Genomic DNA, 72089 nt, shown 5'->3' on the forward strand with positions numbered 1-72089 from the left:
AGCCCTCATGGAGTACATGCTTTTGACAAAAAGAAACACTAGAATAAATTTAAAAAAATATATATATATATATTTAAGGTATTATGATAATGAACGTTATGAAGAAATATAATATTGGATAAGAAAAGAGAACACACATCGATGCACTGTTTTAATATACTCTCTGGGGATGTGATATGTGAGCTCAAGCTTGGGTGAAATGAGACATTCAAATATCTGGAAAAATGTTCTAGGAAGAAAGATCTGCAAGAACAAAGACCCAGAGATATATGGGCCATATGGGAACAGAGCTATCAGAACTTACTCTCATCCTTAATTATTTGGGACTTTGTGACACTTAGACAGAATCCAATTTGTTTCACCACAATTTTCTAAGAAATTTTATTAAAAAAAAAAAAAGATTTTTCCTTCTTTCCTTCCAATGGCATGCTCATAGCTCAGTTCTTTATAACATCTTACAAAGGAGGGTCTCCACGGTATGCTAGAGTTCATTATTGGACTCCAAAACTCCCAGCCATTCTCCAATCCAGTCCATTTTATTGTTACTAAAATTATCTTACAAAAACAAAGATGGTAGAAAGGTACTGTCCAGAACACCATGCTACTTCTGAGTTCTGGCCTTAGAAGCACTCCATAATTTGGCGCTTGCCTCCCTCTGCAGGCTAAACTACTGACATATATTTTAAGTGTCAACTTCTCTAAGCAGTGACTATATCCCCTTTTCAAGAATCTCCTTGCCTGTATGACTCCAAGTTACAATTGGCCACAAGAGAATTCTATTCATCATTTGGAAGGCAAAGGAAAGATACAGTCATTCTTCTCCAAAGATCATAGCAGTACGATATGAGAATAAACAGACACAGAAGTGCTGGCAGGCTCCACCTTATCCTTGATCTTTGTGCTCCACAGTTAGCTTTTTTCGAACTGCTGGCTCTGCTGATGGAATCTCCAACCCCTCATGATACATAAAGGCCACCCACTTCACCAGCTCTCCTCCACAGTGCCACAGCATCAGCTGGAGGGACTTGCTTTTCCAGATCCTCTTGCAAGTTATAATTTGCCACCCACATCAGTGATTCAGAAGTCTTAGGAACTGACATTTTTCTGATTCTACATCTTCCCTTTTCAGACCTTCCCTTCCTCCTGTGGTTGGGTAAGGTCTTTTTCCTATAATAAATCCCTTATTCCATAATACTCAGCTACTCAGTGATTCACCATCTTTATTAAATGCAGACTCATTCAGCCTCTCTCTCTCCCTCCCTCTCCTATCTCTCTCTCTCTCATTCTCTCTCTGTCTCTGTCTCCCTCTCTCTCTCTCACACACACACACTTAATTCTAAAACACTTTTATGTACACTTCTATTGAAGCATATATTCTTGCCCTGTGAGTGAGAAAAGGTTAACACTTTATTAAGTTTTGACTTCTTTTTTTCCCTTCTAAATGTGACTGTGGAAATTGGTAGTCATGTAGGGAATGCAATTCCAGTACCACTTGCCTAGTGAGCAAATACGGTCTGTTCTGCTCCCACATGTACACTTCTCTAACACTGATTACCTTATACATAATCAAGACTAGAAAATAATGGAAGTTCACATGCAGGTTGTTCTAGGGAAAGGAGCCGGAATAGCCAGAGTGCAATAGTAAGTTTCATCAGGAGAGGAGAAAGCCCTTAGTTCACCTGCTATACGGATAGAAGCACTTTCAGCTGTACTTCACAAAAGTAAAAATGAGTACCTGTGTGCAGGGCTCTCCCCCGAGACGTTTGCTGCCAGTTTTGCAGAGCCTCCAGCTTGTGGCACGTTTCTCTTGATCTTGTGACTCCTAAATGGGAGCTCCACTGGCTCAGAGCGCAACTCGCTCTGCATCATCCCAGTACCCGCAAGCCAGGTTATACAACCTATTGTTCTGACAATGTTTAAAAAAGTATCCTCTGTGGCCATCACCAATCACACTGAGCTGCCTGCCTTGTTATGTGTTATATTCCCATACACAAATTAATATTTTAGTTAAAACTCTAGTAACAGAGTTACATAGGTTTTGAATCTCTGCCCATTTGTATTTCCAACAAGTCATGTTATTTTCGGTGTGCAATTTTGAAGAAGAAAAGATTATCTAAGAACCCACACATTGTTATGCTAGAAATATCTAGGCATGCCCTTATCTCTTTGTATGAGTCTATAGGACATTAATACTGATATTTGTTAACACAATTGATAAAATCATGTGCTTTTATGAGTATTATGTTATACATATGTCTATGTATATGTTTATCTTATGTATTGATTTAAATATGTCTTATGTGTGTGAATCTTTTCCAACATTTTTTCCATAACTTGAGTCAAGTTGACAAAGTGAACGTGAAAACTGACACTTGTCAAAGTAAAATTGACAAAGGAAAGTTCTAAAGCATAGCTAATCAAAACTAAATTGTAAAGTAGACAAAGTAAAAGTAAAGTAATATCGACAAAGTGTAAGTTCTATTAAAGCATAGTCTATTAAAACTGCTTTAATAGAACTTACAGTTTGTAAGAGAGACATACCACTGAAAGTAAATACAATCCTATTTGTATAATAGTGGCAGTTGGAGATTTTCCGGAGAGCTGCTCTCTAGGGGACCTAACCTGTTCCAGTGGTCGGGAAGATTCTCCTGAAGAAAACAGTATTTATGATAAGATCTGAAAGGTGAGGAGGTCTTCAGAAGAATGAAGTAATGGTGAAAGACAAACAACATGTATGAAGGTGATGAAGTAAGAGACGATGTAAAAATTCAAAGAACTACAAGAAATCAGAATTTGAAACTCTGAGTTGAGGGGAAATATTCCCAGGGATGTGGTAAGAAGATACAAGTAGGACAAAGGTCCCAGACAGTCTTGCTAGTGACTGTAAGGAGTTGAAACTTTATCCTGATGGCAATAAAGAATTATTGAGAGATCTTAAGGAAGGGATTGTCTACATCACATTATGCTTCTAAAAGATTACTGTCTTTATAGTAGATGAATTGCAGATACAAAATACCGTAGTGTGTAAGACATTTAGAAGCTATTACAGAAATTTAAAAAACCCAGTCTGATCAAGGACAGGAGAAATGGGGTTAGAAGAGAGTGGCCTTGTAGATGGAAGATTCAATAGGTCTTGGCAATTCATTGATTGTCATTAGTGGATAGGGAGTTCAGACCTTTGGTGGAATCATCAATTACCCTTAGGTATGTTTGTTTGAGTTACTGGAAGAATGAAGCAATTTAATGAAATGGGAAATCATGGAAAAGGAATAAATAGAAGGTAAAAAGGAAAAAAAAAAAAATGAATTCAAGTTATAGATGTGCTCTATGAGCCTAAAGGGAAAATTTGCCCTGCAAGTATATATCTGGGTATTACAAGTATATTGATGGTATTTGGATCTCGAGAGTAGAGGCAATGGCCCCACGAGAGTGCATGGGGTGAGAAAATAATTCCTAAGTTGAAACACCCACAATTAGGAAGTAACTCTAGGGGAAGGAGCCTGCAAAGAAGGTGAAAATGTAAGAAAATGAGAGGAGCATAGCACCACAAAACCTAAATGAATTATGTATTTTAAAGGTGAAAAACTAATGATTGTGGTTAAGAAAATTATGAATTCTCAGAACCCATTATGTGTAGTTTCATTGTCTACCTAGTGTATTGTAATTTCAATGAGATTGGCTTCAGTAGAGAGGTAGAGGTCACAATACACAATAGAGGTGTCAATAAAGGTTGACACGGAAGCCAAAAACTGCAAAAGGAATAGAAGGTGACTTGAAAATTTAACTGTGAAAAGGAGACAAGAGATAAGGCAATAGGGCAGGGTGGCATGGAAGATAAGGAAGGTTTATCAGACACAATGCTATATTTGTGTCTCCATGGCCATACGCTTGCCTTTGCCTCCTCATGACTTTTTTTTTTTTTTCCTGACGGACTCTTGTTCTCTTGCCCAGGCTGGAGTACAGTGGTGCAATCTCAGCTCACTGCAACCTACGACTCCCTGGTTCAAGTGATTCTCATGCCTCAGCCTCCCCAGTAGCTGGGATTACAGGTGCCTGCCACCATGCCCAGCTAATTTTTTTTGTATTTTTAGTAGAGACAGGATTTTGCCATGTTGACCAGGCTGGTCTCGAATTACTGACCTCAGGTAATCTGCCTGTCTAGGCCTCCCAAAGTGCTGGGATAACAAGCGTGAGCCAGACATTTTTTTCTTGGAGTAGCAATATCAAATTACTAGGACATGACTCTCCTCTCCCATGTTTCTTTTGCTTTCATCTTTGGTTCCAGATCTCAACAGCCTCTGAAACCAATGTTACTGGTCTAGTAGATTTTTGTAATGCCTGCCCCTTCCATTGTTATTTCCTGGGTTGCCACATGTATTGGTTTCGGTCATTTCTATACCACCCAGACTTCTTGATACTCACTGATATTTCTCTTCTGCCTTCTTTGCTACTGCCACCACTATCATAAAGAAGGTTTTAGCAGTCTTTCAGTACCCTCCCCCAACGCACACAAAAAAATAGAGATAGGCTCTTGAGTTTGTTATAGAAATTCTATTTTGGAACTTGTAATGTTTGATTAATTATCAAGTTTTATACTTAAAATTACTGGTGCTACAAAGTGTGAACCTGAAGTCCAGCACATGATTTTAACATCTCAACATTCTTCTACCTTGTGGAAACTTTTCTTGCTCTATGAAGAAATGTATCTGACCAAACCCATGCTAACTTACAGGAACCATTGGCTTCATCTTCATCTACCATTTTCTAAATTCCCTTAACCTTTCCTCCCATGATCATGAGTGGGTCTGTTAATACTTAATTGCATCCAAGGGAGGCACAGAAATTAGGTATCATTATTCCTAACTAACCACCGCACAGTCATTTATCCTCTTGCAGATGAAAAACATATTGTTGACATCCTCCCCCAAGTTAACTGCCCCTTAAATGGACCTCAGAAACGTGCTTTAAACGAAACCAAGAGTAAACATCAGTTGAAAATGCGCAGTGTGAAATGTGCAGGCTATTTCTCAACATCTCATCAGAGCAAAGAGTAATCATCAAAGGGAAACTAGTCAAGGTTAAAAGCAGCACTGAAAAGTGATTCATTTGGTAAACAAGGATAGGTGTAATTATCACAAAAGCAAACTTTGCTAAGGGGATAACTGGCAGAGCTCTTGCCGTAAAAGGTCTTTTTACCATTTTAATCCGACAGGCTGAGAGTTCCCTAGTGAAAACAATTCTCAATAAAATCACAAATGTAGCTCCAGCATTCTTTTAAACTTTCGTGTCAGCCATGGCTACCAAAACAAGCTTCACATTTACAGTTTGAATGACACTGGTAGATTGGCTGATAATACAGATTATGAAAACTCCTTTAGCATTATGTTTTTACGTATTGGGGGACACTCTGGCAGCAGCCACCCTGTGACAAGTTGTGTTTATTTGCTTACTGAAAGTCAAACGGGCCCAACCCTTGAGAGAAACCAAAATCTAATTTCAGTTTGGGATATAATTATGTATCCGGAAACTTTTAAAACAAGAGTACACTTTCAGGAGACTCAAGGTGACTCTTAGCTCTATTCTGTAAAGGAACCCTTACGGCATTTTTGAATCACTACTGTAATATTTCTCATGGGTTTTCAAACAAAACCCTCATTTGGAAAAGATGGTAATTGAATTCAAGAAAAGGGAAGTAACTTCTTGTAGGTCACACAAAATAATAATAAGCCTGACTCAAACCTTGGACTTTTGACACTCAGGCCACTGCTCTTTCTATTATTTTAGGATATCTTGCAATGCCCTCTGTTGGAACTTGATGTGATGGAGGTCATATCCTATCTTAACACTATTCAATATGATATCCACAGGCCACATGTAGTCCCTGGGCAGTTGAAATGTGGTTAATGTGATTGAATTAAAATGGAAAATTTAATTATTTTTAATCTTAATTAATTTAAAATTGAGTCGCCACACCTAAATCTAGGTAGTAGCTACCACATTAGACAGTGCAGTAGGCGTATGCAGTAGTCAGCCCGCTCAGTGTCCTGGCTATCTGTCTCTCCCTGTTCCCAGTTAAACTGACACAGGAATGGAGAAGATATGAGATTTGACTGTTGCCTCTTTGAAACAGTGGCAATGACTTGTGTTTCCTTTTATTTCATATAGATTCCAACACCTGACTTTACACGAAATAGGCACAAAACAAAAATCTGTTGATGCTATGTATATATTGGCTTTGACAAATGCCATGGGTAGAAAAGAACACAGCTTAGAAATTGCTTCCCGGCTGGGTGCAGAGGCTCACGCCTGTAATCCCAGCACTTTGGGAGGCCAAAGCGGGCGGATCGCCTGAGGTCAGGAGTTCGAGATCAGCCTGGCCAACATGGTGAAATCCTGTCTCTACTAAAAACACACAGATTAGCTGGGGAGGGTGGCAGGCGCCAGTAATCCCAGCTACTCAGGAGGCTGAGCCAGGAGAATTGTTTGAACCTGGGAGGCAGAGACTGCAGTGAGCCGAGATCGTGCCACTGCACTCCAGCCTAGGCTGCAGAGCAAGATTCCGTCTCGGAAAAAAAAAAAAAGAAGAAAAGAAATTGCTTTCCTAAAATTGTCCTACTTATGCTTTCCAGCAGAGGGCACCTATCCACAGTTGTGCGATCTGGACCCAATTCCCATGTAATAACAACTGTCAGTGGTGTTCCATCAGGAGAGGAGGAGGGAACCATACAATCAGCGCTGGGCAGCTCACTGTCTCCACTGCCCACATGATGAACACATGTCCCCTCTTTACAATAAGCTATTTACCTCTATCTAGAGAAGAAACTTGGCAAGGTCAGTTCACTATTTGGAAATGAAAAAAAATAATGGGCAGCCTTATTGATTTGACTTTTCAGATGGCTATTTAAATGGTAAGTGTAAGCTCTCCATTATTAAAAACAGAGAGAAAATTGACAGGAAAGTTAAAACCAGACTGCAACCATAGAATGGCCTTTAATTATCCCTTACTGTTACTGTAAATATTTTTTTTTTTCAAATTTCATATGTAGCTCTCCCCTGAAGGCCCCTCAAAAACGAATTGAATCAGCTATTACTGCAGTGTCATAGTGTTTTCCAGTTTATTTTATTTTTGTTTGTTTGATTTGTTTCCAGAAAAACAGCCATTGATACCCTATGTTATCAAATAAATACCCTTTTTCCAGGGCAGGTCTTTCTTTTTATTTTCTTCTTTTCTAAAATAAGTAAATTCTTACATATTTAAGGAAAAAGATGGTTTAGAACAACTACCATCAGTCAAAAACTCTTGTTAATAAATCTCAAGGGAGCTACTTTACAAATCCTTGCAATGCATGTCCAATTCCATCGACTTCTTAAGGGGCCAAAAGGTCCTTTGACAGGGGCTCAGAATTGTTTCATCTCCTTAAGCTGTCCTCTTTGAAGCAAACAGTTCTGAGGCTCTGAAAACCAGCATTTATATCTATTGCTCCAGTCCCCAAGGATCATAATTTCTTTGAACTGAAGAATCAATGATGTTACCTACGTGGTTTATTTAAAGACAATTTTGTTGTTTCTGTGTAACCTTAGTGCTGTCTCAGGAACAACTCAAATGATGATTTTACTTCATATATTTAGCTTTCTGTCTCTTCTGGTATTCTAAATCCATGAAAAGTGACTAACTGTTAATTGGAATTTGTCCCTAACAACTGAATCTTATGCTGTATGCCATCGGTAACAGCCTTTGAGGAACGTTATTAACACCAAGGTAACGTATGCCCATACACGAGGGCTAAGGGAAATGCATGGCCATTGTAAATATTTATAATAGGCCTAATCTGGAGGTACTGAGCAATCATTCAATTGATAAATCATGAATGGAAAAATATAGCTGTGTAAATACTGTCTTCTGTATTTAAAGGCTACACTTTTGCTTGTTGCAATAGCAATGAGTTTCACAATGTTGCATTTGGAGATGATCTTAAATCACAGTGGCAATTACTGAGACTTTTAGAGTCTGTAGTCGGCAGTACCATAATTTTCACTTAATAGGCTTAAGAATTGGCCTGTCATCCATCCTTCAGAGCCTTAAACTGAATGATATAAGCCCAAGATTCTACCCTTTAGATCTCAGGAATAGCCACGAAGAGAATACATACCAAGATTTGGGGGATTCTAAGATTATACTTAACACAATTTCTAAAAAAGTGCTAATCCTACTGAGCTTTCCAAATCCCCAAGGTCCAATTATATTTCTTTGCTTCAGCATCACTTTTCAGATGTTTTCACCACTGCTGGTGAACACAGATAACACTGGGGTCACTGGTGATGGGAATTTTTGAAAAATAGTTAATTAAATATTAAGTTACTCACAATTTATTAGTGATCACAATCATCATTTTCTGAAAATGTTAGTATTGTTCACAAAATCATGTAATCTTAGAGTTGAAGAGTCTTCAGGTGTAAAATAGTCTAAAGTATTTGCTGCAGTTTAATCTTCCTTCCATATTTAAGTTCTTCAACTATTTTTAAATAGCAACCATACCTGCCCTTAGAGTTTTCTCTCCTCCAAGCTAAATATCCTTAGTTTCTGTCTACTGTTTTTAATATATGGTTCTCCTACCCTCAACCTCCATCCAACCTGTCACCTTTCAAATCTAATAAGGCCTTCAGATGTATTAGCTTTTAAAAACAGGCACATGACACCTGAATCATAATAAGCTTACAGTCAAATTGAAATCCTGAGTCTTTTTGCATATGCTTCACGCAAGAAGCTATAGCTTCTACAATCTCATTTTGATTAGATTTTTTGAACTAAGAGCAGTTTTCCATAGTTCTCATTACAAAACATAGATAGTCTGTTGTTTCAATTTGCTGTTATCTTTTTGTATCTTAATTTGAGTCCATAATATCAGAAGAATATTTAAGGTATGTGTATCTAAAGCAACAAAAACATGTTTACAGTAAGATGACATTATGAGAGAAAAGGAAAAAATAGCCCAAATACTTTTCACTTACTCTTCTCTGTAGGTTAGTAGAGATTTATGGATTCCAGCAAATACAGTTATGTAGTCAGAAGCTCTTTTACATAAAGATATATTCAAGCTGAAGTTTTCACTGACTGTAAAAAAACTGAAGAATGATTTTAATATATTTAAAGTCTTACTTAACATAACTAAAGTTTTATTTTTAGGAAAATGTAAAACTAATAACTTTTAGTAAGAGTATTGGTTTAAAAAAAACCTGGAAAATTAACTTAGTTTACAATGAGGTCTAACAAGTCGTTTTGAGACCTCTGATTTTTCTACTGTATTAAAAATCATGCCTGGACGCAGTGGCTCACGCCTGTAATCTCAGCACTTTGGGAGGCCGAGGCGGGTGGTCACGAGGTCAGGAGATGGAGACCATCCTGGCTAACACCGTGAAACCCCGTCTCTACTAAAAATACAAAAATTAGCCGGGCGCGGTGGTGGCGCCTGTGGTCCCAGCTCCTCGGGAGGCTGAGGCAGGAGAATGGCGGGAACCTGGGGGGCGGAGCTTGCAGTGAGCTGAGATGGCGCCGCTCACTCTAGCCTGGGCCACAGAGCGAGACTCTGTCTCAAAAAAAAAAAAAAAATCACTAATAATCATTATAATTTATTATAATATTTTAGACAACTTTTCACAGGTTATCAAATTTTTAAAAAGCTTTTAAGAGTTTACATATATGTATATACCCCAAACATTGCTTCTACTCAAAATGATTACATATTTCAAGTCATTCATGTTCATTAAAGTAATCAATATTTTAAGAAATCGAAGCATTAGGAAAAGCATATAACTATTTTAACTGGCACACATTTTTAATAAAACTGAAGAAAATGTTCTAATGAGAAAGAACATTAAAATAATGCTTATGGTTGAATTTGTTTTGTAAATATCTCAAAATCAGAAGAGTTTGAACTTAATTTTGTTAAATACCATTTTACGTATTAATATCGGAAGATATCTTTAAGCTTGAAATCCAAGGTTACTTTATTCCTTGAATGTATATTTCACTCTACTATTTGTTACTAGAAACTTTAATCATAGTTCATTGATATACTTATCCCTAACTCAAAATTGTGCTAGATGCTGATATGCCACTAAAATTTCAACGGATAACTGTCTTTAATTCCCCTATGGAAATGTGATCCATGAGGAATAGATTCAAAGTTTGCTAATTAACATATGTTTTTGGGGAATGTGTGGTGTTTTGTCAAACAGCAATATTTCCTTTGAAAATCCAATGATAGTTGCTCTTCCTTCTCGTTTCAAATCTGCTCTATTCAAGTTTATATAATTTATGCAATGCTATTTGCAATATCCAGCTGCCTTGTAGTTCTATATATTTAAGCAATATAAGGAAATTTCCAGCAGCATTTTTACTTTTAGAAGTGCTACATTGCAAATAAAGGCCTCATTTTTCAAAGTATTTTAAATCACTAAACAGTCCTCCTATTTGGGTTGCGTTTGGAGGCAAGTAATATTCTTAATGCATAAGCTATTTTCAAATCCAATATTTTGTATTGATTACATGGGAAAATAATCAGGCTTAAACAAAATAATCCCTTCTAATCATTATAAGTGATGTGGTAAAACTTTTCACATGAGCTGGAAGTTCATTGGGAAGCAAAAGAAAGGTTAGCAAACCATCTAGTCAGTTTTACATACACAGTATAGAAAAAGACAGTCATACAAAACCATGCAGATAGAAACAAACCTAGTTTGCTCTCTCTTTTCTGGGGCTTGCCAGCTTACACCATATTGTTAACAAATTATATAAAAGTACAGTCATGTATGTTTTCCAGCTTCTCACCTATCCATAGGATCATAATAATTATTGCAATTTTTAAGGCTAGAATTGCAAAGACTACCTCGGGGAACTGTACAGTTGTACAGCACCAATTGATAATTTGTAAGCATGTACATAAACTATTTTTTAAATATCAATATTTAGAAATTTATGAATAATATAGTAAGCCAAAAGGACAATGTTACACAAGCTACAAATTTTTAACTACAGATATTGTATCAATCCTACTTGTGTAGGATTTTCCAAGGATTAGTGTAGTTTTTAAATATGGTCAACATATAACATTGAGATTCAGCCTGAAACCCCTCAAAAGTTCAACCTACATGGTATCTTTCTAGACACAGATGTATGTCTGAACCTTAACACCTAGAACCCAGTGTCACAATGCTATATGCCTAGTTCTTATCACCACAATGTCTCATTCTTCTCATTTGGTTTACTGGAAGAACATAAGTCTATCCCTAGATTAAGTAATAAATTTGCTTAGATCATTCTTATTTCAGATTACAAAACAGTGTATTATTCTATTTTGAAAAATATACTTGCGTGTGTGTGTGTAATTAGAACCTATGTTGGTTTTGGTTCTTGGGACTCCTGATAATTTTATTTTCTGTATTTTCCATCTTCCCACCTGAGCCATGCATTATAATATAAATGAACAATAAAAGCTATTACTAAACCTAATAATATAATAAGAACCCTGCTAACTATCAACAATGAAGACAATAGGTCTAAATTTAAAAGTCCTGTCTGTCCCCTGCCTACATTCCTATACTAGCTGATACATTTTTTGAAATGTTAAATTGCATCACAAAATATGTCCCTTCTATGTGTTCATGTGCATTGAAACGCAGAGAGAGAGAACTCATGTGATGTGTTATAAAAAATAAAATGATCTGTCATGCAATACGGTGTGATGGTTGCACAGCAACCATAAATCTGTCTTTAAACGACCTAGGTAACATCATTGATTCTTTAGGTCCTTAGGGACCAAGAGCATTAGATATAAATATTAGTGTTCAAAGCTTCAAAAGTGTTTGCTTCAGAAATGACAGCTTCTACAGATGAAACAATTCTAAGTCCCTGTCTAAAGACCCTTGGCCTTTTAGGAAGTAGGCGGATATTTGATATGCATGGCAGGGTTTTGTAAAGTGGTTCTCTTAAGTGATATATAAATGAACCTTTTGCTAGATTTCTCCTGAGAGGGTGTGGACTTGGCAGCTGGGATTCAAGATCAGAGCCCCATACTTAAAAAGATAACTCGATCATAAAGAGCATGAGACAGAGTGAAACCAAACCCTTTCAGCAGTGCACAGAGTTGGACACAGAAACATTAAAACCAGTGACAATTGTGAAGGGACAGGGTACTGAGTGAGTTATCCAAAAGACAGGACATTAGTACTTGACTATTTCTTAAAAATTAGGCAAAACTTAGATTTAGGAAAAATCCCTCATTGTATTTATTTATTTTTATTTGTTGAGACAGTCTCACTCTATTGCCCAAGCTGGAGTCCAGTGGCGCAATTTTGGCTCACTGCAAACTCCGCCTCCTGGGTTCAAGTGATTCTCCTGCCTCAGCCTCCTGAGTAGCTGAGATTACAGTCAACACACCAAGCTAATTTTTGTACCTCATTTTACATCGAACATGTTGTATTCCAGAGCGGCTGGACTACTGGTATTTGTATTTAGTTGATTGGGTCACAGTATTATCTTATTCCATCAACATTTGATGTTTGTGAAATACAGTTTCATAGAGCATAAAATTTCCTTTTTATAGGTTTTAGGTCTTAAACAAAGAACCTATTGATGAAATGGAGATCGTTTTCACAAGATCTTGATCTACCAATATTAGGGCAAGACTTGGGAAGACTAGAACCAGAATATCAGGACATGTATTATTAAACCAATATCAAGAATAGATTTTAAAAAATCTTGTTACAAACTGAACATTGTATCTCCTCAAGACTCATATTTTGAAATCCTAACCCCCAATGTGATGGTATTAGGAAGCGGGGCTTTGGAAATGTAATTAAGTCATGAGTGGGGAATCTTCATGAGTAGGGTTAGTACAATTATAAGAAAATACCAGAGAGTTAACTCACTCTTTTCCCACACTGTGAGGATACAGAAGTCAGCAGTTTACAACTTAGGAGAAATTCTTCAGCAGATTCCTACCACACTGCCATGCTGATATCAAACTCCTAGCCCTCAGAACTGTGAGAAATACATTTATATACATTATAAGCCACTCAATTACGGTACTTTGTTATAGAAACCCAAACTGACTAAGACAAACACCTGGTCCGCTTTTCCCACTGAGCAAGGTACTCAGAGCACAGTGAATGCCTCAGCCATCTTTGACTCTCCTATCCCTCAATCTAACACATTAAATGAGATAATCCTTTCAATTCCATTTTTTAAATGCTGTTCAAATTCATTGTGCCTCTCTTCCAAAGCCTAGTTAGTAACCTCAAAAAAAACCACCAAATTTTAGTAAGCTATACTGTCTCTCCCATTCCTAATTGATCTTAAATGATTTTAGCTTATAGTTCACTTTCCAAAATGCATATTTTGCCTGCTGCTTCACTGAAAATTATTCTCCAATTCTTACAGGATAATGTCTAAATTACCATTGGACTTTTAGTTTTATTTCTTATTCTTACCCACTAAAAATCTCTGATTAGGAGTGAGCTTGTCATATTTTAATAAGAGAAAGGAAACCACAAACTGAGTGAATGAAGATAAATGACATAAGAAATAATGTCAAATAGGTGAAAGAGGAGAACATGTATGTCACCGAAGGCCATAGGAAGGTATAGTTTTAGTGTGAGTGTAGTGGGAAGTCATTTTAGATATTTGACTAAGGAGCAATTTGACTTGACAGGATCACCTTAGCTACTTTATGGCAAGTAGAAATCAGGTGGGGAGGAGAATAGGGCAGAGGGATAGAGGAACAAGAGTGGAAAAATGGGAACTTAGTAGGAATTATTATAAATCTACAAGGGAGATGGCGGTGGTGGTGGTGGATTGGTCAAAGTAGTAGTAAATGAGACAATTAGAAATGGTCAGATTTTGGAGATAGTTTTGAGTTAGAAATGCAGAATTTGCTAATGGATTGGATATGGTGCTTGGGAGAGAAAGATGAATTACAGATGACTCTGAGTTGTTTGGCCTGAATAATTAGAAGCATTTAGTTGCCATTTACTGATTGACATAGTGCAGATAATGTCAAGAATACATTTGGGAGGAAGATCAAATATTGGACATATTATATCTGAGATATCTATTAGATCTTACGCCTATTATATATTTAATTGGAACTATTGATAGACAATGTCTTATTTCAAAGTGTAGGAAAAAACTAGAATTATAAATATGAAACTACATTTAATGCAATGAAATTGAATGATACCACCAAGGAAGCGAATATAGACACAGATGAGAAGAAGTCCAAAAATCTGATCTCTGGGGCAATTCAATTCTTACAAGTTAGAATGATAGGAAAAAAATGAGCAAAGGAAACTAAGAAAGAGCAGCATGTGAGGTAGAGATAAGGTAACTTAAAGATGTTACAAGGAAGAGTGGCCAACTGTGTTTAAAGTAGGATGAAAATTGGACATGTATTTAGACATGAAAGTCATTGCCAATCTTGCAGCAATGATTCTGGTGAAGTGGTAGGACAAAAGACAGATTAGAGGGATTTAAGAGAACATGGGAACAGACGACTTATAGAAAGACCATGTTAAAAAAAAAAAAAAAAAAAAAAGCCTTAGTCGAATTTTGCTGCAAAGAAAAACAGATAAATATGGAGCAGTAAATAGGGGAAGATTTTTAAGATAATAGAAATTATAGTATATCTGTATACTAATGGGAAAGATCCAACAAAAAGAAAAATCATAAGGTAGGAGGATTTCTAGAGTAATGAACTTAGATATGTGAGAGCAAATAAAATCTAGTGTTCAGATGAAGGGATAGGAATTAAAACATAAGGACTTCATCCATCATAACAGTGGAAAAGCGGAATATGTGTGAATTAATGTGTATTCGATAGGCAGAAGAATGGTAAAGATTTATTATATAATACTCTTGCAATTGTTTCTATTTCCCCAGTGAACTAGGAAGTACGATCATGTGCTTAAAGAGAGGAGAGTAGGTGTTGAGGTTTATAAAAAGAGGAAAGGGCAAAAAATAGTCACATAGGAGAATAAATATTTGTTCAACAGTACTAGGGACCCACTTCAGGTTTGTGGTCAGAGAACTAAAAGGAGGCCAGGTAGATCGCTGGGGGTTTTCATACAACCTGTTCAGCCTCAAGGGTTTACGAATGACGAAGGTAGATAATTAAACAGAATGGAAATTTTGTCTGATATTATGACAAAGTGAGAGAGAGGCAAGAGAGTTGAAAATGTATGCAAGGGAGTGATTATGGCAAGGGATAATGATATTTAAATTACATAAGAAAATATACATGGAAAGACTACTGCAGATAAACAGACACAAAATAGAAAAATAAGATGCAGTACACCACTTGAAAACTGGAATTACAGGGGGGTTGGAAGTTTTCATAGTGACAAGTTCTAGCATATGGCCATGGTAATGAGTGCATGAGGAAAAGTAGAGGAAAATAAATCACTGGAAAAGAATTCAAATGAAGGTCTACATCATTGAAATAGTGTCTATGTGTATCACTGGAAAAGAATTCAAATGAAGGTCTACATCATTGAAATAGTATCTGTGTGTATCGTGGAATCACAAGGACTTCATGATTTATGTACATTGGAAAGACTGACATGTAACCCAATGGAAGAAAAGGAAAAAAAAAGGGAAGGAGAAAGAAAAGGAGGAAGGGAAGGGAAGGGAAGGGAAGGGAAGGGAAGGGAAGGAAAGAAGGGAAGGGAAGGGAAGAAGGGAAGGGAAGAAGGGAAGGGAAGGGAGGAGGGAAGGAAGGAAGGGAGGAGGGAAGGAAGGAAGGAAGGAAGGAAGGAAGGAAGGAAGGAAGGAAGGAAGGAAGGAAGGAAGGAAGGAAGGAAGGAGAAGGAGGAGAAGAAGGGAAAAGAAAAAAGAAAAAGAGAGGGAGGGAGGGAGGTGGAAGATAGGACAGAAGGGAGGGATGGGAAGAGTGTTGGAGTGTTTGGGGGATTAAAGTTGATGCAGACAGTAGGAGGAGTGTGATAGAAGGTGTTTTATGTCATGAGATTAAATACTAGGAAATTTGTAAAGGAAAGAGCAAATGTCCCAGTGGAAAAATAATGTGGGATATATACAACATAATTCTAAATTTTGCAGTAGTCACATGAATAGAGGGGGAAAAAAGTAAAATTAACTTTAAAATATATATTTTATTTAACCCAATTTATCCAATGAAACATGCAGTCAATATGAAAACATATTAATGAAACATATTACATTTGATTTTGTGCAATCTTTGATATCCAGTGTGTATTTTTCCCAGATAGCACACCTTAATTCACATTAGCCACATTTCAAGTGCGTAACAGACACATGTAGCTAGTGGCCACCATATGTGACAGTAAAGATCTAGGGCTATCAATTACATAAGGGTTGAGGTGGAGAAATCAGTTTCCAGGAAACTACCAATTCAGAATTTCTGAAGAAATAATGTCATCAGGGAGAAAAGTCAGACTTCCGTTCCATAAAAAGAAGAAACATTCAAAAAAAAAAAAAAGGTGGAGGAGAAAACAGGGCATTTTTCTGATGAGTGTCTGTGAGTGCCAAAGGACACAGAGGAGGATTTTCAGGTCTTAAGAAAGGTGGCAGATGGGTAAGCAAAGAGGATGAGCGGAGCTATATGAGAATACGACTGCATGATGAGGATGACCCAAGAGTTTTGTGTGTGCAGGGGTGGCCAGTGAAACCAAGAATAAAATGAAGTTTTGCCCTGGTTACCATGCAGAGAGTGATGGTAAAGGTAGGAGCCCTGGGGTAGGGGTAGAGGAAGAAGGGAGAGTATTGACAGTTAAGTTCAGAATTTCAAGGTCCTTCTTCACCTGAGCTTGATGCTGAGGAGAAAGCTAGAAAAGAAGACGACTTATCCAAACTTACCTGGGACTCCTAGCTAACTCCTGAAGCAGAACAATTTCCTTTGTTTTCTTCTGATTTCTGAAGGTAGAAGACAGTTGATGGGCAGGATTCTACTCATTTTAATCATTTCCTGCAATGTATTCCTTGTAATGTATTATGTCTTACCTTGGAAGAACATGATTCGAGGCAGGACTTATAGAAATGCTACATTGGGCCGGGCGTGGTGGGTCATGGCTGTAATACCAGCACTTTGGGAGGCCGAGACAGGTGGATCACAAGGTCAGGAGTTCAAGACCAGCCTGACCAACATGGTGAAACCCTGTCTCTACTAAAAATACAAAAAGTAGCCGGCGTGGTGGCAGGTGCCTGTAATCCCAGCTACTCAGGAGGCTGAGGCAGGATTATCACTTGAACCTGGGAGGTGGAGATTGCAGTGAGCCAAGATTACGCCACCGCACTCCAGCCTGGGCAACAGAGCAAGACTCCATCTCAAAAAAAAAAAAAAGAAAGAAATGTTAGATTGACGTTTTCCCAAGTTTTCTGCCAATGCTATTTATAGAAATAACACACGTTATTTCAAGCCCACCAGATTTTCTGAAGAAACAAAAATAATAATAGGTACTAGCACCGATAGGGGTGATTGACTCCAAGGAGAAGCTCTTAATCACTATAACTGAATGAATATCTTGATAATACCTTACCTTTATATGGGTATAGGAATAGATATAAATAGGCTTAAACCTGGGATTACTAACAGAATGGTATATCTGGGAAATTGATCCCAAAGATATAGTTTCACTCAAAAATGAACACTTTAGAACTGTTACCAGCCACTCTTGCCTGTTGAGCCAGCAGATAAAAAGCCAGAGCTACTAGAAAAAATAAAAGTGAGGGAGGAGTATTAGAAAAATGTAATGGTTTAGAAAGCCAATGGAACTTCTCAAAAGACCCTCTAGAATCGTCACCTGATTCAGGCGATCTCGCTGGCAGCAGGGCACAGTCAGGATGAAGGTCAGAAGGCTCCAGAGGGAATTGCTGCTATAGATTATGCTCTGTGTCACTGCCTGCTAGCCTAAGTCATTTACTTATACTAAGGAGTTTGGGCTTTTTTTCTACATTTGCTGGAATTTTGTGACAACCCTCCTAAGCTGCTCTATAGTTTTTTTTTTTTTTTTTTTTTTTGAGGCGGAGTTTCGCTCTGTCGCCCAGGCTGGAGTGCAGTGGCCGGATCTCAGCTCACTGCAAGCTCCACCTCCCGGGTTCCCGCCATTCTCCTGCCTCGAGACTCCCGAGTAGCTGGGACTACAGGCGCGGCCACCTCGCCCGGCTAGATTTTTGGATTTTTTAGTAGAGATGGGGTTTCACCATGTTAGCCAGGATGGTCTCGATCTCCTGACCTTGTGATCCGCCCGTCTCGGCCTCCCAAAGTGCTGGGATTACAGGCGTGAGCCACCGCGCCCGGCCGCTCTATAGTTTTTAAAAATTATATCCATGAACATTCTCACTTCATCTATTATTAGTTAAGGCTTCTTGGGTTGTACGTTAGTCCAGTCTCATGCTGCTAATAAAGACGTACTCGAAACTGGGTAATTTATAAAGGAAAGAGTTTTAACTGACTCACAGTTCCACATGAATGAGGAGGCCTCAGGAAACTTACAATCATGGCAGAAGGGGAAGCAAACATGTTCTTCTTCCCATGGCAGCAGCAAGGAGAAGTACTGAGCAAAACAGGAAAAGCCCCTTATAAAACCATCGGATCTCGTGAACACTCCCTCCCATCTTGAGAACAGCATGGAGGTAACTGACCCCACGATTCAGTTACCTCCCACCAGGTCCCTCCCATAGCATGTGGGGATTATAGGAATTGTAATTCAAGATGAGATTTGGGTGGGGACACAGCCAAACCATATCAGGTTGCAAACAAAGAATCTGTTTCAAGCTGACGTTGGCCGGAAAGAGATTACTATACAGAAGTTTCACATGAAACCCAAGGACAGTGGGATTTCTAAGCATCAGAAAGGTATGGAAAACTGTCTGAAATCTCATTCATACCTCATCTCTCTAAGTTGGATTGTTTCTTCTTAAATCGTATTGTCCTCTTTTTCTCTGCTCCGTATGGTGGGTTTGGGGTTGTGTTTGGGGTTCTATAAGTCCAGGTGTAAGTATCTGGAGACAGCAAAACTATCCGTCACTCTTTCACCCTCAATTTCAGTTATCCAATAATAGAAGCCCAGTTGGCTTAGCTAGGGTCATCAGCTCATCTTAGTCCAGTGAATCATGGCTGAGGGATGGTGCAGTAAGGGGCAGACATACAAAATGGCATAAGCCATACCATGAGTGGATAGTCCAAATAAGATGTCCACCACAACCTCTGAACAAACCAGAGAGGTCAGACTTATCATTCTCATCTGGTATTTTAGAAAACTGAGACTGATTTCTCCAAGGGCACAAAGCTATTAAATGGAATCAGAACAATTGCTTCTGATTCCACATTCAAAGTCTGACATCTTCACCACCTGACTAAACTGATATATTGCCTCACCTTCACATATTTTAAACCAAACTAAAGAATTAGCCTTCAAAATTCAAATATAGATGAAACCGATGATTATTTTAGGGAGATATATTTCGTTCATTGAAGTTATAAAGCTGATATCCTTTCACCAGTATCTACGTTGTATAAAAATGCAGATTGTTTTCCCTTAAGTTTTATGTTGTCAATTGTCACATTATATGTGAAGATAGCTCATTTTTTAAATGTACCAATGCTCTATCTTCAGGGTGGTGTGAGACTCAGAACATTTCATAAAAATTTGAGTGATGAACTAGATATTCTTTCTTCTTCATTCCTAGGACGCACTAGCAAAGAAAAACAGTAGGGAGCCCCCATTACTGTCTCCTTTCTATTTATTACTGGAAGTCAGTGGCATTGCTTTCATTTAATTTATGTTCAGTTCTGTGGGAAAAGGTTGTCATTAGTTACTGCAGACAAAAATAACAGTAATAGTGGAAGTCACCTTGATAATTCCACTTAAACTGTCATTTACCTTCAAAACAACTGGGATTTCATAAAATCCCACAAGATGTTTTGTTCAGGATTGTGATATTTCACAATAAAATTTTTGTAGGAATAATACATTTTAAAAATATAGAGAAACAATTTTTTTTTTTACAGAATGTCAGATGGACAATATTCTCATACTTTTAATATGCTAGTTATAATAATGTTCTTAGCATTTGTATAATTTTTATTTTTAGCAATATCTAAAACATGTCCTTTTTGTTTATTTTTGCTTTTTCTTAATATAACTTCCATGTAAGTTCAAGTAGAGAATATAGACACAGTACAGTCTGTAACAAAAACTTTCTCTGAGCAAGTCTATGGTGTGTTAAACAGAAGTATGTACTAAGCCATTCTTTACATAGTACTGCATATGAGTCCATATTCTGACCAATAAATAACCAAAGACAAAGAAGTACATCAGAAGATCCTCTATTCTTATTCACCTTTCTTAAAAATCATAGAAAGGCATTCTAGATTCTGGAGGTATGCATATGTCCACCCAACTCATGGTCACTGGAGAAAACTACCTCCCTTGTCACTTCTCTTCTCTCCCTTCTCAGATACTCTTTAGTAATCAGCCTCTGCATGTTGCATCTTTGTCATTTATAATCACCTTTTAATCCTGTTTATGTAACTTTGGAGCTAGATGGAAACTGGGAAAGAGTTTGGGAGTAAGATGAAGACCAGAGAAGGGATTTCAAACTCTAAGAGATGTGTTGATATATGACAGAGGGATATATACAGGATAATTAGTGCTTTCACATGGTTAAAACCCACTTTAGACTTTCCCTTCGTGTTATACATAGCCTGTGATCTATTTGCCCTAAAAATTTCTCTTTCTCTTCCCTGTGTACGAACCTATTAGATGAGAGGTTGACAGCACCTCAAACCAGATATAGTACTGAATTAAATGCCTGTTCCTGAGAGTAAAGAGAGAGAGAGAGAGAGAGAGAGAGAGAGAGAGAGAGAGAGAAATAGGCAGTTTTTGCCTAGAAATCCACACCTGATTTCCCTCACTCACATGCCCACTGGTGTTTTCTGTTTATAACTTATTTTCTCCCTCCTGGACCATCACAAGTCAGCATAGTCAACTGAATATACCTACACACACACACACATACACACACACACAAGCCACACAGTATCAGGCGTCTGTGAATATAGGCTTTGTAGAACTGAAATAAATTATCTATACAATTTATGTTGTTGAATCCGCTGAATGTTTCCGGGCAGATCTACACTCCTACATTGCTGCAGATAAGAGATTCTACATGAAAATACCAAGTGAACTCTCCTAGGATTAAAAAAAGAGTTAGGATAGAAAGAAATTCAGAGCATCTGTCTTCAATCTTCTCATTTTACACGTAAGAAATAAGAGCCTGAGAGGTGATTTGGCCAAGGTCGCATCACACGTAGAGTGTGTTTTGAGGGGTGGTGCAGGGAGGGATAGGAAGCTTGATTACAAACTCAAAATGAGCCAACAGGTGACATAGCTACCTCAGAAGCTCACTTAAAAGATAGAATACATTAACCAACGAAGGCTACCTTACTTAATTTTAGGTAGGTATATATCAGACCTAAGCAGGGTAGCAGAAGGGACAGAGTAGTGGGGATGAGATTGGGATGACCACTTCATTCAAGATTCATTCTTGAAGAGTGAATATCATTTTAGCCAAATGCTTTGAAGCATCAAAAATGATTGCAGCTGTTCCTCTTCTTCTCTCAGTTGGCAGAGAAGGAATTGGGTATATGACTATTCCATCACTCCAGTTTGAAATTAGCCACCTGAGGGCATCACCTTGGCCGTCTTGAAGCTATTAAAAGTACCAAGGTATGTTCCTTCAATACCAATTTTACTGAGATTATTTTTTAACATGAATGGATGTCAAATTTTGTTGAAAGACTTTTCTGCATCTGTTGAGATAATCATGTGGTTTTGTCTTAGGTCTGTTTATGTGATGAATCACATTTGATTTGTTTATATTGAACCAACCTTGCATCCTAGGTATGAAACCAACTTGATAATGGGTGGATACGCTTTTTGATGTGCTGCTGGATTCAGTTCGCCAATATTTTGTTGAGGATTTTTGCATCGATGTTCATCAAGGATATTGGCCTGAAGTTTTCTTTTCGTGTTGAATCTCTGCCAGGTTTTGGTACCAGGATGATGCTTGCCTCATACAATGAGTTAGGAAAGAGTTTCTCATCCTCAATTCCTTGGAATAATTTCAGTAGGAATTGTACCAGCACTTCTTTGTAAATCTGGTAGAATTTAGCTGTGAATTCATCTGGTCCTGGGCTATTTTTGTTTGGTCAGCTATTTATTACTGCCTCAATTTCAGAACTCATTATTGGTACCAAACCTGCACTTGTACCTTCTGAAATTAAAAGTTAAAATTTAAAAACACTTGAAAAATAATAAAAATGTGATGATGAGCCTTAAAAACCTTTAAAATATAGAACTAAGGCTAAACAATTATGGTAATGGTGAAATAATTTGTATGCTAAAAACAAAGACAACATACAAATGGTAATATAACCAGTGACAGGAGAAAGATAGGTTAAAGAGAACCTTCTTGAGGTTGATAAATAAACTACTGGAGCTATCAATGTGTTAATTTCAAGGCATAAAGACCCACTCTAAGAACCTAGAAATATATAAAATAAGTACCCAAAGGGTACCCGGGGCAAGTAGGGGTGATGGAGTTTGACATAAGATTAAGGCTATCTCTTCATCTTTTATAAGGATTGTATGTCTTTTAAGTGTTCAAATGTTATATTCATTAACATATATTTCTAGTGAGAAAAGTAAAATTTTAAAAAGAGACAAATACATATATGTACTTATAAGAAAACTGCTACAAAATGGATTTCTGTAAAGAAAGGAATTGGCAGGTGGTGTAGGAAAGATACTTACTTTTATAAAGTGCTCCTTGCAATTTTACCTTATGTAGTGAACTATTTTGAATTAAGAAATAACTGGTAAATTAAAGTGTTCTAGTTGGGATTCCTCTGGAAGGTAAAGAGGAATTGTACCAGGTGTTTTAGTCTTCATAAAGTAATATGATTACCAAGTAATCAATTCTCAATATTTATATTTTGAATAAAGGAAATCTAAACAAAAGAACTTATTTAAAGAAGAAGATGAGGAGAAAGAAGAGGATGAGGAGAAGAGAGAGGAGGTGAGGGGAAGGAGAATTCTACTTTTCAAATCAAATCACGTCTTGAGAGATTTTTGCCACTGGTAACTACCCAGATGTGACATTTCCAGAGGTTTATCCCTACTCGAATACTGCTAAGATTTGAATAGTTCCAAGTCAAGCAATGTGATTCTAGGCAAGGACTGGGGGATTAATTTGTTTTGTTTTGTGTTTTGGTGTATATCATCTTCAGATAGGCAGCCTGTGTGGGAAACATTTTCAGTTGAATATGTTACTTTTTGTCTAAATACCCTCCACAATAGTGGGCCAGAAGTAGATATACTTGAATACCGTAAGAACTATATACCCAGCTTATCCACATTTATTCCCTAGTTATCCTGCAGCACTCTCAACACAACCGGCATGATTTCTCAGGCAGAACGAACTGACGCTGCACACACGGTGGGATCCTGCGCTCACTTTCCCCTCTCTCTGTGCCTCTCTGTATGTGCACCTACATCTACACCTATAGGTACACACACACTCAGCTCTTCATTAATTAGTCATTGTTTTGCTCCCCCAAGAACGGTTGACTCATTCTTTAGAAAAGGCTTCATTCAGTCCACCTCTTTGAAAGGACTCACTTCTTAACACTGTGGTTTATAGTTCTGAATTTTCCCATCATGGATCTTTTTCTACCATCTGTGATAGAAGGGTTGGTTTTAGGTTTAAATAATATACAGCTGCCCACACCACCCACCCAGGACCCCAATCCGTCTTCTCTCCTAAATGGTCTGCACAAACTCTCCAGAGATGGTATCACAGACCTGGAATTAACACCAAAGCAATATAATTTTGATACCTCTGTACTAAGCCAAGACTGATAATACATGCTGTAATTAGAGACTACAAGAGCTTCTCGGCACAGCCTCACAAAAACCAATCTAACACTGTGAGGACACTGAGAAATGATTATCATTCCACACCTAAAAGTGTGTTTTCTCTTCATTCTTTTTGCACTTATTCAGCATTGCTAATGTTAGAACTAAAGCATCTTCTTCTTTTTGTTTGTTCGTTTTTTTGTTTGAGATGGAGTCTCGCTCTGTCGCCCAGGCTGGAGCGCACTGGCATGATCTCAGCTCACTGCAACCTCCGCCTCCTGGTTCAAGCGATTCTCCTGCCTCAGCCTCCTGATTAGCCAGGACTACCGTTGTGCACCACCACGCCCGGCTAATTTTTGTAGTTTTAGTAGAGACGGGGTTTCCTCATGTTGGCCAGGCTGGTCTCAAACTCCAGACCTCAGGTGATCCACCCGCCTCGGCCTCCCACTGTGCTGGGATTACAGGCGTGAGCCACCGTGCCCGGCCAAAGCATCTTCTTTAAGTGTGTTTTATGTTGTGTGGCCACAAGATAGGCTTATTTTAGTGAAGAGCACAAAATTAATTTCTTAAGATTCGCCTTGTGTGTATCCAATCCCAACCCCCAACACACAAACATATATTCATGTGCATGTACACACACACACACACACACACACACACACACACAGACACACACAGAGTTACAAGCTAGCATCAATGGATAATATCAAAAGCTCCCGGAGTCAGGAAAAGTCAACAGAGTAAATCCACTTGTTTTGGGGTTACAGAAGCACCGATTTTCCCCACCTTTTTCTAAATGGTTCTAAGCGACAACAGTTCCGCTTTTCCTTGGGGCTTGTGGGGAAGGATAATTCTCAATAGGTGCTTTGAAACCTCAGGTTCCCTTGAATTACATGGCTTCTCCTGTTCCCAGTATTTCTTAATAAAAGAGAAACCCTAATAATATATATGGGCTGATTCACAAAAAATATGTAACTAAACTATACTTCATCTGTAGGTCAAATCCTATTATGACAAAAACTAACATTTTCCATATAACAAAAATACCCCACCTGATTATCCTTTATTTCAGAAAATAGTTCATCAAAACTGTAGGATAAACACCACAGCCACACTCTTGGAGAGTTCACTGTACTACAACCTGATTTATTATGAGTCCGTGAATATCTTTATTCACAAAAGCTATTCATAAGCAATCCTCTGTTTTCTGTATTGACAGCTTCTCTATCAGGGACAGATGACATCGAAATTATCATTCTCTTTGTGTGGTTCCAAAACACATAAAACTCATGGTTTTTAATCAAGCCATTTCACTTTCCAATTCACAGACTCTTATTTGCTATGAGTCCCGTTAGTCATTAGTATAAATTAGAATGGGTCTGCAATTGTAATGACCCATGCCTTATTAACCTCCTCCCTTTATCAAGCACTGTGATTTAAGAGATATCAGTTCAGCCTACACAGGCTGCAAAATTAACATCAGTCACTCTGGAAATAATCACAGAAGACAGCATTTAACAACATAAAAAGAAATCCTTAGCTTTATAGGACCATTATTAATTTATAAGCTTAAAACTTATGGCAAATAAAAGAGTAGAGATATATATGCAAATATGTGTGCATCTCTCCAGGAATATGCCACTTCAGTTGTGTTGCATTTAGTTACTTCAAACACTGAATGCTAAGCATGTAAAAGATCTGGTAATAGGTTTTAAATGGAGGTAGCATGGCTTAATGGACTAAGCTCTAGGACTTAATGGAATCAAGAAGTGAATTTTAAACCTGGTCTGCCACTAACGGGTTATATAAACTTTAGGAGTCACTTAAATTCTTACTAGTTTCAGCCTCATTACTTCTAGTCAGTAACATCTGAAGTACTGTCCGCCAAAACCCACCCTGTTATCAGTTAAAAACTTCTTCAGATATGTGTGTGTTTCTCTATGTGTCCATGTACTTATATTTTTACACAGGTATCTTCTCTTTACATATATGTTTACTTTAAGTTATTGATAAATGAGAATTTACTTTTTATCTTTTTACCTTTCACACATCACCTTTCTAAATCCCTGGCTGCTGATGAACGATAACAATCCTCTTTCTTCACCATCGCAAACATTATATTGCTTGTGTATTTATACTAGAAATGGCACAAAAAGTTTACTTGTATTTTGACATTCTACTAGTCACATTTCCTGGTATACTAATGATTAGTATAGAAAGACCACTGGGGGCTGAACAAAACCATTTGGCAAGTTGTAATCATCCCATTCTTGCATGGTTACTTTTTCATCACATGTGGGGAAAGTGAGGGATTGCCTCACTTCTCTGACCCTGCGATTTATGCTAACATTAGTCATGTCCAGCCATTGCTCCTGTCAGTAGATGTCCTAGAGCAAACTAGCAAAAGATGGAAATTGTAGAAAGAGGGAATGTAGGTATCATGGATGAGATACCTTCTTATTTATCATTGATTCTCAAAAAAACACATCTAATATGTCAGTAGCACCCCTTCTTTTATTGTTACTTGTTTTCTGAAGTATGAAATCTCAAGGGAGTGGTCATGAACTGGCCTAAACCTCCCTCTACTACTCACTACATCACACATTCAGCAAGGCTGCTGATGTAGAGGTGGCCAAAACAGGAGGACATCCATCTGTATCTACTGGAAAAACAGACACATGGCCAAGTTGATATTACCATATACAAAATATAACAAATCACCTTTTTACCATTTTCAAAGAGCTAGGCACATTTTATCCTCATACTAACTCTACTGAGAAAGGTCCTGTCATTAAGTGATATTTTACAGTAAGAAAATTGAGGCAGAGAAAGGATAAATTGCCTTTTTAAGATCATATGCTAGAAAGTGGTGCAATGTGGATTTCAACCCTTGTAGTCTATCCAGAAGTATGCCATAGGAACTCAGATGAGAGCCTGCTGGCTGGAGCAATCCTGCTGCAATTGGTAATAAAACATATTTATTCTCCGAAAATAAAATCTTGGCTTTCCAAATGTCTCTTTAGTTCTGATATCAGTCTAAGTCAATCTACAAAACCTACCTTGCCTAGGCAGTATTATCTCATGGATTCATGTTTTAGTAGTGTGGGTAAAATGCATGTCTTATGTAAAGGAAGAAATTTTGTGGAAAAGGAAAGAGATGGAAGCTAGTATTAATTATCTTCTAAAGACACTATGCAACATACAATAGTAAATCTTTAAAATAACTCTAATATATAGGGACTGTCAAATCCAATTTTCTGATGAGGAATTTAAAGCTCTAAAAGGTTTATAAACTCTCAAAGATTATCCTGATTGAAATTCAAACCTACATTTTTAAAATTTTAAAATATGCATGCTCTTTTTACCCCATAAACACAATAGGCACAACCTCATTCCTTCCCTATTTCCAGTCCCACCATGCACAGTTGGAGTTATTTATTAATTTTAAACTCAAATTTTGTTTCATTTTGTAACTTTAATAGAATTATAGTGAAGGAATAATTTCACTGCTTAAGATGTAGTATCTCAAATCTCTAGTTACAAAGCAGGCTAAGCTAAGGGTTAAGGATCAAAAAGAGTTCATTTGACCATATAATCCCTGTCATCTATTAAAACAGATTACATAAATTTCACTCAATAAGACAAAAGCTTACCATTATTTGATTTGTAACAACAAAACATGTTCGCTCTTGAAAACACTCAAGGTTGGCTCAGGCTCTGGCAGAAATATGTGCAGATACCATAGCTAATCCTTTGAAATACAAACTGATTGCAAAACCCTTTAAAAGGAAAGAAGGAAGGAAGGAAGGAAGGAAGGAAGGAAGGAAGGAAGGAAGGAAGGAAGGAAGGAAGGAAGGAAGGAAGGGAGGGAGGGAGGGAGGGAGGGAGGGAGGGAGGGAGGGAAGGAAGGAAGGAAGGAAGGAAGGAAGAAAGTAAGGAAGGAAGGAAAGGAGGAAAGGGGGAAAGGAGGAAGGGAGGGAGGGAAGGAAAAGGGAAGGAAGGAGGGATGGAGGGAGGAAGGGAGGGAGGGAAAGTTTGTTCAGGGAGAAGAAAACATACACATTGATCATATTAGTCTTGAAATCTAGTATTTAATTTGTAAAATAGTTCACGTTCCAGAAAACCTCAGGAGATGAATGAATGTCAATGGTTAATACAAATATAACCCCCGTTAATAAAGAACAGCACTATAACTCAGGAAAGTCATTCTTTCAACTGTGTTTGGGTAAGGTGGACCCTCAAAGGTTTTATCCTTAATAATACTAAGTTTTCCAAGTGCTAGCAGTGCTTAATGGGAGTATACTGGCAAGTGACTGGAAAGATCCATCAACACCGGGATATGCACAGTGTCATCAACCTCGATTCAAACAGCTTGAAAGAAAACCTCTTGGAATTTTACACTGGTGACCATGAACCAGAGACAATGTCTTTAGTTCAGTGACACGTATTAAGTTATGACCCTAAATCCTAAATATGAAGGTTAGAATAGAAGATACCCTTGCTTCAGTAAAACCTGGCTCACCAAAAGTCTCACCCATTTAGAGGTCTGAAACCTCAATTTTCTCTGGATCATATGCGGAAATTCCTCAAATCTCATATAATTTTCTTTCACAGTAAGGGAAACCATGAAGGTTCCTAGAAACTGTCAAGCCAGAATCTGAGCACAGAGTCAAATTTGGCAAAAGAAGCTCCACTTGAGATTCATAATTCAAAATTAGAACACATGCCGCCTATAGGCTAATTGTACCTTTGTGCGATCCAAGGTGATGCAGAGATGTCAGTGGAGCAGGTCCATTGACCCAGAGTGATACATGTGCCAAAGGTTTTTAGGTAAAAATACGGGACAAAGTCCTCGAGGTACATTATGGGAATATGGATTACGGTAACTGGTGAATTAGCACATCCCTTGCCTTTTTGTTTCTGATAAAGCTCCTTTCTAGCAAATATCAATCAACATGTTGTCAAGGAGCAGACACCAGGCTGCCCATTGCAAAGAAGCTGCCAGGATAATTGACATCACATAAATGTGAGTTGGACCTTCTTGCAAAGGATACAGCTATCAGAGACAACACAGTGTGGCGGAAGACGTGCTGGGCGAGGAGAACAGAGACACGGATCTATGCTCCAGTATGCCATAAACCGACCTGTTTATTCATAGGTAAAATGAACCAGATTGGTGATGTTAATTTATTCACATAATACTTTCTGGAAACAAAACATGACAATATACGTATGTGTGTGCACACACAGGTGCACACACAAACAGAGGTATTAGAATTGTTACTTTCATTCTGTAGCGACCCTAAGGTAACTAGAAGCCATTTGTGGTTGCTAAACTTCCTTTCAACTTTGTTACCACAACATGTTGCATTTTTGACAATAAGAAACTCTTTCTTTCCATTTGACAGATGACAGACAATAAAATAAGTAGGAACACCTCCCTGTTGAAACACAGTCCTGATGAGATCTGTTGTTTATACCAAGCAATGAATATCAGGCATGTGATTCAGGGGTCAAGCCTTATGACAAGGAGGAAAAAGCAAAGAGAAAATAGTAAATGAGGCTTAAAAGCAAAAGCACACAGTCGCTTGCAGATGAGGTCATCTCTTTCTAGGAGAAGCTGAGCCAAATATATCCCTCACATAGAGTCACCTCATCGGATTTGTTAGGAGGGAGAGGAGAGGGTGTTCTCTCTTCTGAGTGGGTCACCGAATTACTAACCAGCTGAAATCCCTTCACCTGAAATTAGAGTTCCATATTTTTCCTGTGCAAAAACAAAGACTTAGATGTTAGGGTTAATGGTTGTATAAGCAATGAGACTACCTACAAGATTCACTATTATTTTTATAGATTTTGGAGGTACAGTGCAGTTTTGTTACAATGACATATTGTGTAGTGGTGAAGTGTGGGCTTTTAGTGTAACAATCACCCCAATAAGGTACATTGTACCTATTCGGTAATTCTTCACTCCTCACATCCTTCCCAACTTCCCACCCTTCTGAGTGTATTATTGCACTCTTTATGTTCTTGTGTATACATTATTTATCTCCTACCTATAAATGAAAGCATCCAGTATTTGACTTTCTGAATTATTTCACTTATGATAATGGCCTCCAGTTCCATTTATGTTACTGCAAAAGACATTATTTCAAAAAAGATCAACACATTGCAACACAGTTTTTCCTAGAAAGGTAAAAATAAAACACTACTTTGGCATTATTAGAAACCTCAAAATGAGAGGACATAAAAAACCCACTTCTGTTATATACAAATAATAGAAATTACAAGGCTGCCCTAGAGATGTGAGACTCAAGAAATAGGATATACAAAATAGCAGAATGATAAACATAATAACAGGACAAATCCCAAGAACACAAAATAATTGCAATTGTGATGGGAGATACATGAAATTAGAAAGAGAAATATGCAAATTTAGAATAATTTTAATAGCAAAAGGTAACTAATTATCAAAGTAATACATAAATTTTACCCTTGATTCTGCTAGATTCTGAGAAAACGTGGATGGAGTACATAATATTATCTCATGAAAAACTATTTAAGCTAAACTTTCACACTTGGCCTATGTGTTGATCTTTTCACTAAACTAACAAAGTTTTTTTTTAATTGAATTCCCATACAAAATTTATTACTATTTGTAGCATGTGAAAAGCTCATTAAAAGTAGGCAAAGTTATTTACTCAAGGTACATACCTTATAATTATCAATTTATTCATATATCCTCATTAGTACACTGCCATTACCACTTTATGTATTAGGAAACTAAGCCAAAAATTTCACTTCACTTATTTAATACAGCATATGGTATACGTGATGTTAAAAGAAAGGCATTCCAGGCCAGACGCAGTAGCTCATGCCTGTAATCTCAGCACTTTTGGAGGCCGAGACAAGTGGGTCACAGGAGGTCGGGAGTTCGAGACCAGCCTGACCAACATGGGGAAACCCCGTCTCTACTGAAAATACAAAATTACTTGGGCGTGGTGGGGCATGACTGTCATTCCAGTTACTCGGGCGGCTGAGGCAGGAGAATTGCTTGAACCCAGGAGGTGGAAGTTGCAGTGACTCAAGATGGCACCACTGCACTCCAATCTGGTGACAGAGTGAGACTCTGTCAAAAAGAAAGAGAGAGAGAGGAAGGAAGGAAGGAAGGAAGGAAGGAAGGAAGGAAGGAAGGAAGGAAGGAAGGAAGGAAGGAAGGGCATTCGCAACAAAATGGATGGAACTAGAAATTATTGTGTTAAGTGAAACAAGCCAGGCACAGAAAGACAAGCATTGCATGTTCTCACTTGTTTGTTAGATCTAAAATTCAAAACAAGTGAATTCATGAACATAGAGAGTAGGATGGTTAACAGAGGCTGAGAAGGGTAGTGGGAGCCTGGGGGGAGGTGGGGATGGTTAATGGGTACAAAAAATAGAATGAATAAGATCTACTATTTGATAGCAGAATAGGGTGACTCTATTCAATTATAACTTAATTGTACATTTTAAAATAACTGAAAGGATGTAATTGAATTGTTTTTAACACAAAATATAAATACTTGAGGGGGTACCCCATTCTTCATGATGTGATTATTTCACATTGCATGCTTGTATCACAGCGTCTCATGTACCCTATAAATATGTACACCTACTATGTAACCAAAACAATCTTTAAAAATAGAAAAATGAATAAATAAATACATTTTAACATAGGGGAAAAGAGAAAGGCATTCCAGAGAAGGTAAAACATGAACTGAATGTTGAAAATCATGTAAGAGTTAACCTAGCCCAAGGGACAGGGCAGGAGGAAGCCTTTCTAGGCAGATGGAGCCATTTATAGTCTTTTGCACAGAACATAAGGGAGTGTGTGGTGTGTGTGTGTGTTTGTGTGTGTGCGTGGTGATATAAATCAGAGGTTGAAATGTTGTTGGAGAACAAATATTAAGTCATAGCAAGAGAAGCAGCATGGAGAGACAGGCTGGATCTGCATCATGAAGTATCATGGTCATGCTTGGAAATGTGTACACTTCCCTAGCAGACCACTGAGGAAACATTCAAGGATTTTTTTTTTTTTTTTTTTTTTTTTTTGAGATGGAGTTTTGCTCTTGTTATTCAGGCTGGAGTACAATGGTGCGATCTTGGCTCACCGCAACCTGCGCCTCCCGGGTTCAAGTGATTCTCCTGCCTCAGCCTCCCGACTAGTTGGGATTACAGGCATACGCTACCATGCCCAGCTAATTTTGTATCTTTAATAGAGACAGGGTTTCTCCATGTTGTTCAGGCTGGTTTTGAACTCCTGACCTCAGGTGATCTGCCCGCTTCGGCCTCCCAAAGTGCTGGGATTACAGGCGTGAGCCACCGCACGCGGCCTACATTCAAGGATTTTGAACTAGAATATTTTTATTTCTAAAATAATCTTGCCAGCTAAACCACTGAAAATGGTTTAGAAGGGAATAGTTCTGAAATTAGGGAATTCCATTATAAGGTTCTTTTCCATAAACAAGATATTAATGAGAACCTGATTCAGGCAGGTACAGAAAAAGTGACAGACTTGAAATATAGGAATTGAAATCAATTGAAATCAATAGGACTTAGTAATCATTTCATATGGTGGAGAGGGAGAAGGGACATATAATTGACAAGAAGTTTATTTTTGTTACTAAGTAGAAGAGCAAATTGTAGGGCAAAAGAACACCAAGAAAGTTACAGGTTTAATGTCAAAGAAATAAATGGTGCATCCAAGTTTTAGACACATGAGATAGGTAGGTATATGTCCGGAGACTGTGAGGTAGGCTGGGCATGGGTGTACAGGTGTGAGATTTACACGCATATAGAGAGTTATTAATCCATCAGAGTAAATGTTATCACTTAAAAGAGAAGGAAGAGAAGAGATCTATCTCCTGGACTTTAATGAATACCATTATTCCAAAATACAAACAAAGAGAAGTATAAAAGAAAAGAATTTGAGACTAAAAGACATACTGAGAATATAGGGCAATAACTGAGGGAGAGAGGAGAGATTGACAGAAAGAAAGACTTAGATCATAGAAGCCAAAGGATTGCATGCCTATATCAAAACATCTTATGTACTTCATAAACATATGCACCTGCCATGTGCCCACAAAAAATAGAAATTAAAAGAAAATTTAAAACCAAAGAAACAATGAACTTTGAAAAAGAGAAAATAGACCAATTTCCAAGAAACAGCAAACAAAATAAGGAAAATTAAAAGTGCTTCGGATTTATAAACAAGGGGGCTATTTCCAGTCTTTAACTTAAGAAGTTTTTATACACAAGCCAGAATAGAGAGAGTTTAGAAATACATGAGACATTTAAAAGTGGAGACAATGAGTTTATATTTCTCTTTCAAGAAGTCTGAGGGAATTGGCAGTTGGTAGAAGGCTGAGCCACGGCCAGCACAGGGTTCTGGAGGCTCATTACCCACCCACCTTTTAGAAATATTGTAGTTTTGAATGAGCTCAATGATCTCAAAGAAAGCTCACACAAGGTTTCTAACACAACCTGCTGAGCTCCAGAGGTTTTTCCTTTCTTTAAATGCCAGGAAACTCTCATTCTCACATATCTAATCAACTTTTTCATGCGTACAATTTCATACAACTATGCAAAGCTGAATGAGAGCATCATCTCTCTCTGGAACTCGTTGACATGTGCTTACCTGTGCTGTAAGGCTGCTTTGCTTGTAAATTCATAGAATGAACTTTTCGTTACATGGTATGGTGAGGCACCAGTGGTGTGTCTCTCCTTCCCTTTGCAAATTATTGATGACCACAATTAAAATATTCCACTTACTCTAGCGCTATGATATTTTGAAAAGAACACAATTGACCTAGGCCATCAGGACAGGAGGAATTTTTTCCTTCTGGGAGGAGCAGCACAGCATTTGAAGGGCCAACAACATGGTGGCCATGGTCTATCAGGACCTTGAATAGACCAGGACACAACGTAATTATGAGTCAGAATCCAAAGAGCATCGGATGTGTTGTTAAGACTTCCAATAGTCAAAGAGAAGGAAGCCTGGCTCAGTAATTCCTTAGAAGAACCCACCAGTGCAAATGTGAACAGCTATGTTTGCTGTGATTCTGGTTGCTGATGGGGCAGCTAAAGTTTCAGAAGCAAGACAAGCTGTGGACAGCGGCTGTTCCAATAAGGCAGGAGCCTGAAAGGTACCTAAGGATATTATAGAGCTAAACCCATGCTAGAGGTCCCAGGGACCATGCCTATGGGGTAGAAATGGAAGTGGGGAGCCTTTCTAGAGGTGTTTTCCGGTGGAATGGAAAGACTAGCAAGTTAGTCAATAGGCCGAAGGAAAACCTAGGCTGGATTTAGAAGTGTCAAGGAAGGGACGAACAGAAATAAAAACGACGATGGGGCCAGGAATCCTGCTCTTCAAAGCGGGAGAACCAAATGCTGCTGGGTTTGCTATTCAGATCAGAGCTTCCATCACTATTATTCCTGTTCGTCTGTCGGTGAGTTGGTTGGTAGGTAGTTCACTGTTATTTTGTCAGCCTGTATAATTGACATGTACATTCGGAGCATGAAGGTGATTGGCTATGCTGGTAGGATGTTGCCTTCGGGACCTCAGTTAGGGACCTTAAAAGAGTCAGCTAACAGCATGGCCAAGAAGAATCCTAAGCTGTAGTTGTTGGAGAAACCAGCCCCATACCACCCAGCGGGGACCCAGAGTCCGGCGGAGACAAATGAGCTAGAAAGAGACCGAATAAGCGTTTAAAAGACGGGTCCAGGGGACCGGAGCATCAGAGCCTTGCTCACGGCCCAGAGCTCTTGGACTCCACTCAATTTATTGGTTTACAGGATCTTTGTTGTTAGGGCAGATGGGAAGGGGAAGAAGAGGTGAGGAAAAGGATTAATCAGTGAAGGAGAACTCGTGAGTCATTCGATAAGATGTATAGCTGTGACGGTTTCTGTGAACTTCCTTGAGCAAAGGCCTGTGTCTAAACTACTTAAGATCTTTAACTTATCGGGACTGAAACGGGTGGGAGCAGGTTTCAGGAGGAAACAAGATGTTTGGTTATACTCCACTGCTTCAAGGGAGTGTTGTCTCCCTGAGCAACCTGTGGAATGCGGCTGAGGGATAATGCTCTCAGGGCATAAAGACATGAGGCAATAAGACTTTTCTCCTGAAAGGCCGCCCATGGCTTCCCATGGGTGTCTCACACAGGAGAGACCAACTCAACTGGCACCCCAGAAACTCTCTTTCCCACAGTAGTCTTTCTGGAGTCTCAACTGAATAATCAGTATGTTCATTGAGACCTCTCTGCTTGCCCATTTAAATCTCCAGCATCTCCCGTCATCATTCAGCTTCCAGAATCTTGGCTCCGCTCGCAGCCACCAGTAGTTGTTCTCTTCCAAGACTTTTAGATTCTTAAAACATGTGTGACAATTCAGTGTTGGAGGGTACCTCCGTGCTAGTTCCTGGACTATTCTCTCTGGTAACATGTGCTGATAAATACAGCTGCCTGGGCAGCCTCAAGCTGATCTGTGCTTCTCTCCGTCCAAAGAGACTACTGACCTCTACTAAGCCTTCACTTTTTAAACCACAATTTGAAAAGTGGCTCCAGGCAGGATGCAGTGAATGTGAAGCTAACTTTCTGAGTTATCTTTAAGAATCACAGTACCGTCTTGAAATGTTGTCCGATGTCTAAAATATTTGCTTTATATAATGTGTCTAGTTTAATAATCTTTGCGGAATAGAGTAAACCTTCTATTTGGTCATTTCTAGAATCAAATATGACAAAAATTTTAACAGCTACCACTCAATTACCTTCCCTAAATGCTCACTAGGGATTTAGATAATATGTGAAAACAGTTTTTAAAATGCAAGAAAGAAATAGATTTTTTTTTCTTTTTTTTTAGATGGAGTCTCGCTCTGTTACCCAAGTTGGAGTACAGTGATGTGATCTCGGCTCACTGCAACCTCCGCCTCCCTGGTTCATGCCATTCTCCTGCCTCAGTCTCCTGAGTAGCTGGGACTACAGGTGCCTGCCACCACGCCCAGCTAATTTTTTGTATTTTTAGTAGAGACGGGGTTTCACTGTGAATTTTTATATAAGGTAAAGTGTAACCCAATAATTATTTTGTTTCAATCTTAATTATCATTATTTAAAATATAATTAATATTTAATACTATTGCACTTTTGACTTTAACATTTATTTTGCTCTTCTGAAATGCCACAGAACAGAGAAGGAAGTGTATTTCAGGGTCTTCTCAAAGATGCATATGACCTATGTTTAAAGAACAGGTACACACAACTGGTCTAAGGAAACAACAGGAGAGGAAATGATATGAAGTAAGAAGTGGTAGCTGACGAAGAAAGACATGAAACCTAAGCTCCCAAATAGAATGTAATGTTTATATGTAATAAAATTGCTCTTTCATTGTGTCTCATTGCTAGAATGTCCTCTTTCATCATCCGATAGAAGAACAAGCTGGGGTGAACAGACTGTATTTAAGTCCACTCTGTATTAATCCCGAGTGAAAGCAAGGAGTAAAAAAACTACCCAAGCACTTCTCAAAGTCTGTTCCACAAAATGCATTGTGCTCTTCCTGGAAAAGTTCATATGTAGTCACAAAAAAACTTAATGAATCTTGAAGACAATGAGAAATTCTACGTTAAAGGACCTGATTAATTTGGTTTAATGTAGCCTTTCACAAAATTGCTTAACTACAGAGAAAAATTTATGCAATCATATCTACTAATACGATCTATGTTATTATATGGTTATGATGACTTGAAATGAGTAATCTTTGGAACACAATTTGAGAAATCCCAAGTTATTTTATTTCAAAGTATTTAAACAAGAGAAAAGGAAAGCCTGCAGGCAACATGATGCAGTTTTTTTCCTGAGTCAAATTGATCAGTGGAGCTATTGAAAGATCCTATAAAATGGTCTTCAAGACTAGAAAAATAATAAATGATTGACCCAGTAACCATACAACTCAGGAGGCGACACATGAGAACTGTGTTTAGGCAGATGGAAACAGGTCACAGAGTAACTTAGAAGTCAGTGTATATCAGAGAAACCAAAGTCAGGAGATACTACTCCAGTGTTCAAAACACAAAGGTCAACAGACAAAAAGACAAATTGCAGTATTCCGGGTGAGACAGAGGAGCATGCCTGTTACTCAGCAATGTTACAGAAGGTGTATCTGTGCTAATGGAAAAGTCAGAAACAGGATGGTGAAAAGAGCAATGTAATAGCAACATCATCAGCCCAGCTAGGCCTCTTATTAGAAAAAGAAAAATAGAATAGACACTTAAGGAAAAGACTGACAGAAGCCAACATTCCACTCAAAAAGGATTTTACAGCACACACCACAGCAATCAGACACATTTCTACCAGCAGCAGAAGATAGCCAGTCATAAGAATATTAAAAGGTACTTGTAATAAAAATAGAAAAAAAAGTTTTAAGAACCTGTATATCAAACAGTAAATCTATCTGGTAAACATGAAAAAAACTGGTGATTAAATAGGAGTCAAATGAGTGTTATATATACCTGTAAATTATTTGCAAACTTGTATTGTTTAGCTAATTAACTCATAGATCATTCTCATTCATTTGTTTATTATTTATTGACCAATAATATATAATTCTGATGTAATTCTCATTTCAACTGATGTTTAAATGTACATGTTTAAACTTGAGTGAAGTCAATGTTATGATTTTGGTGCCTAAATATAAACTACCTTTATGTCTAAGAGATGACAGCTTACCAGATAATCAGCCTTTACTTAGGTATTTGTGTTTCATACTGTACCATCAAATAGACAATGATGTTGATTCATCGTCAATAAAGAATGGGATTCAAAGTATTTGCAAGCCGGGTTATTTTTGCTGATTTTTGGTTTTATAGGTTTGGAATATGGTAGATATGATCAAGTTATATTATTAAAAAACAGATTCATGTCCTAATTATTAGTACGGTGTTCTGAAAAGATGATGAACCAACATGAGAGTTATCTTCATAGAGAAAATCTATACTTTCTAAGTAACATGTGTTGGATATTTTTGTGTTCACTTTTTAGTTACACCTGTTATGAAATAGAGAAGAAAATGTTATGCTTGCATTTTCAAAAATTTCAATCTGGATAAACATATCTAAAATATTCATAAAATTAAGCTTTTCCAGTATAAAAAGCATGGTTTCCTAAATTGTTTCTAAGAGTGACTATAAGCTGATGGAGATATTTTGAGCACAAGGTGCAGCCGAATTTTAAATAACTTCCTCTTACTCCTCATCAGTATCTATATGATTTCTAATCATTCCTCCTGTACACATCAGCTGTGATGAGGATGAATCCAGGTGTGATGAACATGATGTTCTTGTTATTCTGAAGGACGTTTATTTTTATTTATGCCATTGTGTTTAGGCTGCTCAAGCACTGTTTAGAACAAATAGGCATGCAAAGCTTCCAAGTCAAATCTTATGCTAGCTGCATTTTTGGAGTGGATGTAGGCTCTCTTCTCTTTTGGATATACATTTCCAACTGGTATTTTATGAGTGATGCTAGGATACTAATTCTGAAATTGCCCTTAGTCTACTGCGGTATAAAAAAAGTGTTTTTTATATAGTGGATCTATCTGAAATTTTAAAACTCTTTAGAGAAATCTGAGAAAAAAGAAAATATAAACTTCCCAATGTCAACTTCCGTTAAAGAAAAACTTTCCAAGCCAGATGTCTGTCCATAGAGTTATATGTCAACAACTTTGCATAATTAAAAGTAATCATGCAAACTTTCTTGGAACTCATATTCCATTTATTTTGTTGTTGTTGTTGTTCCTGAGATTACAGAGACTTGGCAAAAAAAGGCATTTTTACTTATCAAGTTAACAGTAGATCCAAAAGCCTTAGCATAATATAGGCTTTTTTTCTGAAGCATTTATTTGCTGACTAAACAAGCGATTCCTGTTTATTTCGACCTGATAATAATTTTGAAGCTCAATCCACCCGCAAGTCTAATGCTTCACATTTGCTGCTGTGCAAACAGGAAAACTAAACAAGAGCCAACTGGAGAAACAAAGCTTCATGTTAGGAGGCCACCTGATCACACCCAGTAAATGGTTATATTTGGCTGATACTTATTAAAGCTGCATATTTGAATCTATTAAGATGCATTTCATTACCTTTGACAAATGCAAATAGGCTTTCAACCTTTTCAGAGCAGCAGGATTTATTGTACAGTTGAAAGAATGATTGTATCTGCCTGTGGGCTTGGTGTAGTCTAATTTCATAATATATACACAAACAAGATTTGTTCTTGGAGTAACACTGCAACAATTTCAGAGCTGTAAGTCAGGTGCTTGATGAGCTCCTGAAAATATTTGTTTAGTATTCTGAATAATACATATAATTTACAGTGTTATCCTGAGATAACGAGGAAATGTTATTTCAAATAACAGCTTACTTAGTAAACATGGTTTTCAGTGGAGATACTACCCAGCTATCATGAGAAACCATACATTTATTTTAGGTAAGCTCATATCTATAACTCATGTCCCAAGAAAATTATGAATATTGGAGTGAATTGGCTGACATTCTGCCAAATAAGATTTCACTAGCAGCATCAAAAATACAAATGGATTAATGCAAATTAATTGCTTTGAAAATGCTTTATTGCACTGATAAAAACTACATTTTACTTGAAGTGCAATGGGCAAACTATAACTCTTAAAGGCCACCAGAAAAGTATAATTTAAAAAATTTGAAATGATAGTAATATAAAGAATTAAAAAATATCCACTTTCATCAAAGTTTAGGTTACAAAAAATGTTATTTCCACATATCAATTTTTACTTGAATTTTTAAATTTTTATTTTTTCAAATTTAATTCTACTTTCCCACAAAGAATGAGATACACCTGAAATGTCCTGGCACACTCGAACAGTTCACTTAAATGTAGGTGGTTGGAGTACTGGCACTTCTATTATTTAAAAAAATTATTTATTTATCAAATCTGCATTTGCTTTTTCCTCTGCTCATTTGAGTTTTGTATGAAGTTAGAATATTTTTAAACTGATTTCCAATTATTTATCTGCTTGCTTCTGGGGAAACTGTAATGGATCCTTAAAGGTGTAAACATTTTAGTCCACAAAATATAGACAGATGACAGATATAGATAGATAGATAGACATACATGTGTGTGTATGTATATATGTATAAAACTTCTTATAGAAATATACATTATGTATAGTACTAGTAATCAAAATAAATATAGATATTCTTTTCCATACACATCTATTTTAGGCAGTGTTTGGTGGAGTCTTATAGATGTGAAAAATGCGACCTAATTCCTTGTATTAGTAGGTTCTATTTCCTCATCATTGTTTTAATAAATCAATTTTTTTCTGATCAATCTTCTAATGTGAGAATGGTAGAGAGATTATAATATAATAAATTAATCTAGTTAACTGAAAGAAAAACAGTTTGAAAAGTTTCAGGAAACATATTGTGAATTAAGGCACAATTCCAAATCAATGTTTTTCAGTTGTAGGTCACCATTTATAGTATTAAATATATTAAAAATATGTGGCCACCTTAAATTCCCCTAAAGATTAAAACTTTAGTTCTTCATTTTAAACTTTGGACCTACATCAATTTTATTTTATGTCAAAACAAAATTTATACCAGGGTTTGTTCTTTATCATTTAGATATATGTTATCATTAAATATATTTCAAAGGAATATAGGAAATGAACAAGGGAACTGAATTATAATGAATTAAAAATATAAAAATGTATAAAGTATCAATAAGAGACATTCGTACAGTGCAATGTGCAAATATACACACACACTACCAAATGACGTCAATGTTTTTTCTCTGACCTCTAGGTAAATACTTTACCAACAATAAGAAAGAAAATGCAGTTCCTTTCATAGTACTACCAGCCAGAGTGGAAAAGTGAATTAGATAACCTGAATCTGCCTCCCAGTGACAAAGTTCGTTATCTTTCAATAGCCCCCATCTCTTTCTTCCTCATCCACTTGATCACCCCTGTATCTGCCACCACATGCATGCATACATTTCTCATTACCACCCACAGTATTCAGGGTAAAGAAAAAGTATTTTCCGTAAAAGAACAGCTCCTGGATACTGATATTTGTCTACTCAGCATGTGTCTCTTCTTTATAGAATAAAATGCAGGCAAGATTTAGAAAGCTTCAGGTCTCTTAAGTCCTCAATCTTACGGATTAGCAACAGGACAGGAGAGGTAAATTCCTTCTTCAACATGCTCCAATCTCTAATTAAATCACAGGCAATTAAATGTGTTCTCTTAAAATTGACATTAGTTAATAAAGATTATTTCAAAAATATGAAAATGACTATTGTGATCTTTGAGTCTCATAACTAACAAAGCTGAATGTATCATGCATGCAGCTGCCACATACTAGGTGTTCTCCATTTTCTGGGTGTGTATCAGAGAACATGAAAGAAGATCCCTGCTCTTATTCAGCAATAATACTGTGGGGTGGCGGGAATAAAAATTATAAGAAAATAAACAAGATAATTTTAGCCTCCTTAGTCTAGATTAGTCAGTGTAAAGTTTCTACATTATCCCAGTCATCAAATATTTACTAAACGTCTGTAAAATATCGGGCACTGTTCCAGTAGTTGTGAATAAACAGAAAGACCTCAGTCCTCATGCACTTACATTCTAATTGGTAGAGGATAGAAAATAAATTAAATAAGCAGGTAAAACACAAAGTATGTTAGATGCTAATAAGTACTGTAGTGAGAAAATAACCAAGGAGAGCGCACAGAGAATGCCAAACCAATGGGGATGGGAGTGTCAGGTTTTCATTTAAATTCAGATAGTCAAGAAATTACTCTCTCTCAATCAGGTGAGCAAAGTTCTGAATGAGGTGAGACAGCCAGGGCTGAGAATCACCATGGGGCAAAACACTGATACCTTGCTTGTTCCAAAAATAGTAGGAAAGCAAGCATGCTTAGAATTAGTACTCAGGAAGAATCACAGCAAGAGAAGAGCTGAGACAGATAAAGACCTGTGTTGGAGGGAGTATACTGATGATGGAGTACCTTATAGGCTTACAGAAATTTGCAGCATCTTGTAAAACCCTATAGACCATTCTAAGGGCTTTGAATTTTAATCTTAGTGAAGTGGGAAGCATTTGGGCTGATATGGTTCGGCTCTGCATCCCCACCCAAATCTCATCTCAAATTGGAATCCCCACATCTCCAGGGAGGGACCTGGTGGGAGGTGATTGGATCAGGAGGGTGATTTCCCCCATGCTGCTCTTATGATAAGGAGTGAGTTCTCTTGAGATCTGATGGCTTAAAAGTGGACGTTTCCCTGCACTCACCCTCTCTCCTACCACTGTGAAAGAAGGTGCTTTCTTTTCCGTCCCCTTCCACCATGATTGTAAGCTTGCTTTAAATCATAACCTTATTGAGCTATAATTAAAAATAAGAGGAGCTAGTAAAGAGTAACAAGTGTTTCTGCAATCACATTACACTGATTTTAAAGAATGAACTTTATGAGTAGCAAGAGATTAAGAATGATTTCAGTCCCATCCCCAAGGAAACCCTGATAAAATCTATGGTAACATTTACTGGTCTCTCTACATTTTTTGCTATTATGTTTCAATCAAATTTGGCAAAGCAGATTAGTCACTCACAAAAACTCATTTTTTGGTCAATATCTCTTGTGTTTTTCTTGTATTTTTTTTCTCATTTGAATCACTATGAAATTGTGTAGCAAAATGAAAACTAGTATTTTCTTGGTCAATCATTATATTTCTATACAAGTTCCAAGAAGCAAAGCATAAACACTGAAGTGGGCAGTTAGGAATAAACCCTCATGAGCCATCGCTCCATCAGCATATTTGCACTTGAAGTTCCATTAGCAAACATAACTCAGAGTATCACACATTCTAAACTATGTTACACAGACACCTACACCTTAACAGATATCGAAAGGCTGCATGTATTATGTCACCTAGTGGATAAAAAGAAAATAGCAAGACCACACCCTATATATTTGGGGGCAGCAGTCAGATCTTAAAGTATTTCTTGAGTTTGCAGTATCTGACTAGAAAAATTGTGGAAGCAATTGGATAATAGAGGTAGTGACTTCTGGTTCTCAGGAGAAGGGGGTCATAACTTAAACATAAAGTTATCACCAGAAGAGAGAGAAAAGTTGAGGATCTGGTGATAAGACATAAGCAGGGTTTTGTTTGTTTTTCATAAGAGCCAATCCAAGTCCTTTCCAAAGAGAAATATGGTATAGATACTACTGGCACATATCACACAAGCTACTTCAAACTTCTTTCTATGTATGAGTTGATATAACCGATAAGACTATCATTTTCACTTTCAACAGGTAAAGAATTATTATTTCCCTCAGAAATGAGGAAGTAAAGCCAAATCCTAATATAGCAAAATCATGACCAGACATGTGTTTGAAGGGTTTTGAAAACCAGCTTGTAAGATTATTTATAGATTATTCAAAAATCTGATTACTCTCAGGAAAAAAATGATTGAAATACTTTTCTACAAGAGATGAGAAGCTACCTAATCAATGTCAAACATAAACTTAACGGATAGTCACAATTTTAAACTTCAAGGCCAACTATTGGTTAAGGGTTTATATTTTTATTGAGTATATTTTTATAGAACTTGACTCTCCAAATTTTGACTGAAACTTGTTTCTCCTGACAGAAGTATGTGACCTAGATATGTAGCTTACAACTCGCATAGCACAATCCTTAGAAATGACAGATACATTATGCAGTTTAATTTCTCTTTTTAAATAAAAGAGATTAGCTCTTGTTGGGAAGTTTTACTTACTGGAGAAACAACTAGCAAATTTAAAAAAAGAAAAGAAAGCTCACATATCCTTAAAATTCCAAACGAAGGAAGATGCCCATATTCTAATCAATTTACGTGAACTTCTCTCTTCTTCCCACTGATGAATAGTTATGCAGCTGAAAAACAGGCATAAAATCTGTCAACAATTTTAACATGACTAGTTAAGGAGAACTGCTGCTAGTTCCACTTACACTGATCTGAAGCATAAATATAGTTAGCTTGGGCAAGCTTGTCAACCAGGTCATCTGCCTCAGGCATGAACCTAGCGTACAGCATTTTTGATGATTCTTTACTAGATTCCAACTGTCAAGCAACTCTAATGCTATTTTTCTTAGGTGTTAGTGTAATTGTCCCTGACTGAGAAGTGACTTAGTTTCTTCGTGTTCCATATATCTATAGCTTCTTGCCCAAGGGACTTGTCCCAGGCTTCACTCTTGTCATGTTCCATTAGCTATGGTTAACTAGGAGTAGATTTAAATAGCCTAAATTTTTTTTTCTAAAAATGGAAAAAAAGGAGTTGAATTTTCAATTATTCATAAAGGTTTTTCAGGTGGGTGAATATGTGTATAGGCTTATGTGCATGTACACATGGGTTAGCACCTGTTGTTTTCTTCTTTAACCTGTACTGGTAAAAATAGACATAAGATAGTGATAGGCACTTCAATATTTTCATTAGCCTTGGATTCCCCAGTTGGCCAGCAATAAGACTTACTCTATTTTTCTGATATTTAATAAAGCCTAACATATACTACTATAAGTGTGAATCACAAATTCACATTAAGACAATAATACTGATACCTCACAATATCACAAAGATTTTCATCAGGACATTTATATAATAGAAATGAATTGATAATGATTACTAAGCATCTCTTAAAAATTTAAAATATGAAAAAAGGTCTAAACTCATTTAAATGGAAAAGTTTTCATTATATTTTGCTAAACTAAAAAGTAGATTACAAACTCCATGTATGATATCATTGTGTTTGGAGGGGGAGTACTAAATATTCATAAGTAGATATGTAGACATAGAAAATTATCTCAAGAGATATACTGCAAAATGGTAGTCATCATTATTTCTTGATAAAATGATTTCAAGTTTTGTTTCTTCTTTATTACTTGTTATGTAGACAAAACTGTGGTATATCCATGCAATGAAATGCTACTCAGCAGTAGTAAAGGAACTAAGAATATATACAACAATATGAATGAATCTCAGAATAATTATACTCACCATTATTCTAGTCAGCCTGAATTGTCCATCTACAAATCAGTAACCAAGTATTTATCTAAAAAGTGTGTCATCTAGGAGTTTTAGTGAAGGTGAAAAATAATTAATTTCCCATCTTTAGAAATAAGCCATCTAATTGCACAGTTTTTTGCATGATGGGAATAGAATGTTATGTACTGCTGAGCTACACGGAGAGGCCTGGAACAAAATGGACAAGCTCCTTAGAATCAACTTGAGTACTGCTATTATCTAAAGACACCTTCAGTCTCTTCAAAATGGTGTATGCTATGGTTCAAGACGAGCATTTTATCGGAAGGGAAAAAATGACAAGTGGAATTAGTGAATTAACATTCTGTTTATTTTTCTGCTGTTAAAACAATAATTTATTACTTTTCTGTAAGATCATATGCTGTAATTACTGAAATAAAAACATTTGAATGTTGCCATAGCTTTGATTCATTCTATTAAATAAAAGATGCATGAAATTAAACCATTACAATATTGTGAATTTCCCAGTTTTGATAACTGTACGATGGCATGAAGTTGTTAATATTAGAGGCATGTAAATTCTACATTATTTTACAACATTTCTGTGAGTCTAAAATTGTCAAAATTCTAAAAATAAAAAAGTCAAAATTAAAAGTTTAATAAATAATAATTATGCTGAATTAAAGAAGCCAGAATAAAAAAGCATTATGCTATATAATCCATTTATGTGAAACTTATAAAAAGTAAAATCTATAGCAACAAAAAACAAATAGATGGTTATCTGAGGCTGTATACAATCAGAAATTCACTGTAAGGGGCACAGGGGAACTTCTTATTGATGATAAAAAATGTTCAAAACCTGTGTTGTCATAATCATTGCATGTTACTAAAACTCATTAGATTGTACACTTAGAATGAGTGTATTTTATGGAATATATCTGCATCCGATAAAGATTAAGAAATGTATGTAGATATGTGTATATACTTATGCAAAGTTGTACATATTGGAATTTCATTGTAAAATTGATCATAAGAGAGGGCAGAAAAAGAAAAACTGTGAAGATACCAAAATATCCCAAATCAGCACACTGAATAAGTTATTATTCAGTCATGCAATTCAACAATGCACAGCTGTGGTAAGAAAGAGAAAGAACATATATGTGTGCAGATAAAGAAATATTTCTAAGATGTGAAAGTAATAAAACAGAGCACAAAACAGTATGCAGGTTAAGGTACACTTTCTAAAAGGAGAAAATACCATAACTTGTATATTTTTCACAAGTATAAAAATATCTGAAATCACACAAATATTAACAGGAGGACTAAAGGAATGGAAAAGGGAAAATGAAATTTCTTTCATTTTAAGCTCCTCTATTTAATTTTAATCTTATCTATATGAAGCTGATGATTATCCCCCAGTACCTACTTTCCCCTTCTTTCTGCCAGTTTGGCCATTTCTAACAAGGCTCATAGCTTCCCATCTAGAGACTGTATTTCTCAGCCTGTCTTGCAATTAGGAAGGACTATACAACTAAATTCTTACAATGCAAAGTGAGTCAAAAGCGAAGTATGCAATTTCATAGGCATTTTTCTTATAATAAAATTGCTTGCCTTGTACCTCCTTATCTTTATTTTTCCTTCCAACAGGCTGTAGGATGGACGTTAGCCAGCTTTGGACATGCAAATGAGAACAGCACCTAGGGGACAGTGCATTCGAGAGCTGAGCTATCTACATTTTTTTTTTTTTAGACGCAGTCTCACTCTGCTGCCCAGGCTGGACTGCAGTGATGCGATCTCGCCACACTGCAACCTCCACCTCCCGGGTTCAAGTGATTCTCCTGTCTCAGCCTCCTGAGTAGCTGGGATTACAGGCGGGAGCCACTGCACCCAATCTGAGCTATTTTCTATCTCCGAACCTTAAAATTGTTATCTGAAAGGTAAATACCTATTTCATGTAAGCTCCTGAATTTTGAGATCTTTTTATGGCAGCTTGGCCTATACCCTAACAATGACAACATATATTCTATTTTAAATATAATTTATATTTTTAAAATTCAAGATGAAGTAAACAAGTAAGATAAATAAAGATAATCAATGTATAAATACCATTACTTATTCATTCACTGCTGATATTTCAATAGCATTTAAAACTTTCATTTTAGAAAGGTGTAGTAATTTACCAGTTGATATTTCTAACTTTCAATCTATAAATCCAAAGATTTCTTAACACACTTGTGTAAAAAAAAAAAAAAAAAAAAAATGACCCGTTGTTATGTCCAAAGGAAAAGGCCGGTTCTTTTCATCTTGTTTCAGAGATTTTTTTTATATTCACTTTTCTTCATTTTCCTAGACAACCCTCTCACAGACTATATTTCATTTTGACAGCTATGATACTGTCACTTGTTTACTTCTCATCAGATAATGGACTTGGGTATCTGATTAGCTTTCCTTTATTCTTGAAAGAAAAATGTCATCCTGAGGCTAACATATCTTACTGATAGCTGTCAGTACAGTAACCTTTAGCACCTTCCCCAAAATAGTCTAACAACTTTCACAAAGCATACTGCAAACAAAACTAGCTGTATTCAAAAATTGACATTTATAATTTGAAAAGGGTTTCTAATAATTATGGTCCAAAAATCTATAAAACTTTGAATTTGCAGGAAACTCGCATGGCTTACCAATCACTTTCATGACCAGGCACAGCACAAGGACTCATAGCTAGCATCGCTACCAAAATGGTTAGTGTGGTGTGACTTATTTCTATCCAATTCTTCCAAAAGAGAAAATACTTATCTTGCAACTTATTCTGTACAATGACTTCAGAGTTTTCAACACTAGCATTAAGAAACAGACAACTGACTGTTTCTGAAACTCAGTAATGTGTAACCAGATACACCATTGCTAATAATAGGGTTAAGGACATGCTACCTCGAACTATGGCACCTTGGCATTTGAGTAAACAGCAGACGCAAGGAGCCTACTCTCATTTTCTCCCACACTGCTGTCATGCAGAGTGTCATAGCAGAATTCTCTGAATATTGCTTGAAGAAAATATGCATGCCAGAAACACCATGCCTATATCCAAAGGAAAATACACAAAGATGCCAAGAAGAATCTATACAAAAAGGCCTGAGTTACCCCAGTTTATTACCATTAGATCACACTTCTTTTGTGCAATCATATTTCTGTATGACTTCCTAATTTTCATCAAAGCTAAGCATAAAAATACAATTTTTTTTCTGTTTCCTTGAGTCTTTATTGTGGAAGGCTCTCATGTCACATAAAACTTATGATTAAATAAAGGTGTTTAAATGTGGATGGTGTGTATGCTTTTCTTTTGTTAATCTGTATTTTGTTATAGAGGCCTCTGCCATGAACCTTGCAATGGACAAAAAATTTCTCCCTTATACTAGGACTAATCCTACAGTTTAAATGTGTTTATTGGTGCAGGATACTACAGCTGGAAGTAATTTTTTTTCCATGAGTCACTGCTACTCTTATTTGGTCATCAATTTTACCATAAACTGATATAATTATGAAAACTTTTTCTGTTTATTAAAAAACATATAAAACAATAGAGAGTTGGGTCTCTTCATGCTTGAGTGAACCTGCCTAGTCTCCACAGTCATTTCGGCTTTGACGTGTTGAGTTTATTACTGTATGAACTGTACTTGTGTTGAGGTTATTTTAGAACTTTCATAAATAAATAATTAAAAATTATCTCTTGGTGATAATTTCTATTATCAAAGATGAGCCAACCCTAGTATGTGTTAGGTAATGAAGAAAAATCTATGAAAACTATTGCACAACCAATGGAGTTCCATCTCTGTCAATCTTACTCTGACTTTGAGTTGACACCCAGAATAAGGGTAAGGTGGATGGAGATGGATGGGAAAGGATAGATGTGAGAGACACTGAGCAATAGAACCCATAATGACATATGACTTATTGGATACGAGTAATGATAATAGGAAGAGGTCAAGGAAGATTATGAAGCCTTAGGTTTGACCAAGTTAGATAGTGGGGAAATGAAAAATACACATTTAATGGATGAAAATAAAAGCCACATCTACCTAAGTTCAATGTAAAGTAAGCAAGGGCAGCAGGACTAAGTCAGTGGTTCAGTAAAGTTGAGAATATTGTCAGTTACAGACATGCGAACTCTTATGTTTGATTTACTTGGAATAAAGAGAAAATTAGCATTCTTACAGAAGGCAACTTACAGATTCCTGCTTTGAGACCCACCCTTGTGTTAGAATTAGCAATGGTGGCAGGCTGGGCATGGTGGCTCACGCCTGTAATCCCACCACTTTGGGAGGCTGAGGTGGGCAAATACTTGAAGTCAGGGGTTCGCGACCAGCCTGGCCAACATGGTGAAACTCCATCTCTACTAAAAACACAAAATTATCTGGGCACGGTGGTGTGCACCTGTAATCCTGCTACTTGGGAAGCTGAGGCAGGAGGTGTTTGAACCCAGGAGGTGGAAATAAGTATTTAGCATCAATTTTTAAAATCTAGTTAAAAAAAAAAAAAGATACTTAAGTAACTTTTGTTCAGCAAATAATTACTTGATGATTTAGTCCTAGATTTGAGCTGGAGTTTCTCTCAAGGGGAATTATAATTATTCAAGAACCCCAAGACAGTAGAGATTAAGCCGATTATTGTAAGAAAAGTACAACGTTGAACTACGGCTTTCAAATAAGGTTATAACACTTTTATTTAGAGATATATAGAAGAAAAATAACTGGAAGAAATAGCATTTATGAGGAAAATTATGCTCTGCTCCTTACCCAATGAAAATCCACTGCCTTAAGTCAGCTGAAAAGCTTGTCTCAGGCTTGTGAAGACCTAAGTGTGGAGATTCAAAGGGTTTAGAAACATTTATAACAATTTTAAAATGTGTTTTGGAAGCAATAACAAACTGGGGCTGTGTAAGTTTATATTTGCAGTGTTGTTGTTGGTTTTTGTTTGTTTGTTTTGCAATGTTGGATTACCGCTACATAGAAACTTCCAAAAACAGTCTTCCACCACAGGAAGTCTTTTTAGAAGCACTGTAAAAAACAAATAACATGTCTAGGCAGGCATGGTGGCTCACACCTGTAATCCCAGCACTTTGGGAGGCTGAGGCAGGCGGGTCGCCTGAGGTCAGGAGTTCAAGACCAGCCTGACCAACATGGAGAAACCCCGTCTCTACTAAAAATACAAAATTAGCCAGGTGTGATGGAGCATGCCTGTAATCCCAGTTACTCGGGAGGCTGAGGCAAGATAATTGCTTGAACCTGGAAGACAGAGGTTATGGTGAGCCGAGATCACGCCATCGCACTCCAGCCTGGACAACAAAAGCAAAACTCCGTCTCAATAAACAAATAAACAAATAAAAAAATAGCATGTGCACTTAAACATGGAGGGTATTCCAAGGTTTTTGTAAAGCAAAGCATTGTACAGGTTGTAGAAACTCAAAGTCTAGTTTCATTGAAGTATAATATATCTAAAAGTTTAAAGAGAGAGGTGTAAATTAACTTTAGGTTATAACTTAGGAAGTCTTGAGTGCTGTAGTTTAATTAGTAAGTAGTCCCAGAAATCTTTCCTAATCTTTAGGCAAGAAAAGGTTATTACTGAAAATAAGACCATAATGTAGATAAATATGCTAGTTCTAGCTGCAAATTTTTTGTGAAGACACAATTCTAACTGGTGATCTTTCCTTTCTTCTCTCTCACTCTCCTACCAACAACACAAAGCCTGAAGGAACAACCAATAACAAATAGTATGTTATATTCTGGTACATTTCCCTATATAGCCAATGAGTTGTAAAAAATTGTTACTTCAAACCCAAGTTTCACCAAACATCTCAGAAAATGAGGTTTTTAATAGCTCCCCATCAGGTATTAAATATAAGCTCAAGTCATCCCATTACTTTTTCATACCAGAGAAACATTGACCCCCATTCCTCTTCCTTATTGCTGAAAAACAACTTATTAATATTAAATTTGGGGAAAAAAAGGCTTATAATCTTGTCCTGGGAAGATTTATTCTGGTTTATTAAGATGTGCTATATTTGACCGATGGCGGGGAAAAAGAACTACCAAGAAGGAAGGAGAAAAAACGTTACAGGAAGCCTGATTCCTAAACACTCATGACTTACTGATTGAAGCCCTCAGCATAAATCTCATTCAAGTGAATAGTTTGGTATGATGTAAACTTCAAAAATATGTTCTATGATGTATTAGCTAAACTCAGATCTTTCCTTTACTCTTAGTCAAAAATACCTATTGGAGAATATGTAAGCTGTAATGAAGCAGATGTATTTTAAAGAACAAATTCAATAATCTCCAACATTCATTTATTTTTCTTTTGTTCTAACTGTGATAACATTCATTACAGTGATGTTGCATCAAAGGATACAAATAGAAGATAGAAGCAATCATGAAGTTTCCTACCTGAGTAACTCCTTATATTGTGAAGGATTAAAGGGAAAAAAAAAAATCTAATCCTGTATCTTTGCTAACCAATGGTTTTAATTATAATCTCAAAAGTCGTGCCTTCAGCTGAAAATGAATTTGGAAGAGATTCAGCACAGATATTATTTTGAAAAACTGCAAAAACAAAACCAAAAATACTTCTGTATTGATGCTAATAAAAGATACATTTTTTAAAAGTTGGCATGATAACTTGTATAAAAGCATAAAATGAATACGTGGCAAATATTGTATTGAACTCATTAGTGAGAGCACCAGTAAGATGTTACTATGGGTTCATAGAATTCAAACTGTTTACGTGTATACAGACAATCAAGAATGCTGAAAAAAATTTGCAAATGAATGTAATATCCACATGGCAATAATCAGTTGCATTCTACTGGACAAAATTTAATAATTTGTATAAACAAGAATGATTTGTGTTACTAAATAGCTCAAAGAAGATGTAAGATACAAGTCCAAATAGAACCAGATCACCAGGAAAGGTGTGTTACACGGGACACTCAACACCTTTTGGGTTTTGTCCATTTCTACGCCCTTCGCAAATTTTCCCTACAATGCTGTCAACTGGAGCCTTCTATTTTTGTATGTTGTGTGCTACTGCTGTTCTAGTTGTTATTCTTTTCCCAGTGTCTCCTAACACCAGAAGCTTACTTCCTTAAAAGTGAAATGTCCGTACAACCGATTTTCAAAAAGCTTAGATGCAAGGCATTTGAGAAGGGGATCCATCAGGGCACCTGACTCTGCGCCTATTTTGCTGACATGTGTAAGCAGCCATGTGCTCTATGTATAGGTTTCTTTGCATTCCCATATGAAAAAAATGCATTTGTTTTTGATCCACTACCATTAATTGGTGCTTAAAAGAGCATGCTGGTTTCAGGAAATCTACTTGACAATCTATGGTACCGAAGAAAAATTCCATAGACACTTTGTTCCACAAGTAGAGTGTAGAGTAAGCATGTAGGCTTTCAGATTAGGGACTGAGTGAGCATCTAGACTTTCAGTACCTGGGAGTGCTAGAAAGCAGTGGGATGTAAACCCAGCAAATGGCTTCTGTGGCGGTGGCCCATACCTTACTGTGGCTACTCTATCTTATACTGTCAATTTCAAGCTCTGACCGAACACGAAGGTGATTGGGCCGGGCTCGGTGGCTCACGCCTGTAATCCCAGCACTTTGGGAGGCGGAGGCGTGTGGATCACAAGGTCAGGAGATCGAAACCATCCTGGCTAACACGGTGAAACCCCGTCTCCACTAAAAATACAAAGAATTAGCCGGGCGTGGTGGCGGCGCCTGTGGCTCCAGCTCCTCGGGAGGCTGAGGCAGGAGAATGGCGGGAACCCGGGGGGCGGAGCTTGCAGGGAGCCAAGATGGCGCCGCTCACTCCAGCCTGGGCCACAGAACCAGACTCCAAAAAAAAAAAAAAAAAAAAGGTGATTGGTGCCCTCTGAAAAGGAGCTACTCATTTCCAGAAAGGCCCTATTAAGCAGGCATCAATCCTTCCGGGAAACTTGAAAGGGATACCACAAGCCTGAGGGTCCTTCTAGCTTACTCCTCTGAGCCTTCTTGGTTGATTAAGTCTGAGGTTCTTGTGTGAAGTGCTTTGGGGCAGTCCGCACTGTGAGGCTGGCAACACAATACTTCTTTTTGTGATTAACTTCCCCAGGGCTTTCAACTCAAAACCTTGCACTTGCACTCACTTCACTTAAAATTTTACAAAAGCCAGAACCCCTGAGGTCTCATTGCCTTCTACTGAAATTTGTCTTTTCTGCCAAAAATGTATCTTCTTTAACAGAAGCCTATTTCCTCCCACCCATCCTCCCTTTGGGAAACTGTCCAGCTGTGGATCAGACCTCATATGCTCTTCTTCTGATATCCAAGATAAATCTGACTTTGTGCGTACAATCATTCTGATTCAAATAATTACATGCTTGGTTTAGTAGGGGGTGCCAGCCACAAATGTGATCATTTCTTCTTCCCGCAGCATCACACACAGAGGTAATTTGTTCCATGCCCCCAGCAACAGGTGAATGGCACAAAACATGAGCAATGCATGCGTGGAGAGAAAGCCACGTTTTATGGATAAAATGGGTGACAGAGAAATGATCCATGTGCACAATTACTAAATTTGCATTAATCGTTTTGGGATGGATGCTTTCATTGTATGAGTCTTGGGAAATTTGGCAGAGGAAAACTGTTGCCTAGAGAATAAAAATAGCTTTATTCTTGCCGTCATAAGCTTGAGCACTGGGGGATTCTATTCCCTTGCCAACTTTTTGAAACTCCAGCCCAAGGCACTGGAGTGTCACTTAAAGCTCTGCACTTCTTAATCAAATTCCAAGTTTTTTCATTTCCCAAATACTTAGGTTTTATTTGCTCTCCAACAACAGTATCAAATAAGCTTGGTTTTCATTTTACAATTATGTTCTGTTTCTAAACTGGTATGAAAAAAGTTAAAAGGTATCCCTGAGGTAAATATACAGAAGGTGAAATATAGTTATTAGTGTTGGTTTTTTTGGAAAAAAAAGCTTTTACGTTCCTTACAAACCATTCATTCTAGTTCATAAATTGGCAGGAAGAAATGGTCACTCACTTGAATGTCACCGAAACCAATGCTTAAGCCAGGTGAAAGTGAAATAAAATCTACGCCAGCAAGCTTGTATGAAGAAAAGTATGTATTTCCAGCTGTACTACAACTAAATATCAGCATGAAAGGGCTTACGGGAGAACAAATTGAAACATTATGGTTGGTGAATTAGGGAACAAATCAGTATTTTAAATAGTTGTATAAATGAAGGCTACTATGGTTAACTTTCTCTTCCATTAATTATACCCAAATTGCAGATCTTTTTTTTTTTTTAACTTGGGGTATAGTTCTCTCCATGCCCACAAACTCAGACTGTCATTCTTGAACATCTTCTCCATCACTCCTACAAGCTAACAGCCTCTTCTTGCCTTATCATGACCCATCTTCACTGCCCACACACACATATTTCTTTAAGGGTTTTTTTTTTTTTTTTTTTTTACCTCCACCTCCGGTATTTGCTTGTATCATGTTTGTAAGCACTGGCATAAATCCTTTCCACTGGATCCAGTCTTTTTCCATAGACATTCCCCTAAAAAAAAAAAAAAAAAGAAAGAAAGAAAGTCAAACTTTTTCCGTTTGAGGTTACTCTCACTTGCAAACTGAACTTCGGTTCTCCTTTGTTCTGCCTGCCGATAACATCTACAGTAGGCCAAGGAGATGTAGGGTGTGCCAACAGCATTTATCACCCCTTTCAACTCCAATGTATTCCTTCCTCTATATCATTCCCCAATTTTAAAACTTTTTTTCTCCCATGCAACTAGCAAAGACAAGCAATATGTACTGGTAGAAGGGATGGTAAAGAGGGGGAATGCTCATATTTTACAAAAGAAGTTAGACTATCTTCAGTAGGCAGAATAATGGTTTTTAGCCAATCTAAAAGTCACAGTTAAGGCCCACAGATGAAGGCACCCAGTTGAGATCAGTAAAGCTGCCTGTCCAACCAGGGAAGGACACAGATGAATGATGGAACCCAGTCATAACCAGAAGAACTGCCAAGCTAAGTCTCATCTAAATTGTCAAACTGCAGAATTACGAATTAAAGTCTTACTGCTGTAATTTACTAAATATTAAGGTGATGTTCACACCAATAGATAAATAATACAACATTTGCATCACTATCATATTACTCCACAAGAAGAGTTTGCGTCTCTGGATGCTTGCATACCTACTTCTTGCATTCATAGAATTTTTTCACAAGCAAGTTGGTAACCTTTGCTAGTTTAGCTCTCAAACTGTTCATCTGTTAAAAAAAAAAAAAAAAAAAAAAAAAAAAAAAGAAGGTGTTTGCCGGGTGCAATTGCTCATGTCATAATCTCAGTGCTTTGGGAGGCCAAAATAGAATAAACATTTGAGGCCAGGACTTTAAGACCAGCCTGGGCAACACAGTGAGACCCCATCTCTAAAATATATATATTAAAAATGAAGGTACTGCATGTGATGTACAACACCACATTCAGCTCCATGACTCTAAGAATAAAAAGAAAAAAGGATTTAAAAATATCCTTTTCTTTAAAAATAGAGCATGGCTGGTAGGTGCACCCAAGATTACTACTTCTTATTTAACTGGATGAGTGAATTTTAGCAACTTTTAAAATGAAATTAATCTCTGAGCTGAATATATACATTTATTTCACACTTGCTTTTCTCATTATGTACTACCACAGCGAAAGAAACTGAAGGATGTGGTATAGTAACAAAAATAAACAGTAAACAATAGAAAAAGAAGGAGTGTTTGAATGATCAAGTATTGAGCCCCATTACTAACCCCTAATTAAAACACACACACACAGAGCATGGTAGTCTCTGTTTCTATATAATATAAATTTAATAACTTTGTCTTTGTGTTTAAAAAATCCAGTAAGTTACTGTGATAGTTAATACCGAGTGTCGACTTGATTGAAGGATACAAAGTACTGATTCTGCGTGTGTCTGTGAGGGTGTTGCCAAAGGAGATCAACACTTGACTCAGTGGGCTGGGGAAGGTAGACCCACCTTTAATTGGGCGGGCACCACCTATTCAGCTGCCAGCAAATATAAAGCAGACTGATAAACGTGACAAGGAGAGACTTGCCTAGTGTCCCAGCCTACATCTTTCTCCCGCGCTGGATGCCTCCTGCCCTCAAACATCGGACTCCAAGTTCTTCGTTTTGTGACTCGGACTGGCTCTTCTTGCTCCTCAGCCTGCAGACAGCCTATTGTGGAATCTCGTGATCATGTAAGTTAATACTTAATAAACTCCTCATATATATGTGTGTGTATATATATGTGTGTGTGTGTGTGTATACATATATGTTCTGTCCCTTTAGAAAACCTTGACTAATACAGTTACTTTATGCTTTCTAAAGTAGAGTTAATCACAACAACTAAATTTAATAGATACTTTGCTTTAAATGCAAGATAAACATAAATTTTGTGTGTATTGTCAATTTATTTCCTCTCAGCTCCAAATTTGCCTGTCTTGACTCTTACTTTTTGATGTTGAAGCTAGACTCTAATGTCAATTTCCTCAAGGCAGCTGACACAATGTTAGGCTTTGTCAATAGAGAGTGCTGGTGGGATGTTGAAAGACAAAATAGAGGAAGGAGCTTCTCTTCCTGGTTCAGAAGTTTCATCTGGCCAGGTGCCATGGCTGAGGCCTGTAATCCCAGAACTTTGGGAGGCCGAGGCTGGCAGATCACCTGAGGTCAAGAATACGAGACCAATCTGGCCAACATGGTGAAACCCTGTCTCCACTAAAACTAAAAAAATTAGTTAGGCTTAGTGGTGCACACCTGTCATCCCAGCTACTTAGGAGGCTGAGGCAGGAGAAGCACATGAACCTGTGAGGCAGAGGTTGCAGTGAGCTGACATCCCACCACTGCATTCTAGCCTGGGCAACAGAGCAAGATTCTGTCTGAAGAAAAAAAAAAAGATTCTTGGTACAGCTCTGAGTACTTGGGTACACAATTGACCCAGAGCAGTCACTGCCTGGTTAGTTCCTACACCACAGAGGTAGGACACACAGTGAATGCCACAGTGTTGTACCTGATCCTGTGGGTCAGCTCAGTCTGCTGCTCCCAGTCCCTCTGCTCCCAGCTGGCTGCTTTCTGTGAATGAATTCCAGCTTTTAGTGTTTATATTAACTAAGTTACACAATAAGCAATAAGTACTATCATATCGTTTTGATCCTCTTTGACTAGCAGTCAACTATTACATAAAAAAACCATAAAAATTAACAATTCATATATGCTTTCTTTTCTTTTCTTTTTTTTTTTTTTTTTTTTTTTTTTTTTTTTTTTTTTTTTTGAGACGGAGTCTCGCTCTGTCGCCCAGGCTGGAGTACAGTGGCCGGATCTCCGCTCACTGCAAGCTCCGCCTCCCGGGTTCACGCCATTCTCCTGCCTCAGCCTCCCGAGTAGCTGGGACTACAGGCGCCCGCCACCTCGCCCGGCTAGGTTTTTGTATTTTTTTAGTAGAGACGGGGTTTCACTGTGTTAGCCAGGATGGTCTGGATCTCCTGACCTCGTGATCCGCCCGCCTCGGCCTCCCAAAGTGCTGGGATTACAGGCTTGAGCCACCGCGCCCGGCCTTATGCTTTCTAAAGTTTCAAAAATAAACTTCATAGTGGACTAAAGTTTCAAAAATAAACTTCATAGTGGACAGTATAACTGCTCTATCAAATAATAAGCGAATTAAAGGAGCTACACCCAGTCTGACTTTTTTTTCCCCCCAGGAGAATGTAAGTTCATTTACTATAGATGAAAGAAAGTAACATTATTCTCAATATGTAAAATATCAGTTATGTTTTTCAAAAGGTAACAATCTAAAATAATATCAGTACTGTAAACACTTATACAGTCTTATAAATGTCATGGAATTTTACTAAAGAGGACTAAATTCTTTAGAAATTCATTGTGGATATGGACCAGAAGCAGTCGCAATTTGGCTCATAGTTTTTATTAGACCAGGTTCCCCAGAAGCAGATTCTAAGAAGAGGATTCTTTTGCTAGTGATGTAGTGAAAATGTATCTCCAGATGACTAAGAATGGTGATGCAGGGATGATGGAATTCGAAGAAACGTAGGACAGAGAAGAAGCTAACAAATGGTGCCACTGCAGACAATATCCCAGAAGGGTAACATTGGCCTGCTACCACAGAACTCTGGCATGTTAAACGTGAGCTAGGCTGTCATAATCTCATAAGTTCGGTAATTGGCTAAGGCAACTGAGCAGAACAACAGTGTGTGCTACTTAGCAAAAGAAATAATTCTTCTGTCTTTCTTGGTGTCTTTATTTCGGATGCTTGTCAGAACTATTCTGAACAACATAGAAAAAATAACTTATCAAAAGATCAGGCACAGTGTAAAATAGTGATGATCGGAGATGGATTTAGCAGTTCCATGGCACTGTCTAAGTCAAGACCCCTTTCTTACAAAACAAACAGCCATGTTCTGAAGAAACAGAGTGAATCATGAAACTCAGATATTACATTAAGTTCTGTTTAAGTATAATAATTGGAGGCTATAAAGGTTGTAGGGTTTTCCAGGGACATCTTGAGTCTCTTTTTCTTAACCATCTCACCTTATATATTTGTTTGAGACTCCAGGCTGAACGTAAATATTTAGGTTTGTTTTCCAATTTTGGTTCAGAACATTTCTCTTTGATTCTATGCAGCCTGAATCTTAATCATGTCAATCCTCTGACAAAGGTGTAAACAATGAAAGTAAAAGAGTAGACAATAAACTGCTGAGCCAGAGAATAATAGCAGGGAAACAAGGTTTTTTAAAAGGCTGCAGCTAAAAAGAAATTTGGCAACTGATAAAATTATGATATGAAAAATCTGAATTTTACTCTCTCATAAATGAAATATAAGGACAAGCAAGATAACTTCAGCATAGTTTAATATGACTAGGTAGGGATAGTTAAGAATTAGAGAGCACCAGTATCTGTATTTATGCCAGATAATGAAACATCAGTCATATCCAGAAAGTGTATTTACCTGAAAATAAATCTCAGTTAGCTTAAAATTACATTCTAAGAAGTTAGGATACACAATGAATGCCAAGAATGATGTGTTACAATGTCAAATGGTTTTGTTTCTGCCAGATTTTACCCTACATAAGGTAAATAATATGTATTTACAGTTTCATCTTTGGCAAAAAAAAAAAAAAATGAAAATGCAAATCAGATTTCACTCCTTTTCAAAAGAATTCAGGATATAGCAAGACTAATCATGTAAGTCAAACAAATCAGGAAAACTCAGTCTCAGGTTCACAAAGGTAAAATTAAAGAAACATTAATGACCTAGGAAACAATGAGAGAGTTTGAAATAAGAGAAACAGCAAATAGAAATTTAGTTATACTATAAAGAGACATTTATTTATTCTTTTTTCTCTCTTTCCCCTTCTTCTTCCTCTCTCTTTCCTAATGAGGAATTAACTACATACAATAAAGTATACTAAGTGTACTAACTTTTAGCATACAGCTCAACAATTGAATTTCTACACACATACACACACACACACACACACACACACCATTTTCAGCATCCAGACACCCAGTAAATTTCTCCAGATGTAATGATTATTCTGATCTCTATCACCATACATAAGTTTTACTCCTTTTTAACTACTTGTAACTTGAAGAACACAGTACGTATTATTTGGGTCAGGCTTTTTTATAACCCAGGATTATATATTTAAAATCATCCATGTTGCAGCCTGTACCAGAAATTTATTATTTTTTATTGCAATGTGTTTTAAATTGTGTGGATATACCACATTTTAACCATTTTAATTAGGAAGAAATTACAAATTGTTTCTTTTGGGGGGCTAATATGAATACTGCTGCAATAAATATTTTTGTAAATGCCTATTCATATACATAAGACTCAGTTCTGTATGGTATAATCAGGAGTGAGACTGGCAGAACAGAGGGCATGAAACTTGGATTTATAGATACAGACAAACAGGTTTCCAAAGGGGCTACTTTAATCTCTACTTCCACCAGCAAAGTATCAGTGTTCTAAATAGTTCACTTTCTTTTCGGCACTGGTATTTCTCTCCAATTTTTTTAACCATTCTTATGGATTTAAGTGGTATAACTTTGTGTTCATGATTTGAATTTCCCTTATGACTAATGATATTAACTGCCTTCTCATGTTTATTGACCTTTTTTTTTTTTTTTTGAGACAGAGTCTCGCTCTGTCACCCAGGCTGCAGTGCAGTGGCGTGATCTCAGCTCACTACAACCACCGCCTCCCAGGTTTAAGTGATTCTCATGTCTCAGCCTCTGGAGTAGCTGGGATTACAGGTATGTGTTACCCTGCCCAGCTAATGTGTTTTTTGTTTTTTGTTTGTTTGTTTGTTTGTTTGTTTTTGTATTTTCAGTAGCCATGGGGTTTCACTATGTTGGCCAGACTGGTCTGAAACTCCTGGCCTCAAGTCATCCACTCACTTCAGCCTCCCAAAGTTCTGGGACTAGAAGCGTGAGCCACCACGCTGGTGGCTATTTGTACATAATTTTTGCTCATTTTTAAGTGTATTGTCCATCTCTTTTTATGATTTGTTTATCCTGACTTGGCTAAGGGATGCCCAGACAATAGGTCAAACATTATTTCTGGGTGCGTCTGCTAGGGTATTGGAGTTTTTGCTTTTTTGGTCCTTGTTCCTTTTCAACTCCTCACTTGATCATGTGTTAAAAAGGTACAGACCTTCACTTTATGTTCAATATATATTTAACTTTACAGAATATGCTGGGCTTCTGGAATTCAAAAAGGTTCTTAAAACATCTAAGAACTTCTTATTGAATATTTAAACTTAACTCTTCAAAATTTAATGTTTCTTAAATTATTTTGAGTGATTTTTAAAATATAAAATTATTATATCAAAATGTATATATATTAGCAAGAGGAACAATAAGAAGTATTAAATTATTTTACTCTTATGTTTATACTTTTTAGGAACTAAAGAACAAACTATAAAATACTGAAACACACCATATGCAAAAATATGCACATTACTCTGCTAAATATAGGAACCAAAGTAATCTATTTAGAGAAAAGGTTGGTATAATCCAATAAAACAGATTTGGGGAATATAATAATAATTAGGCTCACAGTAATAATGATGTAACAATTATTAAAATGATGAGGATGACAATAAAAACATCTGAAAACCATTTAAAGCTAAGCACATACAGTCAACTTTCCATATTCATGGGTTTTGCATCCATGAATTCAAACAACTGCAGATCAAAAATATATTTTTTAAATTGTGTCTGTACTGAACGTGTACAGGCTTGTTTCTCACCATTATTCCCTAAACAATACAGTCCAACAATTATTTACATGATGTATTAGTTCATTCTCTCACTACTATAAATACCTGTAACTGGGTATTTTATAAGGAAGAGAGGTTTAATTGACTCACAGTTCCATAGGCTGGACAGGAAGCATGGCTGGGGAGACCTCAGGAAACTTTCAATGATGGTGGAAGTTGAAGGGGAAGCAGACAAGTCTCACATGTCCCCTAGGAGGAAAACAGAGAGAAGGAAACGTGCTACATGCTTTCAAAACTCTATCACAAGAAACATAAGGGGTGTAATCCACTCCCATGATTCCATCACCTCCCACCAGGCTCCTCCTTCAAACACTGAAGATTATAGTTAGATATGAGATTTGGGTGGGGACACAGAGCCAAACCATATCACATGGCATTTACATTGTATTAAGTATTGTAAGTAATCTAGAGATGACTTAAAACATAAAGGAGGGGCCAAGGGCCATGATTTATGCCTATAATCCCAGCATTTTGGGAAGCCAATGACAAAAAATTACTTGAGGCCAGGAATTTGAGACCAGCCTCTAGAAAAAAATTAAAAATTTAAAGAATTAGCCAGGTGTGGTGGCACATACCTGTAGTCATAGCTACCTAGGAGGCCTAAAGAAGGGAGATTGCTGGAACCCAGAATTTTGAGGCTTCAGTGAGTAATGGTCATGCCACCGTACTCTAGCATGGGTGACAGAGAACCTGTCTCTACAGTATTTTTTAAAAAAGTAAAGATTTGTAGGCCGGGCGCGGTGGCTCACGCCTGTAATCCCAGCACTTTGGGAGGCCGAGGCGGGCGGATCACAAGGTCAGGAGATCGAGACCATGGTGAAACCCCGTCTCTACTAAAAAATAGAAAAAAATTAGCCGGGCGCAGTGGCGGGCGCCTGTAGTCCCAGCTACTCGGGAGGCTGAGGCGGGAGAATGGCGTGAACCCGGGGGGCGGAGCTTGCAGTGAGCCGAGATTGCGCCGCTGCACTCCAGCCTGGGCGACAGAGCGAGACTCCGTCTCAAAAAAAAAAAAAAAAAAAAAAAAGTAAAGATTTAAAAAATAAGGCATACGGGAGATGGGAATGGTTTATATGCAAATGCTACCCCATTTTTTATGAGATGAGCATCCACAGGTTTTGGTATCTGAGGGAGTTGTAGATTCAATCTGCCAGGTACCAAGGAACAACTGTGCCAGCATTTTACGTTAGTTCATTTATTACTCCTAGAAACCTTAAAGGTTATGTATTTTATAATTTTTATGTCTTTTTTGTATAAAAAGGAAAACTCAAGCACAGAAAGGTTAAGAAAGGTGTTCAAAGTCACATAGATACTTAATATTACAACCAGCATCTACACTAAGGATCTTACGGTACATAAGAATGACTGCACGTGCCTATACTCTTAACCATCACTCTATATTACCACTATTTTGTCTAACTTGTATCCATTGTTTTTAAACAGTAAATAAATAAAAAATACTACCAATGACATCCATCTCCTGTTTGATGACTTCTCATAGAAAAGAAGGTTTAAAAATATTTGTGTGTGTTTGTGTGTGTGTGTGTGTGTGTGGTGGTGGTGGTGTTGTTATTACAATAACCTGACCCTTATCTACTGGGTTTATAAAATCAAACATTGAACTCTACTTAGGGATTTAAGAGCCTATTCTTCATCTTTTCTAAGCTTGGAAATAAAATGTTTCTTTCTCTTTCCCTTACAGGGGTGAGAGGTGGCCTTTTTACTAATCTCCAAGAGCGCTTGTGAATTAATTCAAACCTGGTAAAACCTTTCATTTGAAAGAATCAAGGTTGTTATGTTATGGGACCTCTGTTAAAGAAACAGAGGCTTTGAAGGCACTGCCCTGTCTTCGCAAGTTATTTATTCTCAGGAAGAGAACATCAAAACTGTTCCAATTCCCTTCAGAAAAAGTGCTTATTTTATGTGTTTTATTTTGAGAACCAATCTGCCAAAATGACTTTAATCTTCTGAATCATTCTTAAAATCTTTAAAGAATTAAATTCTAAAATATTCTCTTTGAAAAAGAAAAGAGAATGAAGTGACAGTTCAACTGGGCCATCAAGGAACCCTTCAAATGGGACACTCAGGGAGACAAATGAGAAATACGGTATAATTAAAACTTTACTGATCTTCCTAAATGTGGTCCTTTAACTTCCATCAGTTTGCAAATTTTCATTTAAAAATGAACATAACCAAAGAATTGAAATAGATTTTTTTTAAAAAGACAGTCAGTTGAAACTCATATTTAAACAAATTTCCCAAGCTCTGGGGCAGTTATTTTTCAGTGTGAATTGTTTATTTTATTTTTCCTTTGAATGACAAAAATTTCCACATTCCTACTTTGAAATTGTGAGAAAAACATGAATGCTTCTGCTTTATGCTAAATGAAACAAAAAGGTAACTACAGAGTTTCAATTTTTAACACTACATACTCCCTTACAGTTATATCAAGTGTTTTCCACAATAAATTATATTCCTTCCAAAATTGAAAAGTACTACCATCTCCTGGGTATTCATGAAAGTTGCATAAATGATTAAAGTGTTCGTTGTAACAACTCCCAATATATTAAATATAAACTTGTTGATTTCTCCTCCTCTGGGAGCTCTCATCCCAGTTAGCAAGAAGCCACAATGCAAAACCTGTGTTGAGACTTCCCCAACTTTTTCAATCAGCCTGTAAAATAAAGTGAAATGATTTCACCAGTTTCAACTAAACACTTCCAAGTAAATCGGAGTATAAAATGATTGTTTTTAATCCCAAGACATTTTCAGGTCATGTAAAAAATGTTTGTCAAATATAATTGTTCTCTGTCCCTTTTTAAACATCACAGTGTTTGGCTTTGAAATGGATTTGACTAAAATTGACAGTACACAGCAATTTATATGTAGATTCCAAAATGGGAGTACAAAGACCCAGAACCTCAAAGAGAGCCTGCAAAACATAATTATAAACGGAATAGGGAGTATCCTCAGTTTCTGCAATCTACCTAGAGATAGTACTAAGTAGGAATATAGTATAGGATATTGTAAATGTTCACAAAACTACTCCTGGAAATGCACTTCTATTTCTAAGCTGCCTTTTCCCACTAAGGAAGCAATCTTTGCTCTTCAGGCATAAATTATGTATATAAAAATAATACTCCTGTATTATGTGTGCTGTATAAGATACACTACACACACACACACACACACACACACACACACACACACACGTTTCTCTGTATCCACAAGGAATTGCTTTCAGGACCCTCCCCCCCGATACAAAAATCTGCAGATGCTCATGTCCTTTACATAAAATGACGTATGTAGTACTTGTATATAACCTACATAGTTCAAATCGTATCTAAATTACCTATAATACCTAATACAATGTAAAAGGTATCTAGATAATTGTTATACTATATTTTTTATTTGTATTTTTTTATTGTTGCATTATGTTGTATTAATTTTTTGAATGTTTTTGGTCATGTTTTACAGATCTAGAACCCGCAGGTATGAAGTGTGAAACTGTATAAATGCAAAATTTAGAACAAAATTATTTGTGATTGATATTATTAATCCCATCTCCAGATGGGGAATCCAAGGCTCAGTAATAATAAATTGTCTAAAGGAATGTAATTAGTAAATGTTAGACCTGGATGCAAAGTTAATCCTTTACAGTTGAAATTCTATGCACTTTCCAGTATACCAGTGAAGAAAAACTATCTTAGACTTACTAGTTTTAAAGACATGTTGATACAAAGAGGCAACTGAGAAGATTTCAGAAATAGAGTTAAAATACTAAAATGTCATACTTAGGGGTTGCCAGTGCTGACATGTCCTTCTAAAAGCCACCTTTTTCTACATCCTCACCAATCAGACCTGCAGTCTAAAGTGATTGCACAGAAAGGTGAAGGTGGTAAATCAATTCTTAAAACAAACCACAGGTGAAACTATACAAATGACTACTTTCAAAGGTTAATTATCTCTCCTGAGGAAAGACGAGAATCCCAGAAAGAATTTGGAAACCCTGATAAATCGTGGATTAAATTCATGCCTTCTGAAACTGCAGTGATTTTCTCCACCCAAAGATACACTAAATGGAAGAACACGAGAGGAGACAAAAATAGAAACCGGATTTACCAATTTTTTAAAAAGTAAAAAGATTGACTCTGCAAGCTTTTTACTTAATCATCTCCCATTGACAAATGTAAAGCTGTTAAAGTGTTGCAATGGGAGTCATGTTCAAAGATTTACAAATAAGTCCTGGTTTCAAGGCATATCATATATTTCACATCATTCATGCTCTTCACTGTCAGAAGTTGTATTCTCATCTATTCGATCATCAGCTGGATGATATTTATTGCTCAGAAGTCAATCATCCTTCAGCCATTGTTCCCTTTAGAACACTTACAAACATCTTTCCTAGCTGGCCAAAAAGAAAGAGATCTAAAAGATTTGAAAAAAAGAATGCTGGAGAAGCGATGTATTTGAAATTATACCAACAGTTTGACAATTCATAAATTTGTGTGAAATGATTCTAGTACTGTCCAAGATGAAGTAAGTTTACTACAGCTTATAACTTGCCATGATAATAACTAAAACTCTGGATGGAATACAAAAAGAAACAATGCAAAGACTTTAAAAAATAGGCTGTAACAGACAGATTGGGTAGGAAAGTCAAAAATTGAATAAAGTCCAGTATGGCAGCGACTTAGTAGGGATTTTTCCTCCTTTATCTCTGACATTTGATCTGAAAGCAAGCTGAGACCAAGAACTTCACAGAGAGCATGGGTAGCACATTCTCTTAAAGAAATTATATTTTTAAAGCAAAGGAAATGGGAAAAGGAAGTTCTTCAGCTACAGAATGCAGAAGAAAGCTGGTGGGTTGGTTGTTTTTTCTTTCTTTTATTTGTTTTTTGTTTCTTCCCTAAACCTGCTTTGAGTTCAGCCCAGTTGTTCTGTTACAGTAGCATAGACACCTCAAACTTTAAGGGAAATGTATCACTCATATATTGCTGGTGGAAACGCAAAATACTACAAACACTCTGGAAAGCAGTAGAGCAGTTTCCCATTAAATTAAATATGTGCTTACCACAAAACTCGACATTTTCACTATAGAAATGAAAACATGTGTTTATGCAAAAATTTGTAGAGGAATATTTATAGTGTCTTTATTCACAATGGGCCAAGATTACAATTCAAATATCCTTCAAAATAAAAAGTGTGGTACATCCATGTTAAGAATACCACTCAGCAATAAAACAAGAAAAAGGTAGTAATAAATGCAACAAGCTGGATGGTTCTCAATGGAATTATGCTGAGTGAAAAAACCAATCTTGAATTGTCACAAACTATATGGTTCCACTTATGTCACATTTCTTCAATGACAAATTATAGAAATAGCGAATAGTAGTTGATAGAGGTTAGAAAGCAGGGGACAGTAGGGCTGGCGAAAGTAGCTATGATTATTAAAGGGGTAGATTACAGATTCTTGTGATGGAACTGCTCTACATCTCGAGTGTTATAATAGTCATACAAATCTACACATGTGAAAAAAATTGCATAGAAGAAATGCACACACACAAATTAGTGCATGTAAAACAGGTGAAATCTGAAGAAGACAGGTGGATTATCTCAATTTCCTAATTGTGATAACGTACTATAGGTATGAAAGATGTTACTATGGGGAAAAACTAAGGAAATGGTGTATGGAATCTCTCTATTATTTCTTATACATTCATGTTAATGTATAATTAGATCAAAAATTTTTTAAAAAGTAACCTCTGGGAAAAAAATCCTGTATAGCCATGTATAGGTAATTTCTTGCTTAGCATTGCCTTTACTGCATCCCATAGGTTTGGGTAGTTATGTTCTCATTTTTATTTGTCTCTGACTATTTTCTAGCCTTGTGATTTCTTCTTTGAACCACTGGTTGTTGAAAAGTATGTTGATTAATTTCCATGTACCTGTGTATTTCCAGCTTTTTTCCTGTTATTTATTTTTAGATTAGTTATACTGTAGTCAAACAACATAGTGTATATGATTTCAATCTTTTTAAAAAGTATTGAAACTTGTCCCGTGGTCTATCATTTATCTTTAGCATTTGAAGTTGTTTTCTTGTGACAGCATACATTTTATCCAATGTGACCATCTCTATATCTTAATTGGTGTGTTTCAAGCATTTGCATTTATTATTACAAGCCAGTCCTCCAATGTATATGGAATCGGGCATAGCTGAAATAATCTTCAAAAATAACAAAGCTGGGGTTCTCACACATCCTTAGTTCAATACTTACTATGAAGCTACAAGAATCAAAACAGTATGGCATTGGCATAAGGATAGACATATAAACAGACGGAATAGATTTGAGAGTCCAGAAATAACCCCTTACATCTATGGTTAATTGAATTTTTTACATTAAAATGTGCATTTAATAACATCTATGATATGTTAAGTTGAACTTACAGGAATAAAAAGTAAAACATTTGGAAATTAATCTGAGAATACAGACAGATCTACAGGAAACAAACTATAAACACAAAACCCAACGAGTTTGGTGGTGACAAGAATTAATATTTAAAACTCAATTTATATTCTAATGACTCTAATTAGGTTAATTGCATTGTAGAATGCTCCATATTTTTCTTCTATGATTTGTATAATATTTATACTGTGAACAAATGTGAACCTAAAGGAACCAGTCATTCAAGATGGAGCCCAGGTGGCCAAATGAGCCTCAATTTTAAATAGAGCCAAGTGGCCATTTGTTGACTAGCCATCACACATGTATTCTTTCTTTGAAAAGAATTCTTTGAAAATCCAGACCTCTGTTTAACTTTGGAACTTCAGAGATCACCTTTACCAACCATTCAGGCCTCAGTTTTATCAACCAATCAGGACTTAGCTGTATAAACCAACCATTCAGAACTAAGCAAGTTTGAATTCCTTATTTGAATAAACAGACCTAATTGGGAGTCTAGGAAGGAACTTTTGCTACAAAAACTGAATCCTCCCTTTGTTCTCTGGAACATGCATCTTCATTTTACATCAAAGGCTGCATCTGTCTGGTTTGCAAGTTGTTCAATGGAATAAAATCCCTTTCCTCCAAATTCCTTTTCAGAGAACTTTTGTTCACAATACTGAGCAGAAAGTTTCTGGGTCTAACCAACAAGTAATTTTAGTAATTTTCTGTTTATGTTTCTTTGCAGTGGAGGTTTATTCATCCTTCCCAGGATGGACTGGAAAATTGGCAATGCCCAGGTTCATCACAGGACAGACACTCAGGACACGCTGATCTAGGAGACCTGAAGCAAAAAAAAAAAAAAAAAAAAAAATGGATATGGAGGCTCCTCAGCAGAAACACGTGGGTGTAAGGATTTGGGATCCATCTTCGATTTAGGAAAATAATTTTTTTCCATGTTCATATCCAAGAAAATCCCTACTTGCTGTAACTTGGGGTCCACACGGGGGACAGGCCTTGTGTTGGCAAAGAAGTAGCCTCCTGCCCTCAAACTCACAGTCCAGGATCCACACTCTGAACTGTAGTCTTTCCTTGTTGATCAAGAGATTTTTTGCCAATTGCCAGGTCCCATTCTTTGCCTGTTCCCATACTCACCTCTCAGTCATGGTCACCAGAAGTAAAAGGAGGAGAGCCCAAGACACAAACTGTGAAGTCGAATCTCTCAGCAAGCTCTTGCTGATTCTGTTTGATATGCTTACATGGGATGCTCCAGAGGTCATCAGAAATAATAAGGAAGTTATGGGCCGTGCCAACATCCAAGGTCACATCCACTTGGAACTTCGGCATTCTAGGGTTCATCTGTAGAAAAGCTTTCAGCTGGGGCTCCATTTCCTTGATATTGGACATCAGCTTTCCTAGCTGCCAGTTGGACCTGATGTCATTTTTCTGAGAAACCACAATGCAAAAGAAGAACAATAAACCTTTTCCACAGGGCTCTTTCTGCAGTGAATTGACACTGTTGAAGCAGAAGATGCATCCACGTTTCAGGTACATTGGTTTCTCAAGATAGGTTGACCAGATGGGACATCTGCTTAAAGCTTGTAAGGGTTTTGTCAACTCTTCTGTGCTAGAATCTCCTCTACACTCCATTTACTTCCACCAGTAGTTTAGGTCTTGTGGGGAGGAGACACAGGGGAGCCTTTTATTGATGAGACTCCATCCTGTCTCTTTAGCCACACCCTGCCATGCCTCTTTCCCCAATCAGATTTTGATTTTTAATTATATCAGATAATTAGGGCTTGCCTATATCGTATTTTTTATTGATATATAATAGCTGTACATATTTTGAAAGTGCATGTAGTATTTTCATATATATATATATGTGCAATGATCAAAGTAATTGCATTATCTGTCACTTGAAACATTTATCTTTGTGTTGGGAACATTACAACTCTCTTCATCCATTTTAAAATATACAACAAGTTATTGATAATTATAACTTCCCTATTGTGCTAATTTATTTTTAACAAATTTTCAGAGTTTATTTAATGAGGCAAGCATAGTGACTTCAATTGATGATACAGGGCCAACTGGATTTCCACATGTAAATGAATGAATGTGGATTCTCACCTCACGACATATATAAAAATTAACTAAAATTTTATTACTAACGTAAGTGTAAAAACTAAAACCATAAAACTCTTAGAATAAAACATAAGAGTAAATTCTCATGACCTGGGTTTGGGCCATGAATTCTTAGATATGCCACTGAAAGCACAAGCAAAAGCAACAAAAATAGATAAACTGGACTTCATCAAAATTAAAAATGTTTTTGTATTAAAGATCAAGAAGTAAAAATACTACCCAAAGAATGGGAGAAAAAACTTGCAAATTACATATCTGATAAGAGTTTCGTATTCATAATAGGTAAGGAACTCCTACAAAACAACAAAATCACAAAATCCATTAAAATATGGCCAAGGAGCTTGAATAAACATTTCTCAAAAAAAGTTATACAAATGGCCAATAAGCACATGAAAAGATGCTCCACATCATTAGTCATTAGTGAAATGTAAATCAAAACCATAATGAGATACCATTTGATTCTTACTAGAATAGCTATAATTAAAAAAAAAAAAAACTAAGTGTTGTAAAACTGTAGAGGAATCGGACCTTTGTATATTGCTAGTACATTAACAAAAACTTGTTACGAGGATAGATCTCATGTTAAGTGTACTTATCACAATTAAAAAAAAAAAAAAAGAATATAATATGGTATAGCCACTGTGGAAAACAGTTTGCTGGTTCCTAGAAAAGATATCCAAAATAGCCAAAAAAATAGAAAGTATCAAAGTATGTAACAACAGAGGGATGGATAAACAAAATATGATAGATAACATACAATTAAATATTACTCAGACATAAAAATGAATATCTGATACACACTACAACATAGATGAACATTGAAAACATTATGCTAAGTAAAATAAACCATACACAAAAGGACAAATATTGTATAATTCCATTTATATGAACTATCTAGGATAGTCATATTGCTAGATACTTCAATAATTTCCAGAGAGGCTTCCTTCATCACGTGATATTCTTTGTGTTTTACTGGGACCATTTTCTTACAATATGAAAATCTTTCCAAACGATATGTTTCATTTTGGGGAACCTTGGCCATCTTCCCAGTTTATAACTATAATTTACAGAATGTGCACCCAACATATGGTAATTATAAAAATTGAACAAGAATATTATCATTAAGTAGCTCATCAAGTCAAAGGAATTTCATGATTTTCTAATGGAATGGGTTGGCTCAATCTCCAACAATCGACAGGCCAAGCCTATCATCATATTTAGACTTCTACTTTGCCTCAGGTTCAATTCTGTTCCTGTTAAAGGACAATGACCATTGGTGCTCTGACCCTTACCATTAATCATTTTAGAAGTTATGCCACTAAAATTTTTAATGACTACCATAAGATTGAAGAAGTGCTCTTTTTTTTTGCACAATGATGAAACTCCAGCTATCTTCTTTATTCTGTTTCTTCCTGAAGATTCATGAGCCACATTAACTGTAACTATTTCTGATTTTCCATATTAGGAGTAATCATTTTTCTCCCAATGTATTTTTAATAAGTCCAATAGTGAGGAGTATTACAATATCAATCCTTTCAAAGTGTCTAAAGCGAATAGTGGCCATGCCTATCACAACTGCCTCTAGGACTTTGAGTTCTTTACCTGACTAGAGGTTTGGCTACTTGCAACTTCCAAGACACTCCCTTTTTTCAGGAAATTGTTCTATATTCCATCTTCCAATTCCACTAACTTCTCCTGCCTCTTCTCTGCAGCAGAGCTTTCACTACTGATGCAAAATTCCTCTGCAATTGCCCCCTTGGACTTAATGTTTCCAAACTCACAGGATATGCAAAAGTTTAGAACCAATATAATATATTCTTCATTTACTGTGATTCCTAGTCACTCAAAACCAAAAATCTAACTTTTATAACTAAGAATTGCATTGAAGTCATAAATGTTCCTTTCAATACCATACAGAAACATCAATCATTGTTGGTCTCACAATAACCACAAAAAATGAGATTTGTAGTAGTAGGTGTGACCTTGGATGATCTGTAGTAAGTGTGTCGTATTTATTGAAATCCCACTGGAAAGAAAACTCATGTGTATCCCTTTCCATTAGGTAAGATCCTATTATTTGAAATT

This window comes from Chlorocebus sabaeus, chromosome 22 (genome assembly GCF_047675955.1).
Source record: "Chlorocebus sabaeus isolate Y175 chromosome 22, mChlSab1.0.hap1, whole genome shotgun sequence".
Classification (NCBI taxonomy): Eukaryota; Metazoa; Chordata; class Mammalia; order Primates; family Cercopithecidae; genus Chlorocebus; species Chlorocebus sabaeus.